Source organism: Phacochoerus africanus, chromosome 14 (genome assembly GCF_016906955.1).
Source record: "Phacochoerus africanus isolate WHEZ1 chromosome 14, ROS_Pafr_v1, whole genome shotgun sequence".
NCBI classification, from domain to species: domain Eukaryota; kingdom Metazoa; phylum Chordata; class Mammalia; order Artiodactyla; family Suidae; genus Phacochoerus; species Phacochoerus africanus.
The window spans coordinates 42,743,196-42,814,923 of record NC_062557.1 but is presented as its reverse complement, the minus strand read 5'-3'; the positions used below and the strand labels follow the sequence as shown (position 1 = coordinate 42,814,923).

At 45.8% G+C, this 71,728-nt stretch overlaps 2 protein-coding genes across 2 annotated transcripts; both read right to left on the bottom strand.

Annotated features, from left to right (window-relative positions):
• Window positions 1-24,149: 24,149 nt before the first annotated feature.
• COPRS (coordinator of PRMT5 and differentiation stimulator) lies at window positions 24,150-30,921 on the bottom strand. Its single transcript, XM_047758517.1, has 4 exons — window positions 30,765-30,921; window positions 28,378-28,444; window positions 25,111-25,332; window positions 24,150-24,575 (listed from the first exon to the last, which is right to left on the bottom strand). Exons 1-4 carry the CDS (start codon window positions 30,861-30,863, stop codon window positions 24,406-24,408), a joined length of 558 nt encoding a protein of 185 aa, XP_047614473.1. The 5' UTR covers window positions 30,864-30,921; the 3' UTR covers window positions 24,150-24,405.
• Window positions 30,922-32,966: 2,045 nt separating this feature from the next.
• UTP6 (UTP6 small subunit processome component) lies at window positions 32,967-61,174 on the bottom strand. The gene is made up of 19 exons (XM_047758030.1): window positions 60,951-61,174; window positions 59,321-59,405; window positions 55,960-56,001; window positions 55,630-55,722; window positions 54,902-54,949; window positions 54,382-54,445; window positions 51,325-51,443; window positions 49,919-49,996; window positions 48,451-48,532; window positions 48,050-48,131; window positions 46,617-46,801; window positions 45,731-45,810; window positions 45,057-45,134; window positions 42,132-42,311; window positions 41,215-41,295; window positions 40,274-40,383; window positions 39,443-39,509; window positions 35,452-35,524; window positions 32,967-34,527 (listed from the first exon to the last, which is right to left on the bottom strand). The coding sequence occupies exons 1-19, from the start codon at window positions 61,040-61,042 to the stop codon at window positions 34,370-34,372; spliced, it is 1,797 nt and encodes a 598-aa protein (XP_047613986.1). The 5' UTR covers window positions 61,043-61,174; the 3' UTR covers window positions 32,967-34,369.
• Between the last annotated feature and the right edge of the window lie 10,554 nt (window positions 61,175-71,728).

The window sequence follows — 71,728 nt, the reverse complement described above, 5'->3', positions numbered from 1 at the left end:
GCTCGGATCTGGCGTTGCTGTGGCTCTGGCGTAGGCCAACAGCTGCGGCTCCGACTGGACCCCAGGCCTGGGAGCCTCCATGTGCGGCCCTAGAAAATAGACGAAAAAAAAAAAATGCATGTGGAAAAATTCTGGAAGTTTTACACCAACATGGTCACAGTACTTGTGTTCAGGTGGTGGGATCGTGGGGGAGTTCTTGGTTTTTTTCTCTTTTCCAAAATATTTATAATGTTGGCTTTTTTTGTTTTGTTTTGTTTTGTTTTGTTTTTGTCTTTTTAGGGCAGCACCTGTGGCATATGGAAGTTCCCAGGCTAGGGGTCAAATCGGAGCCATAGCCGCTAGCCTACACCACAGCCACAGCAACGCCAGATCCAAACCACATCTGCAACCTACACCACAGCTGAGGGCAACACAGGATCCTTAACCCACTGAGCAAAGCCTGGGATCAAACCTGCATCCTCATGGATACTAGTCAGATTCGTTTCCACCGAGCCATGATGGGCATTCCTATAATGTATTTTTTAATAATATATTTAGAAGTACTTTAAAATTTGAAGTCTGCAAAAAAAAAAAGCAGGAGGGAGTACCCATTGTGGCTCAGCAGGTTAAGAACCCAACATAGTCTCCATGAGGATGCTGGTTCGATCCCTGGCCTCACTCAGTGGGTTAAGGACCTGGCATTGCTGCAAGCTGCAATGAAGGCTGCAGATGTGGCTTGGATCTGGTGGTGTTGCTGTGGCTGTGACGTAGGCCGGCAGTTGCAGCTCCAATTCGATCCCTAGCCTAGGAACTTCCATATGCTGCAGGTACAGCCGTAAAAAGAAAAAAAATTTTTTTTGAAGTCTGGGCTAAACCACAGGAAATAATTACTCTCTATGTCATCATGTCTCTGGTTCCCTTAGGTGAAAATAAAATTCCTTCATCTCATGTAATAATAACAGTCACCTGCAGCATAGGAAGGTTCCCAGGCTAAGGGGTGAATCGGAACTGCAGCTGTTGGCCACAGCCATAGCCACAGCAATGCCAGATCCTAGCCGAGTCTGCTACCTTTGCCACAGCTCACGGCAACACCAGATTCTTAACCCACTTAGTGAGGCCAGAGATTGAACCCGCATCCTCATGGATACTAGTCGGGATTGTTACCCCTGAGCCACAGTGGGAACACCCAAGGAGAAATTCTTTTTGTTTGTTTGTTTGTTTGTCTTTTTGTCTTTTGTTGTTGTAGTTGTTGTTGTTGTTGCTGTTGCTATTTCTTGGGCCGCTCCTGCGGCATATGGAGGTTCCCAGGCTAGGGGTCTAATCGGAGCTGTGGCCGCCAGCCTACGCCAGAGCCACAGCAACGCAGGATCCGAGCCGCATCTGAGACCTACACCACAGCTCACGGCAACGCCTGATCCTTAACCCACTGAGCAAGGGCAGGGACCGAACCCGCAACCTCATGGTTCCTAGTCGGATTCGTTAACCACTGCGCCACGACGGGAACTCCCCCCAAGGAGAAATTCTTATTACCATTTTGCAGATGGGGAAAACTGAGTCTCAGACAAGCACAATGATACAACCAAGAGATGAGAGGCCCTTCCAGCTTCAAACCCAATTCTCTCCTCCATGTCACAATAACCACCCAAAACACTTCTCAGGGGAGTCCCACGGTGGCATCGCAGGTTAAGGATCCAGCATTGTCTCTGCAGAGGCTCAGGCCACTGCTGAGGCACAAGTCCAATCCCTGGCCCAGCAGAGTTAAGGATCTGGTATGGTCCAGGAACTTCCATATGCCACAAGTGTGGCCAAAACAAAACAAAACAAAACAGTTCTCAGGGTCCAGAGTGTGCCAGGGAGAGAGCTACAACATTACACACATGTTCTCATTTAATGACCCTGTAGATGGAGATGGGTACAAATGAGGACATGGTGGCCGAGGGAGGTCATGTCACCAGCACCGCTGGTAAAAGGTAGAACCAGGATACTAATGCGAGTTGGCCCGTGTTGGGAACCATGACAAGGAACACACAGACCCTCTGAGCCTGGGACGCAGGGCACCATCCCGGGTGCAGCCACTGTCAAAAAGGAAGCATCTGGCAGGAAGGGGAATGCCATGAGAGGTGGGCTCCCAGGTCCGTCCCGGCGGGAAGGGGCCGGCTCTGCGCACCGAATACCCGAGGCCCTGGGCTGGATGAGCTGGCGCTGTGCAGAGATGTCCACATGGCCTGGCCTTGCGCCAGCACAGATGTCACATCCCCCTGCCAGTGCTGACAGTGTTGGTGCTAACCTGCCAAAAGGCCTTGAGGAAAGCTCTTAAAGCTCTCTTTAAGGATGCCTGGTTCTGGGAGCTGTGGGGAGACAACACTGCCTCTTCCACAGTGGAAAACTCCAGTACCACCTGGCTTGGCAAGAGAAAGTGATGTCTAACCTTCTTGACCCACCCCCACCCCCCACCCCCGTCCAGGGGCCAGAGAGCCCTGCTGGGCCCAGAATCCAAGGACAAGGCTAGAGCCCTATGCCTGGACCCAGAGGCTGAGCCAACAAGATGAGCCAGGGCTCCAACTCCCTGGGAAACAGGAAGTTCAGGTCAGCCCTAGCGGGGGCCAAACCAGAAGGACTCAGGCCAGAGGCCAAGTGAGGCCTGAGTATGACCAACGGGCCTCTGAGAGGCGGACATAGCTGACAGACCAGCACCAGAGAAGGCTCTGAGGATCTGGAATATCAAAAACACTCCCACACTGCTGGTCGGAGTCACTGGACCCAAGCTTTTGGGAGGGAATTTGAATTATCTGGGACATACACACTCTGACCAGGCGTTCTTCTCATCATAATGCACCTATAGAAACTCTTTGCCCACGTGGGCCCCAGAATGTTCACAGCAGCACTGCTCACGAAAACAAAAACTGCAAATAGGAGTTCCCATTGTGGCACAGCAGAAACAAATCCGACTGGTATCCATGAGGATGCAGGTTCAATGCCTGGCCTCACGCAGCAGGTCAGGGATCCAGCGTTGCCATGAGCTGTGGTGTAAGTCACAGACTCAGCTTGGATCCCACATTGCTGTGGCTGTTGTATAGGCTGGTGGTTGCAGCTCTGATTTGACCCCTAACCTGGGAAATTTCATATGCCATGGGTGCGGCCCTAAAAAGGAAAAAAAAAAAACAAAAAACTGCAGATAGCCCAAATACCCATGGACATGGGAATGGATTAAAATATATGTATTCTCCATTCACATAAGGGAATACTATACAGCCACAAATATGAATAGGCTACAACTTCATGTGTGTATCCCGTAAACACCATGGGGTTTTTATTGCTGTTGCCGTTGTTTTTTCTTTTTTGGCCACCTGTGGAATGGCGTTCCCAGGCCAGGGATCAGATTCAGCTGCAGTCACAGCAACTGCAGCAATGCCAGATCCTTTAACCCACTGTGCTGGGCCAGGGAATCAAATCTGCAACCTGGTGCTGTGGGGATGCCGCTGATCCCATTGCATCACATTAGGAACCCCCAATAAACACAATGTTAAAACAATAAGGCAAATCGTAATATAATTTATACAGTGTGATTTCATTTAATAGAAATCAAAAAACCTCTCCACACTGAGCAACGTATCGCTTAGGGACATAAGCCTATGTGGTGAAATTGTACAAATGAGAAAAAGGCAAACACAAAATTCAGGTTGGTGACTACCTGCCAGGGATGAGGGGAAAGAGTGGGGTTTGACGAGAGCCTATGGGAGGGTTAGAAAGTATTGGGGAGTTCCCGTCGTGGCGCAGTGGTTAACGAATCCGACTAGGAACCATGAGGTTGCGGGTTCGGTCCCTGCCCTTGCTCAGTGGGTTAACGATCTGGCGTTGCCGTGAGCTGTGGTGTAGGTTGCAGACACGGCTCAGATCCCGCGTTGCTGTGGCTCTGGTGTAGGCCAGTGGCTACAGCTCCGATTAGACCCCTAGCCTGGGAACCTCCATATGCCGCGGGAGCGGCCCAAGAAATAGCAAAAAGCCAAAAAGAAAAAAAAAGAAAGTATTGGAAGCATTATTAAGTTAGGGGCTGGGGACATGGGCATTTATTTTTATGATTCTTTAAGCAGACCCCATGCATTATATATATGCGCGTCTATATAAAATATTTCAAATTAAAAAGAAAAACTTGAGAAAAATCTGAGTGGGGTGCTGATGCTTAAGCGGAGGGAGCCCAGACCTGGGAGCCTGCCCAGCTCTGACCAGCCCCACTGACATGAACACCCCAAGAAGGGAGGGGCTCAGGCCCTGGCTGGCCTAGAGAAAGGGAGGGCAGAGGAGAAAGTAGGGTCTGAAGCCGGCAGGATGCGTTCAGACTCCAACTTTGCCCTTGACTGACTGCGTGACCCTGGGCAAGGACTGAAGCTTCTGAGATTCAATGTCATTTGTAAAACGAGCACAAGCTGAGACCCTGGGCTTTAGTCTCCGAATCCTTGGCACCTAGCGTCTTTTTTGGCATAAAGTAATAAACGTACATCCAGTGCCCAGTCTTATCATGAGAAAAATCTCCAGCAAATTCCAACAGTGATCCATCCTACAAAACAGCTGAACGGTACTCCTCAAAAATGTCAAGGTCGACAAAACTAAGAAAAGTCACCAAAGGACAAATGCCATAGGATTCCACGTATAGGAAGTACCCAGAACAGCCGATTCGTAGGGAAAAGAGTGCAGAAGTTACCAAGGGCTGGGGGTGGGGGTGGGCGTGGACACGGAAAGCTGGGTTTTTTTACTTGAAGTATAGTTGGAGTTCCCGTCGTGGCACAGCAGAAACGAATCTGACTAGGAACTGTGAGGCTGCAGGTTCAATCCCTGGCCTTGCTCAGTGGGTTAAGGATCCAGTGTTGCTGTGAGCTGTGGTGTAGGCCGAAGATGCGGCTCGGATCCTGCGTTGCTGTAGCTCTAGTGTAGGCCGGCGGCTACAGCTCCGATTGGACCCCTAGCCTGGGAACTTCCTTTTGCCCCGGGAGCAGCCCACGAAATGGCAAAAAAAAAAAAAAAAGATTAATTAAAGTATAGTTGATCTACAATGTTGCGTTACTTTCTGCGGTACAGCCAAAGTGACTCCATTATAGATATATTCTTTTAAAATATTCTTGTCCAGGATGGTTTATCATAGAACACTGAATACAGTTCCCTGCATTATAAAATAGGACCTTATTGGAGTTCCCATTATGGCACAGCAGAAACGAATCCACCTAGTATCCATGAGGATGTGGGTTCAATCCCTGGCCTCCCTCAGTGAGTCTGGGATCTGACATTGCTGTGAGCTGTGGTGTAGGTGGCAGATGCAGCTCGGATTTGACCCCTCGCCAGGGAACCTCCATGTGCTGCAGGTGCGGCTCTTAAAAGAAAGAAAAGAAAATTATACATAAATAAATACACGTATTTAGGTAAATGCATATAACTATATATATAAATTACGAAATATTGCATATTACATATATATATGTACATATATTTAAAACAAAAGATAAAAGGAACAGAAAGAAGGCGAGAAGGGGGGAGCCTGTTGGCTGGGCCCTAAACCTCTATCTCCAGAATCCTCTTTTTTGGGGGAGGGTGAGCTGCCAACACAACGGCTGGTCCTCACCCCAGACCCACCCACCCAGCAACAGCGGCCCTCCTCCCCTGTGTGGACGTCACTCTCTGCCCCTCCCCCTGCTCCCCTATCTCTCTGAAGAATTGATCAATTGCTCTTTACTTCATATTTCTCACCATTGACATTCTACATCTGTCATCTCTTCTCTGGAACCAGACCGGGGCCTGGCAGATCACTGAGAGGACACAGAAAGGCCACCAGGAACTGGGAGCTTTGGCCCCTCCCAGTCATGTGCTCATGTGGTTGACAGAGACAGTCTCTCAGTCAACCTCGAGTCGGAGAATCTTTGGGGCCAGCTACCCCTGGGCCCTTATTCTGTCAGCTAAGAAGCGGAAGCCCGGAGGGTCCATGTGCCGTGTCTAAAATCACAGCTAGTTGGAGGCAGAGCTGAGATTAGGACCAGGAATTCCTGAATCCCAGGTTTTTCTCCTACAATGCACGGCCTTCCTAAAGATGACGTGGGGTTTTTTTGTTTGTTTGTTTGGCTTTTGCTTTTTAGGGCCACACCCACGCCATATGGAGGTTTCCCAGGCTAGGGGTCGAATTGGAGCTATAGCTGCCGGCCTACACCACAGCCACAGCAACGCCAGATCCGAGCCGCTTCTGCGATCTACACCACCTACCCCACAGCTCACGGCAACGCGGGATCCTTAACCCGCTGAGCAAGGCCAGGGATGAAACCAGGGATCCTCAAGGATTCTAACTGGGTTTGTTAACCACTGAGCCACGAGGGGAACTTCCTAAAGATGATGTCGGAATGGATGCAATTCCAGACACAGAGCAGACGAGACCCTGAACTGCTTCCGACTGAAACATTCTAAAGGCTGGATAAAAAAAGTTTTCAGTCCTTTAAAGGAGTGCCCGTCGTGGCGCAGGGGTTAATGAATCCGACTAGAAACCATGGGGTTGCGGGTTCAATCCCTGGCCTTGCTCAGTGGGTTAAGGATCCGGCGTTGCCGTGAGCTGTGGTGTAGGTCGCAGATGCGGCTCAGATCCCGGGTTGCTGTGGCTCTGGTGTAGGCCAGCGGCTACAGCTCCGATTAGACCCCTAGCCTGGGAACCTCCATATGCTGGGGAAGCAGCCCTAGAAAAAGAAGGCAAAAAGACAAAAAATAATAATAAATAATAAATAAATAAATAAATAATTTTTTTTTAATCCTTCAAAGCCGACAAGTGCACTGGCAAAAAGGGTTAAGGAGAGTAGGAGGCCAAGAGGAAGGGAAAGCAGGAACCCTGCAAGGATGTGGATTCTGGCTTTCTCTCCGAGGATTTGCACCAAGGCCAAGTGATCTTGAGCGTTGGTCTCTCAAGGCCCCGTGGGGTGCGTGAACCAGGAGACAAACGAAGCTGGTCACGGTGAAGAAGCGAACGGAACCCTTCCTGGAAGGCTGGGCCCATCTCTAGTCCAAAAATGGGCTAGAAACAAATGCTCGCTCCCCACAGAGAAGCAACAAAAATTGCCCATGTTAAACACTGCAAGTGAGCGGAAAGGAAAAAAAATAACTCTTATCCTGAGAATTCTTTAACCACAAGCCGGCTCTTATATTTAAACTCATGGATAGTGGCAAAAATCCTCAAGCTGGGAGTTCTCGTTGTGGCTCAACAGGTTGAGAACCTGACATGGACTCCGTGAGGTTGCAGGTTCACTCAGTGGGTTAAGGATCCAGTGTAGCCGCAACCCGCAGCAGATGTGCCTCAGATCCGGTATTGCTGTGGCTGTGGTGTAGGCTGGCAGGCCCAATGCAACCCCTAGGCGGAGAACTTCCATATGCTACATGGGTGGCCATAAAAAGAAAAAAAAAAAAATCCTCAAGCAGATTGAGCAAGGTTTCAGTCGGGGGCAAGAGAGTTAGTCGCAAGAATCTCTGGGGACAGAGCATTCCAGGCAGGCAGGGGTGATCGCCAACTCAAAGGCCCTACGGCAGAGTCATGCCACGTTTGTTCCAGGAACACCAGGAGCCCAAGGGGCTGGGGCAGAGCGAGCCAAGGACAAGTAGGAGACGATGTGACAGAAGTACCAGGAGACCAGGTCGGACAAGGCCTGGAATGCCTTTGTAAGACCTTGGACTCTTCCTCCAAAGTGTGGGTCCATTTGGAGGAGTTTGAGCAGGGGAATAAGACAGTCTGCGTTACACATCGAGAGGCTCACCCTGAACCCTTCCCACGGCGGGTGGGAAAGCACATTGGTGCAGCCACTACGGAAAATAGTATAGATGTTTCTCAAAAAACTAAAAACAGAGTTGCTATAAGATTCAGCCAACCCCTGGTGGCTCAGCGGTTAACAAAGCCGACTAGGATCCATGAGGATGCAGGTTCAATCCCTGGCCTTGCTCAGTGGGTTAAGGATCCAGCATTGCCATGAGCTGTGGTGCAGGTCTTAGATGTGTCTCAGAACCTGTGTTGCTGTGGCTCTGGTGTAGGCCGGCAGCTGATTTGACCCCTATCCTGGGAACTTCCATATACCACAGGTTGCGGCCCTAAAAAGCAAAAAAAAAAAAAAAAAGATCCAGCAATCCGACCCTGGGGGATATATCTGGACAAAACTATAATTCAAAAAGATGTTTGCACCCCAAGGTTCACTGCAGCACTAGTCACAATAGCCAAGACGTGGAAACAACCTAAACGTCCATTGACAGATAAATGGATTAAGAAGATATACGCAGCTATGTATATGCACACACAATGGAATACTCTTCAGACATAAAAAAGAACAAAATAATGCCATTTGCAGCAACATGGATGCAACTAGAGATGATCATACTAAGTGAAGGCAAAAAGAGAAAGACAAACACCATATGATAGTGCCTATATGTGGAATCTAAAATATGACATAAATGAACTTATGCACAAAACAGAAACAGACTCACAGACATAGAGAACAGACGTGTGGTTTCCAAGGGGGATAAGGGTGGGAGAGGGAAGGACTGGGAGTTTGGGATTAGCAGATGTAAACTGTTATATGCAGAATGGATAAGCAACAACGTCCTACTGTCTAGTCCAGGGAACTATACTCACTATCCTGTGATAAACCATAATGGAAAAGAATATTTTAAAAGATGTGTATATGCATGTATAAACATATATATATATGCATAACTGAGTCACTTGGCTATATAACAGAAATTAACATAACATCAAAAATTAACTATACTCAGGAGTTCCCGTCCTGGCGCAGTGGTTAACGAATCCGACTAGGAACCATGAGGGTGCAGGTTCGATCCCTGCCCTTGCTCAGTGGGTTAACGATCCGGCGTTGCCGTGAGCTGTGGTGTAGGTTGCAGACGCGGCTCGGATCCCGCGTTGCTGTGGCTCTGGCGTAGGCCGGTGGCTACAGCTCCGATTCGACCCCTAGCCTGGAAACCTCCATATGCCGCAGGAGCGGCCCAAGAAATAGCAACAATAACAACAACAACAACAACAAAAAAGACAAAAGACAAAAAAAAATTAACTATACTTCAGTAAAATACATTTTCTTAAAAAGGATCGCCCTGTGGTGATCGTTGCACAATAACGTAAATGTACTTAACACCATTGAACCATACACCTTAAAATGGGAATTTTTATGTTATGTAATTTTCCCACAATTAAAGAAAAAAAAAGGAGTTCCTGTCGTAGGTCAACGGGTTAATAAATCCGTCTAGGAACCATGAGGTTGCGGGTTCAATCCCTGGCCTCGTTCAGTGGGTTAAGGATGCGGCATAGCCGTGAGCTGCGGTGTAGGTGCAGGCCAGCAGCTATAGCTGTTAGGACCCCTAGCCTGGGAACCTCCATATGCCGCGGGTGCAGCCCTAGAAAACACCAAAAGACGAAAAAAAGATCACCCTGGTGGCTGCTGAGTGAATACATGTGGAATGAAAGCTGGAACACCAAGTAGGAAGACACTCCAGGAACCTAGGTGAGAAGCGGTGGCCGCAGCAAGGACGGCAGCAGGATAAGGAAAGAGGTCATATGCTGCATGTGTTGGATGTCAGGGATCATAGGAGGGAAGATTCTAGTGACTCCAAGGGTTCCGGCCTGAGCAGATGGAAGGACCAGGTTGGCATCAACTGAAGAGGGAACAGTCTCGGAGAAGAAGAGTCTCGCGGGACTTGCCGGGTTTGAGACATCTAGCAAACATTCAGGTGGAGAGTCACGTGTTGGTGAAGATGTGGAGCAAGTGGGACTTTCACACATTCCTAGGGGAGTGAGAAATGGAACAACCTGGGCAAACCCTCTGTCAGTATCGATGAAAGCTAAGCACGTGCATCACCTGCGACTCAACGATTCCATTCCTGGGCATGTGTCTGACAGCAAACCTGTACATGTGTTCACCAAAGACTCGAACGAGAACACTCTTGGCAGCATTCCTCATGATAACCCCAAACCAGGCACGACCCACCAATAATAAATCGGATAAATGGTGATCTATTCACATAACGACGTATTACTGAGCAATGCAACAGGGCGAGGTACTGCTGTGCAACAATGTGGGTGAAACTCTCGTGAGAGAATGTGATCTTCATGAAGTACAGAGTCAGAGAGAAAAAGCATGTGAATCTATCTGATCCAGCAATCCCACTCTTGGGCATATATCCAAAAAAGACAAAAACTCTAATTTGAAAAGATACACGCACCCCAAGGTATAGCAGCACTATTTATCTATTTATGACAGCCAAGACACGGAAGCAAACTTATATCCATCAACAGATGAATGGATAAAGAAGATATAACCTATATACAATGGAATATTACCCAGTTATAAAAAAGAAAGAGGAGTTCCTGTTGTGGAACAGCAGAAACAAATCTGACTAGGGGAGTTCCCGTCGTGGCGCAGTGGTTAACGAATCCGACTAAGAACCATGAGGTTGCGGGTTCGGTCCCTGCCATTGCTCAGTGGGTCAATGTTCCGGTGTTGCCGTGAGCTGTGGTGTAGGTCGCAGACGCGGCTCGGATCCTGCATTGCTGTGGCTCTGGCGTAGGCTGGCAGCTACAGCTCCGATTCGACCCCTAGCCTGGGAACCTCCATATGCCGCAGGAGCGGCCCAAGAAATGGCAAAAAGACAAAAAAAAGACCAAAAAAAAAAACCCAAATCTGACTAGGAACCATGAGGTTGCAGGTTCCATCCCTGGCCTTGCTCAGTGGGTTAAGGATCCAGTGTTGCCGTGAGCTGTGGTGTAGGTCGAAGACATGGCTCAGATCCTGCATTGCTGTGGCTGTGGCGTAGGCCGGCAGCTATAGTTCTGATTTGACCCCTAGCCTGGGAACCTCCATGTGCCACGGGGGCGGCCCTAAAAAGCAAAAAAAAAAAAAAAAAAAAAGAAGCATGAAATAGGAGTTCCCTGGTAGCTCAGTAGGTGAAGAAGTATCTGGTGTTTTCACTGCTGTGGTGTGGCTTTGATCCCTGGCCCAGGAACTTCTACATGTCATGAGCATGGCCAAAAAGTAAAAAAGAAGAATGAAATAATGCCACTTGCAGCAACATGGATGGACCTAGAGATTTTCACACTAAGTGAAATAAATCAGACAGAAAAAGACAAATATCATATGATATGACATATCATTAAACAGTGACACAAATGAACTTATTTACAAAACAGAAATAAACTCACAGGCATAAAAAACAAACGGTTACCAAAGAGGAAGGGGGGCAGGATAAATTAGGATTTGGGATTAACAAATACACACCACTATATATAAAATGGGTAAACAACAAGGGCTTACTGTATAGCACAGGAAACTATATTCAATATCCTGTCACAATTCATAATGGAAGAGAATCTAAAAAGAATATATGAATTCTTTGCTGAACACCTGAAACATTGTAAATCAGCTATACTTCAATATAAAATAATATTTTAAAAAAGAATATGAATCCTGTGACCAATTTCAAAGTTGAAAACAGATAAAATTGGTGTTCAAACAAAAATCTGTACACGAACGTTCAGAGCAGCACTATTCATGCTCGGCAAAAGGTGGAACCAACCCAAATGTCCATCAACTTGATGAATGGATAAAAAAAAAGGTAGTATAGAAAAACAATGGAACACTATTCAGCCGTTAAAAAGCATGAGGTACTGACACAGGCTACAACATGGATAAACCTTGAAAACATTTTGCTAAGTGAAAGAAGCCAGAGGCAAAAGGCCATGTATTATGTGATTCTATTTGTAGTGTGTGTGATTGGGTCATTTTGCTGTACAGTAGAAAATTGACAGAGCACTGTGAACCAACTATAACGGAAAAAATGAAAATCATTTTTTAAAAATTGTTTAAAGATTAAAGTGTTTACATTAAAAGAATAATCTAAGACAAGACAAAAAAAGCAGGTCAGTGGTTGCGGGGGGCTGAGGAGAATGCGGAACAGGCAGTGACGGCGAATGGGTTTCCTTTTGAAGTGATGAAAATGATCTGAAACTAGGTCTCAAACGCACACCATCGTGAGTGTGCTAAATGCCACTGAATTGTATGCTTTAAAATGTTTCAAGTGTTAACTTTTATATGTGTCTCACCACAATAAAATTTTAAAAATAAGGAGTTCTCTGGTGTTAAGGATCTGGCAGGGTCAGTGCCATGGCACAGGTTCTACCCCTGGCCTGGGAACTTCTGTGCGCCTCAGGTGCAGCCAAATACAAACAAAAACATAAAATAAAAATAAAATGAATCTATGGTGTTACTGGTTGGCATGGTAGTGGTTATCTTGGGGTTTCAAGAGCATTGAGGAGGTCAGGGCTTCCGGGGTGCTAATAACACTCCTTTTCTTAAAAAATAAAAATTAAAAAAAAAAAAAAACCTAGACCAGGACTTACATGAGTGTATTGTTTTTGTAAAGATTCATTGAGCAAAAGAGACAAGTATAGACAATTCTTTCAAGGTGTTTTGCTGCAAAGTGGGGCTGAGAAAGTGCGCAGGAGCTAGAGGGAGAAGGCGGATTAAGAGAGGGTTGTTTTCAGATGGGAGAAATGAGAGTGGGTTTTGTGCACACCACAGGATCCGGCCAGGTGGCGGGAGGAGTCGAGGTAAGCGAGGTAGGAGAGGATTGTTAGAGCGGTTTTCAGGAAGGCAGTGGAGCCAAGATCTCACGCATGCGCAGTGAGGGGTCTCTACGGGGAGCCCATCTATAGAGCTGGAAACTGATCACAAGGCTGTCAGTGCTGGGAGCGGTGGGTGGAGCAATGGTGAGCCTGGAAGTTCACTCCTGGTTTATTACCCAGTTTATGGCCCCAATTTACTGGTGAGCAATCTGAGACTCATGGAGAAAAAGATGACTGTTCACCACCACACAGCTGGGGCGGGACGAGGAACCCAGCTCTCCCTGACGCCGCGTGCAGACATCGCGCCGCCCAGGTGCCTCCCTTCCACCTGGCTACCCTGGAAAGGGGCATTTTCTATCCTTTGTCCTGAAGTAACTACTCAAACTTTCAGGAGGAGCAGCCTAGGCTTCTAAGGATTCGGAGATTTGAGGAACAAGTCTGTTCTGCCTTGTGGTTATGCCCTATCACACCAAGGACTGTAGTTCCATCTGCTCCTCAGCCTCCATCTTTCCCCGCTGGACAATTCTAACCGTGGAGCTTGCCCTGATGTAAAAGCCCTTCATCACGCCACTGTCTGGCCCTTTTCCAGTTCTATTACGTCTTTCTTGGAATGCAGAGGCCATAATAGCAGAAACCACAGTGGCTTCCATTTGGAAGAGCCCTTTGCAGGGACAAGGGCCCCATTTATGCATTCAAACCCATGGTCAGTGAGCCTGTGGTTTGCCCAAGGTCACTCAGAGTGTCAACAATACGGCCCGGCAGAGGAGAATTCCAATGACTGTGATCTCTCCCCCACACCCGACCGCCTGCATGCTGGACTGCAAGTGGGCACATCCATCAGGCAGGGCGCATTCAGCAGCAGGCAGCAGCAGGGAAAGTCATGTCGAGTTGGCTTAAAAGCAAGAACGAGCATTTATTGAATTACATGACTGGAAGTCCTGAAGCAGGCCGGCTTGCGGGTTGGTCGATAGGGGCCCAGCGATGTCATTCATGGTCCTGATGTCCTGCCACCCACAGAGTCTGTAATGAGTTGAATGGCTGCCTCCCCCAAAGATCCGTTTCCCTCCTAAGCCCTGGCCCTGGCCCTGTGAGGGTGACCTTATTTGGAAAGGGGGTCTTTGTAGATGCAATGAAGTCAAGGATCTTGCGATGAGATCATCCTGGATGACCCAAGTGGGCGCTCAATCCAACGACAAGCATCCTTACAAGAGACAGGAGAGGGGAAGACGGGCACGGAAGGGAGAGCCTTGTAAAGATGAGGCAATGCCCGGGCTGAGCAGCCACCAGGCAAATGCGGCAGCCGCGGGGAACTGAAGGAGTCAGGGAACAGAAGCTCGCCGTGAGCCTCTGGAGGGGGCAGAGCCCTGCCCATAACTTAATTTTCGAACTTCTGGACTCCAGCACTATGAGAAATAAGTCTCTGTTGCTTTTTTTTTTTTTTTGTCTTTGTTGTTGTTGTTGTTGTTGCTATTTCTTGGGCCGCTCCCGCGGCATATGGAGGTTCCCAGGCTAGGGGTTGAATCGGAGCTGTAGCCACCGGCCTACGCCAGAGCCACAGCAACGCAGGATCCAAGCCGCATCTGCAACCTACACCACAGCTCACGGCAACGCCGGATCGTTAACCCATTGAGCAAGGGCAGGGACCGAACCCGCAACCTCATGGTTCCTAGTCGGATTCGTTAACCACTGCGCCACAACAGGAACTCCTCTGTTGCTTTTTTTGTTTGTTTTTTGTCTTTTTTCCTTTTCTAGGGCCACTCCCGAAGTATATGGATGTTCCCGGGCTAGGGGCTGAATCAGAGCTGTAGCTGCCAGCCTATACCAGAGCCACAGCAATGCAGGATCCAAGCCGCGTCTGCAACCTACACCACAGCTCACGGCAACACCGGGTCCTTAACCCACTGAGCAAAGCCAGGGATGGAACCTGCAGCCTCATGGTTCCTAGTCAGATTCGTTAACCACTGCGCCACGACGGGAACTCCAAGTCTCTGTTGTTTTAAGTCACCACGTTTATGATATTGGTTAGGGAGACTAGGAGACTAATACAGAGAAGAAATACAATTATTCAGGTCAACTTAGGCCTGACCTCCACGCCCGGCCCCTGTGTCCCAGGATGGGGTTAGTGTTCCCCAAGGTCCACGAGCAGCACGAGAAAGGGGTGGTCAGTGACGGGGAGGGCAATGGATGTAAGGGAGGCAACAAGCGTGTCCACCCCACACACCTTGTGCAGAAAAGATGCCAGGTCCTGAGCGTCTGCTCTCCAAGCACAGGAAAGACAGAAGGTACCCCACACGGGTGGCCTTCACACGTGAAGTTCAAGATGCAGGGCTACCCAGCCCCCAAAAGTCCTTCATACCATGAGAGCAAGGCTGAGCATCTGGGACAGGGAGCACCTTGCTCGTGTCAGGCGATCCGTCCCCACGCCTGTTGGCTCTACCTTCTATAAACAGATCAATCCTACGCGTTGCTGTGGCTCTGGCGTAGGTCGGCGGCTACAGCTCCCATTCGACCCCTAGCCTGGGAACCTCCATATGCCACGGGAGCGGCCCAAGAAATGGCAAAAAAAAAAAACAACCAGATCCAATCCATCTCCCACCATCTCCATAGCCACCCCCTAGTTAGGTCCCCATCCACTCGTACTAAATTACAGCCCTCAGACTGGCCTCCCTGGCTTGAGTCTCAGCCTCCTCCTGCCACTCGCCACCTGGAAGGAACTAAAAGATTCCTCTGAAAGTGAACATCGGCCCATGACCCACTCCTGCTACAAGCCCTTCGAGCCCCTTGGCGTAGCTTTCAAGGCCCCTTGCTTACCTGACTTCATCCCTCGCCATGTCCCCAAATACACAAGACCTCTCACACCTGGGGGCCTTTGCACACACGTGTGTGGGATCCCCCATCCCACCTCCTGGCCAAGTTGTCCAGCTTTCGGCTTCCAGACTGTCTCTCGGAGGGGTCTCCTGGACCTCCCACCGCTTCTTCTGGGTTCCCACCACACCCTGAGCTGACGCAGTGCTGTGGCGATGGAAGGGTCATCAACTCCCCCCCTAGACTCTGAGTTCCTTGAAAGCAGGAACCGGGTCCACCCTGAGTACCCAGTACAGAGCAGGTGTTCAGAAACTAACTGATGAATAAAGATCAAAGCTACACCGGAGTCCCTCGCTTTCTCTGAAACTAAGTTCATCCCAGACTTTGGCTAAATCTAGATGTCACCCACCCCCAACAGAGCAAGCATACAAGTCGCAAGGCTTGGAGTCAGATGTCTTGAGTCACATCCCATCTTTGTGACTTCTGGCCAGTTTTCTTACCTCCCTGGGCCTCAGTTTCTCCTTTTGTAAAATGAGAATTATAAGATTGACTTCCTGAGAAAAACCACCTAACGTATCATCTGGCAGAGGAATGCAACACCATGCGTTCTACTTTGTCTTTGCACGTACACACACTTGGGATGAAGTCTGCAAGCATATATTCAGCACTCACTGTGCGCCAGGCTATGGGGTAGATGGGGGCAGGGGATGGAGGAGGACACAACGACGCTTACCCTAAATTTCACAGTCACCTCTTCTGAAAAAAAAAAAAAAACTCATCTATAAAATCAGCAGTAAATCCTGCCCATGAATCTACAGGTGAGTTTGCCAACCAGCAGGAAGCCCTCTAACTGGAAGGTAACCCTGAGCCAGCTAGGCATCTCCTCCAGGGCCCCTCACTCTCCCGGTAGCTCAGGCAGGAGACAGGGCGTGAATGGGTCTTTACTGCCACCTGCTGGAGGAATGGAATAAAGGCCACAGGTGGCAGCCAGAAGAAATCCAGGCCCCTGCCTTGAGTTGCCAAACACATGGCTCTAACCTCTATCTGCCACATGTGCTCAACAGCTAATGAGAAGTTGTCAGAGGAAATGGCTTTTGAAATCACCTTAAGGGGGGTGGGGAGAGGGAAGGAAAGGAAAGGACAGGACAGGACAGGACAGGAGGTACTCCTGTCTTGGCTCAGCCACGACTAGAACCCAGCTAGTATCTCTGAGGATGTGGGCTCAGTCCCTGGCCTTGCTCAGTGGGTTAAGAATCTGGCGTTGCCCTGAGCTGTGGTGTTGATCGCAGATGCGGCTCAGATCCCTTGCTGCTGTGGCTGTGGTGTAGGCTGGCAGCTGTAGCTCCGATTCCACCCCCAGCCTGGGAACCTCCAGATGCTGCAGATTCAATCCTAAAAAGCAAAACAAAGAAAAGAGTTCCCGTCGTGGCACAGCAGAAACGAATCCGACCAGGAACCATGAGGTTGAGGGTTTGATCCCTGGCCTCGCTCAGTGGGTTAAGGATCCAGCATTGCTGTGGCTGTGGCGTAGGCTGGCAGCTGTAGCTCCTTTTCGACCCCTAGTCTGGGAACCTCCATATGCCTCAGGTGCGGCCCTATAAAGACAAAAAGACAAAGACAAAGAAAAAAATAAAAGAACAAGGAAAGCCAATGGTGCCTTGCAATGGTCAGAGAGTGGGTGTGTGCCTCCTGGGGAAATTTCTCTCTCCCACTCAAAGGGGAGGACCAGAGAACCCTGTTAAGATGCGGAGAAATATCTCCTTCTGAGACTGTGACTGTGTTTTACTCTCCAGGCCCTCAGCAAGGACAGATCCCGGTGGAACTCTCCAAACTCTGGTGCCCTGGAACCCAACTAAACTGTCCTCCTGCCCATCAACACCTGCAGGATCTAACCCAGCCCTGGAACCAGCTCAACAGAAACTGCCGGAAGCTGGGAGGCCGTTCTTTCCAAAGGCCTTGGCTTTGCAGCCAGACTCTTGCTAAGTCAACAAAGCGGGAGCCAGCCGTGCTGCTTGCCTTCCTGTTACACCCTCCAACTTCGTCTCCCAGGCCTGCCACGCTCACACACACACACACACACGTGTGCACGCACGCACACATCCAGCACCCTCAGTTACTTGGGTGAACTCAGGGAGGCAACATCCAGATGGGCTACTGCCAGGGTGTTGGAGACTTTTTTTCCCCCTCTTTCTGCACATTCTAACCATCCTGAGAAAAGGTGGGCCCAAGAATGCAAACTCCAGAAAAACAAGGGCAGTGAAACACCAAAATATTTACTTAGCCAGTGCGTGTGCTTCTCTGAAGGCCATTTCAGATTTCCTCGGGGCAGTGGAGCCTTGCAGAGTCCAGCCCTTTGCTTCTGCACATAGAGAGTGGTCTCTGCAGCCTCCACCATGAACCGCCCCCCAGCCACCCAGCCATCTGAGAGCAGAGCTTGGAAAGCACAGCCCCCCACCCGACCCCCAAGGGACCAAACTTGTCCCCCCTAGAAACACAGCACCAAAATAATGTAGGGGTGGGTGAAAGGGTACCTTTCCTCAGACTTCCCCAAAGGGAAGAAAGCTACAACAGACAGAAATACACCCAAGCCATCAAAAATACACAGAATTTCCTATACAACAGACGAATGGCACAATTGTTTGTTCTGACCCAGTACCAAAACAGCAAGTTGTTCATGCAGATAGAAAATGAAAACGGGCGTTCCCTTCATGGCTCAGGGGAAAATGAATCTGACTAGCATCCATGAGGACGCAGGTTCGATCCCTGACCTCACTCAGGGGGTTAAGGGTCCGGCGTTGCCATGAGCCGTGGTGTAGGTCAGCAGCTGCAGCCCAGTTTGACCCGTAGCCTGGGAACCTCCATCTGTCATGGGTGCGGCCCTAAAAAGACCCAAAAAAAAAAAGAAAAAAAAGAAAATGAAAATAAAGCAAAAATGATCAGCACTCTGGTATTCATCAACCCATGATGATACTTTTTTTAAACTTTTTTAAATTGAAATAGAGTTGATTTACCATGTGGTGTTAGTTTCGGGTGTATAGCAAAGTGATTCCCTATATCCAGTATGTGTATCTGAAAAAAACACATGTGTATGTAACAAGTATATGTAGCATATACACGTACGTAATACATACATTATTTTTCGTATTAATCTCCCGTACTTCCAATGCCTCATTCTCCACCTGCCTGATGATCTGTCCCCTCCCCTCGCCCCCAGGAGTAACTTGTGCTCACCGATGCTTCTGTTAACCCTGCATCTCCCACATCTTTCAGGTTCAAGAAGCATAACCGTCACCTCTTGGACCATCCCAGCTTCCGGCGCCAAGCTTCCATCCCGGCTGAGGCTGTCACTTCCTCAAGCAGGGCGTTGTGTCCCCACCCTCCACTGCCACAGTCGTCCCTGTGCACACCCTCTGGGTCTGTCACCTTCCCTGCAGGCTCAAGGCCTGGGCATCCTTTGTGAGATGGTCCTCACTGCCCAGGAGCACCAACATCCATCACTCACCCTCTGGGGCCCTAACTCCCCAAGGTCACACCAAGCAGCAGGGCTCATAATTGCCTCTGCTCTTAGCATCTCCAGACTATTGCTCTCTCTTTCCTCCCTGTCTTTCTTCTTATAGCCCAGGGGATTTTTTTTTTTTTTTTTTTTTGGCCTGGGGAAAATTCTTTCTTCCCAAATTTCTTCAAGACTCCAGTCTGCTAGCCCCAAATTCCCTTGCCTCCTTACCAAAAAATATTATTATTTTAATTTAAAACCCCTTTTTGTAAAACCAAAGCTCGAAAAATGTCTTGGCTGCCTTTGACTCTGTCACACGCCTCCACAAAGGCAATAAGCCTGCTTGCATGGAGAGGGCAGGAGAGAGACAAGGGCACGTTGGAAATGTCATCCAGCCACGCGACACACACATTTTCCCTCTCCATCCCCCAAGATTTTTTAAGTGGCCGTGGCGTCTTTCCTGGTAACCGATATTGTCTGCAAGAAACACTGGAAGAGGAGCTGCTCTTCGGCTCCCAACAGTCCCTCCAGGCCTCTGTCCTCCAGCAGCTTCTGCCCACATCTGCCCCTCTTTTCATCCCCTTTCTCCTCTCCCCGACCTGGCTTGCACATTCTGGGAGAAGCTGGCTGGAAGTCCCCATTGCCCTTCTGGTCAAGAGAAACAACAGCACCAAAGGCTCAGGTGCACCGTCCCCCTGCCCCCCGACAACCGCATCAGCCCCGGGATGCCCGTTCCCCGCCACCCCTGCACCGGCACTGGCCCCAAGTCAAGTTCACCAAGGGCCTTGTAATGAATTCCCATATCCCCAATCCCCTCGGGGGCCTCTCTCTAGAAGAGATGGCCACTCCCGCTTCCTTAAAACTCTCCTCCCCTTAGATTAGGCTTCAGTGGGGCCCACACCACGGCTCTTCCCCCTCCTTGGCCACAGCGTGCCCCCAGGATCCGGGATCCAGGATCCGGTGCTTCCACCTACCCTGTCATCACTGACGCTCCCTCCCTGAGGCTGTGTCCTGGGCCCTTGGGCCCTCGCAGAACAATGTCAACCTCTCTCAACAACCTCTCTCTGCAACGCCTGCCAGGACCTTAGAAATTCTCCCAAAGAGTCTTTCCTCCCCCACATTTCCCCCTCTCTTTCCCCCTCCCCCTCCAGATTCCAGAAGGCTGTCTGCAACTGCCTTGCAACTGTTTGGCCAGAAAATGAAAAGCCAGAGAGAGGGTAAAAGCGCCAATTTCCTACCAGGGAGTATCAGAACCACAGAGCAGAGCAGGACCACCAAATAGGCAGACCCCAACCCAATACAGGGGAGAATTTTCCAGCAAGGGGCACTGGCCGGCAATGGTTGGGCTCCTTCTGAGGTGTGACCGGAAGAAGGCAGAGAGAATTCCTGCACATTCCAAGTAGAAATAAGCAGCATCAAGTTATCTCCCTATCCTGAGACTGTACAGCACAGCTCAGCATTTAGAGATACACAAGAGCTCTTCCACTGTTTTTTGGTTTTGGGGTGGGGTGGCGGCTTGAGCACCTAAAATTATAATTTTCACTAGAGGCTACTGGTTAGAAATGACTGCGCCGTTTCCTTTCTATTCAATTATTTTTTAAATAATCATGATTTGTTGTTTACCCGATAAATACTGTGCATCAAAGACTCATTTGGCATACACACACTCTAGTTTTTAGAGAACGAAGTTTATTTGGTCATTGACTGAAGGCTTTCAGGGGAAAAAGCATGGTTGCAAAGCTCACCACTCTTGGACATTTCTCTCAGTCCTATTGCTATACACTGAAAAAAATAAGAAAATATAAAAGGAATCCTAACTAAATCCTCAAGACTTTTGAAAGGTTTTTGTTGGTTTGTTTTTGTTTTTTAGGGTTGCACCTGCGGCACAGGGAGGTTCCCAGGCTAGGGGTCCAATCGGAGCTGCAGCTGCCGGCCACAGCCACAGCCACACCAGATCCAAGCTGCATCTGCAAACGACACCACAGGTCATGCACAATCCTTAAGCCACCGAGCGAGGCCGGGGATCAAACCTGCATCCTCATGGACACTACTAATCAGGTTCATTACCGCTGAGCCACAACAGGAACTCCCTAAGGATTCTTTAAATACTGTTCTTTCTTCATCACCAGCCTGGGATGTTGTCTGCTAACTCTAAATGCAGCCTGGGCAAATACTGCCCCGTTAATGAAGACTGCATTTGTGCTGGTATTTACTGAACGTTGTCATGCTGGGCTCTATGCCGTGGCATGGTTATTGAGGAGTAAGACATGGTCCTGCCTTCCAAGAGTTCTCACCCTAAGGAGGGAGGGAGGCCCCTCAGCCAGGGGTTGCAACACAGGGAGGCAAGTGTGTCAGGAAGACCAGGGAAGAAGAGCACAGGGAACTCGACTCAATGTTCCGTAATAACCTCCACGGGAAAAGGATCTGAAAGAGGATGGGTGTGTAACAGAATCAGGTTGCTCTACGCCTCAAACACACTGTGAATCGACTATACTCCAAATGTGGTTTTGAATAATAAATAATTTGGAAGGCTTAAAAAAAGAAAAAGGAGTTCCCGAAAGGCTCAGCAGGTCAAGTATCCAGCATGGTCCCTGCAGCAGCTTGGGTTGCTGCTGTGGTGTGGGTTCAGTCCCCGGCCATATGGCACAGGCGAGGCCAAAACACAGACAAACCAAAACAACCAGGGTCATCTACTCAATACTGTGTAATAACCTATATGGGAAAAGAATCTGAAAAGGAATGGATGTGTGTGTGTGTGTGTGTGTGTGTGTGTATAACTGATTTACTTTGCTCTGCACCTGAAACGAACACAACTTTATAAGCCAGTTATATAATATTTTAAAAAAAAAAAAAGGAAAGACTAGGCAAGACTAGGCAGAGGAGGCAACTCTTTTAGGATAACGTCTTTAAAAACCTCATTGCGAATTCTACATTAAAATAACAAAAATGCAAAAGCAAACTGCCAAAACCTTCACCTCTTAACAAATGGTTTCCACGTGTCCATATTAATCCTTATCACTTACACATGCAATTTTTTTTATGGTGACAATAGCATCAGAGTAGTTTTAGAAAGCCTTCATTTTCAGTTACTAGATCGGAAGCATTTTTCCACGTGCCTACTTTTGCTTCTTACACTTCACTCCCTTGAGATAACGGTGATCGCAGCCTGGGGAGTCACCCTTCTACATCCTGCTCTGACGTTTGACCCATCCTCTGAGGGCCACCAGAATGAGACCTAAACCAGAACAACTGACCAGCCACCCTCCGATTCTTGTCCTCCTGACACCACCCCCCCCCACTGCCTTTCAGCCGTAAAAGCCATTCTAAGGTCTTGAAGAGAACACTGCTACATCCTGGCTCCAGCAGACCCTATTTCTCTCCCACTCACTTTGCTGGAAAAGAACCAGGAAGAACTGCAAAGAACACCTTTTCAAAAGCAAGAGAGAGTCCAAGTTCACCACTGTGCCGTGGACCACAGCAGCAGCAGCAGCTGCTTGTAAATTTCCTTTGCTCAGTTACTCATGCCACAGGTGCTGTTCTCTTTCCGCCTCCCCTCCCCCTGTCGTCTATGTCATCTTCCCACCTCATGACTTCTGCTTTTACTCAGTTTCAGCCGCCTCGGAAGGGCAGCTTACACGTGGGCCCACATGACATGTCAGGAACGCCACCTTTCTTTGGCGATTCTGCCATCTTCCCCAAGCCTCCAACGTTTCTTGGCTCAGATTCTCAAGTTCACCTTTTCACACCAGACACACGCATGACGGTCTCACCAGCCACGGCATTGGGAGGAGGAGCCGTGCCAAGAGCGCTATGCTCACAGGCTCTACGACCATCTCCCAAGCAAGGAGAGCGGAAGGGACTGCTTTTTTCACTCTAGAACAACCTTGGCCATGAGGGCCCTCAGAGCCCAAACCACTGCCCTCCTCACAGGGTTCTGCCTTATTCACACACTCTGGGGGGCCTCTGACATAAGTGGATTAATTGTTCATTCAGCTGTGGAGTGGATGCCGACCTCAGACGGGAAATTTTTCTTGATTTGGCTTCCGTAAGGAGGTGGGGAGGGAAGAGGCAATCCCTCGGCCTGCCAGAGAGGCAGAGGGGACTTAGTCTGGTGCACCACAGACCTGCCAAGGTGTGGACCCCAGGACCTGCCTCCAGGTTCACACACACGCCCACACCCCCACAGGAACAGACTTCAGAGACGTCTGCGGGTTCAGGTCACAGTTCCACTGTTTCCTGGCTGTGTCATCTTGGCCAAAACATTTAGAGTCTTATTTTCCTCATCTCTAAATGAGGTAAAAGAAAATGTTTTTAAGTGACTTATGTAAGTAATTACAGGGCTTAAAAAATTAAATGAAAAATAGTGTAAAATCCTTCCATGCCAATTGAGGGTTATACAACCGCTGGTTTAATTAACTGCCATTTCGTTTTCCAGCCTACAGAAAAGTCTTGTTAACTAATAAGCAAATGGTCCCTTTTCCATCAACAGAAAGAGAAATCAGCTGTGAAGTCAGCCGTGCCTCTTGGGTTCCAACCTCTGGTCAATGGGGTCAGATCTACAGAAGCAAAACTACAAAATCATTTCCTTTTGTAGAGTAGCTTCGTCTCTAAGTACTTCAGTCCTGAACGTGTAAGGGAGGGGCTTTAAATGAAGAAGTAAGGTTTGGGGAGTTCCCATTGTGCCTCCGTGGAAATGAATCTGACTAGTATCCATGAGGATGCAGGTTCAATCCGTGGCCTCGATCCGTGGGTTAAGGATCTGGCGTTGCTGTGAGCTATGGTATAGGTCACAGATGCGGCTTGGATCTGGGGTTGTGGCGGCTGTGGCATAGGCTGGCAGCTACAGCTCCCATTCGACCCCCTAGCCTGGGAACCTCCGTATGCCACAGGTGCAGCCCTAAAAAAAAAGAAAGTACACCTTTGGTCAGAAGTATCTAATTTAGGAGTTCCCGTCGTGGCACAGGGGTTAACGAATCCGACTAGGAACCATGAGGTTGCGGGTTCGGTCCCTGCCCTTGCTCAGTGGGTTAACGATCCAGCGTTGCTGTGAGCTGTGGTGTAGGTCGCAGACGCGGCTCGGATCCTGCGTTGCTGTGGCTCTGGCGTAGGCCAGTGGCTACAGCTCCGATTCGACCCCTGGCCTGGGAACCTCCATATGCCGCGGGAGCGGCCCAAAGAAATAGCAAAAAAAAAAAAAGAAGTATCTAATTTAAAAGGAGGAGAAAAAAGTAGACAAAAGCGTATTGATCATTTCCTACCTTTATTTATAAAGTTTTCTACTCCTCTCCCGACACAGACGTACACACACATACCTGGGAGAAGCTCATTAAAAACAACAACAACAACAGAACAGGAGGTGGCAGACCTTACTTAACACCAGTCTGTGTGCCCAGCTTGGGGATCACCGGGAATGTCTCCTCGGATGTGACATCTCACCTCAAAAGAAGGAGACCTTGACCTGGAAGGCCCGCCCGCCCACCAGGCCAGGGCGGCACCCTCAGTCTTCGGCATCATCAAACTGTCCCGTTTCAAAGACCATCTTGGAATAATGGGGTATCAGTGGAGGCGGGTGGTGCCAACTGGGGTCATAGATCATGTCTCCTTGTGGGGCACAGCACACCCAAGGTCTGACCTCTTGAGAAAGGCAACCCTGGATGTCGTCGGCATCTGTGGGCAGTTTTAAAAGCCAGATTAAAGGAAAGGAGGGAGGGTGAAAAGGGAGAGCCCAAAATGTCTAGGGGACAGACACCCATACTTTCTTTGCTTAAACACACACTGCATGCACACACACACACGTGCACACACGCCAACACACACAGAGTCCTTTGCTGAAGACCGGTAAGCACCTTCATTCTGAGGCCACCCACAAGCCCGCTTCTCAGACACGGGTCTTAGCAGCGCAGAGGAAGCAACTGGTGACCACAGCACTTCTGTCTGCAGCTGCCTGATTCATGCAAAGGTATCTGGAGAGTTAACGCGGTTTCGACATTAAAACTAACCAATACACTAAGTAATTGGTCTTTTTTTCCAATTATTTCATATGAAAGAGAAGCTGTCACAGAAATCTCAGACCTGTCACAGCTCTCGGGCTAATAAACTCCTAGATGTGTGTCCCTCTTCCAGACTGGCTGCCTTTAGGGGGTTCATATCGTAGGAGGGTCTCGGAACCCTGGCCTAGGAACCCCAGGAGCCCCACACCTACCATATGGATTCCCTTGATCTGCTTTCAACTCCAAGTCCCAGTCCTCATTAAAAAGGTCGGCAGCCTGCTCCTTGGGTGGACAGCCGGACACCCCTTCTGACAGCTCCCATGTGTTCAGGTCCCCATCAGAGTCCTCATCATCCACAGCAAAGCCTTCCTCTTCAGAATGGATGCTCTCACCACGGGCAGGACTATCGTTAGGGATGCTCTGGGCTCCAGTGGCTAAGAAATCCACAAGAGGAAAAAGGACTTAAAACAACAGGCAAGCCAGAGAGGGCCGAGTCGTGTGCTTGGGAGATTTTAGCCGGACTTACTAAGAGGACACCAGTAAATAGTGTACAGAGCTCTTTAGCCACCAGAGACCTTATTTAAAAATTATTGTTCTGTTTCCCCTTTTTTTTTTTTTTTTCTGCCGCACCTATGGCAGGCAGAAGTTCCCAGGCCAGCAACTGAACCTGTTGCACAGCAGTGACAATGCTGGATCCATAACCACTAGACCACGAGGGAACTCCCTGTTACTTTTTTTTTTTTCTTTTTTGGCTTTTTAGGGCTTCACCCACAGCATATGTAAGTTCCCAGGCCAGGGGTTGAATGGGAGCTTCAGATGCCGGCCTACAACACAGCCAGAGCAATACCATATCCAAGCTGTGTCTGCAACCTACACCACAGCTCACAGCGATGCTGGATTCTTAACCCAGTAAGTGGGGCCAGGAATCAAACCCACATCCTCAAGGATACCATTTGGGTTCATTACCACTGAGCCACAATAAGAACTCCGCATTTTTTTTTTTTTTTTTTTCCCAGTAGCCGCACAGGCACCTTATCGAAGTTCCTGGGCCAGGGACGGAATTCGAGCGGCAGCTGTGACCTAGGCCACGGCTGCAGGAACGCCGGATCCTTTAATCTACTGCACCAGGCTGGGGGGCCAAGCCTTGCCTCCGCCACAACCTGAGCTGCTGCAGTCAGATTCTTAACCCACTGTGCCACGAGAGGAACTCCCTCTGTTTACGTGTTTAGAAGGAGATGTTTCAGTAAGATGTTGTGCCATAAACAAGGCTATTAATGACCAGGCCTTTTAATTCACATGAAGCATCAGGCACAGTTTCTATTTCCAAGTAGTTTCAATGACACGGAGGCAAAGGGCCTCTGGCAAATGATAAGCTTTCACGATACAGAATGGACGGAATTCTTGCTCTTCCATGCCTCCCTTCATGCTCAAAGAGCAGGTCAAAGGTGAGCCCTGGACAAGGATGGCGGAGGAGGGAGGAAAGCCGGCAGAAACTCGGAACCCACCAGTCTCACTGCTCAGCCACCACGTGCCCTCCTTCGGAGCTCGGGGAGGGGCTGGAAGGTGCATTTTCAAAAGGTGTACCAAAAATGGAAGAAACCCTGGGGAAGGATAATGGACCTCCAAGCACACAGTGCTATGGTGATGCCACGTCAGAGCTGGGCAAACAATCAGCCTAAAAACAGCCATGCCATTAACACTGTACAAGGATGACAGCCACGAGCCATAAAGTTCAGGACGTGGGTTCCGGAGCCCAACAACCACAGTTCAAATCCCAGTTCTTCTAATTACAAACATGTGCGACTGAGCTGAAACTGACGCAACCAATTCCTCCATAACTTACAACGGAGAATGACCGCAGCACCCAGCAATCCCACTCTTAAGCGGATGACCCAAAGAGAGCAAACAAAAGTTCAAAGAAAATGTGCACAAAAATGTTCAGAGCAGCACTGTTCGCAATCACCAAGTGGCAGAAACAACCCAAACAGCTATCCGCTGATGAATGGGTAAATAAACTGTGATGGAATTATTCAGCCATAATAAAGAAATGAAGGTACTGCTACCTGCTACAACATGAACCGTGAAAAAACCATGCTGAGTGAAAGAAATCAGACATAAAAAAACCACATATTGGAGTTCCCACTGTGGCGCAGCAGAAACGAATCTGACTAGCATCCATGAGGATGCAGGTTCAATCCCTGGTCTCACTCAGTGGGTCAGGGATCTGGCGTTGCCCTGAGCCATGGTGTCGGTCGCAGACGCAGCTCAGATCCCGAGTTGCTGCGGCTGTAGCAGAGGCCGGCAGTAGCAGCTCCAATCCGACCCCTAGCCTGGGGACCTCCATATGCCATGAGTGAGGCTGTAAAAAAGCGGGGGAAAAAAATATACATATATATATATATATATCATGTAACTCCATTTATAAGCAACTCATATGTGCCTATACGGAACAGGTAAACCCACAGAGACAGAAAGCAGATCTGTGGTAGCCAGGGGCTCAAGAAGGGGAGTATAGGGGGTGGCTGCTTCTTAGATACGGCGTTTCCTCTGGGGGCCAGGAGAATGTTCTAAAACTAAACAGTGGTGGTGACTGGCCCAATATTGTGATTGGGCCAAATGCCACTGAACTGTACACTTTCAAATGGTTAATGTTATGTGTCTTCTTCCACAATCTTTAAGGTTTTTGCTCTGTAGCTCGGTTTCCTCATCTATCATAGGCAGATAGGGCCATTGTCAGGGTTTTTAAAGGCAAAAAAAAAAAAAAAAAAACAACCCACTTAGAACTGTACATGGCACACAGTGAGTACTCAGTGAAGTGTTAGCTGCTAGGACTACCCCTATTTATGTGCTTGGTGCTTTATCCAGACCAGCACTGGCCAAGAGAACTTTCTGTGATGACAGTAACATACTTACTACAATCTGTGCTGTCCGAAAGGCTGGCCGTGGCCGTGTCTGACTACTAAGCATTTGAAATGCGGCCCATGTGACCAAGGAAGTGAATTTCCCACTTTATTTCGTTATAATTAAACAGCTATTTGGAGTGGGGATTTCAGTTCTACATCCTATCACCCCATCCTCAGACAACCCTCTAAGGAAGTATTATTATCCCCATTTTAAAGATAGAAAAAGGATAAAAAATATAAAGCCACAAAACTAAAGCCCAGGACCCAGTCCCAGAGCTGAAAGGGAAACAATTTCAGCCGCCTGCAAAGCCTGCACACTTTCCGCTGCCCTGGGCTGTCTTCCTCGGCAGAAAGGGTGGATCTGGACCCAGGCCCAAGACTCTCTTTGGGGGGGGGGGGGCTTCCAAACGAGAGGACGCCTGAAACACTAGGCAGAAAAGGCAACCGGGTGGGGAAGAGGAGGGCTGGCTACAAAGAGGAGGTATCTAACCAAGCCGGGGACCGACCTTCCTTCTCTTGTCACTTCCTCGGTCTTTCCCAACACCCACCTCCCCCCAGGCTCCGCCTGCTACTTGCCTAGTCGATCCATGGCCTTCTCAGTCTCTCTCTCCTGACCAGAGTGGTCAGCCAGCACAAAGGCAGCCTGCGGGAAGAAGAAACAATTACCCGGGCCTTGGAGGCCTGCGGAGAGCCAGGATTTCAGCCCCACTTCCACCCTTCCATAGCGCACTTCGGGAGGCTGGGGTGGGGACTCTGCAACCCACGTTTCTGCTTTGCCGTGTCAGGCTGGGCCAAGCCCGAGGAAGAAGGGCCCGGCTCCTTCCTACTCCTGTAGGGACGGGCCGGCAGAATCACCTGCCTTCCTAGCTGCCTGCATCCAGCACGCGCAGAGCCAGCCTCCTGCCCAGCCCTCTCCTGAGTGCTCGGAGTCACAGGTCCTCAGGACCCTGACGCCAAGCTCAGAGACCCCAGCACTAGCCAGGGCAGTGCCCCCTCCTCCGAGGCTGGAATTTCAGCGGGCTGCAAAGCCTCTCCCCTGTAATCATTCCAACCTCACCTCTTTTGTTCCCTGAGCCCCAGGGCTTGGTTTGGTTTCCTACAGCAGCAAGCTCCTCCTTACCTTTTCAGTTACAAACCGACTTTTATCTAGGGAACAGCTCTTTTTATCAAATAATGTCTCCTGACGGATCCAAGGGGACAAGAGAGCTTTAGGCGATGAAGGGAAATCTTCCCTCATAGCCAACCATGTGCTTTTCAGCTCCCATCACTCAAAAGTTCCTGAAACGCCATCACCTGTAAGACCTCTTTCTAAGTGAAATACAGCCTGCATGAGAAGACCTGATTACAAGCCCATTCACTCAGTGTGTACCCTGGACACAGCACTTCAGCCACCATGCCTGAGTTTGTCAGGACACGGGGGATGCCTGTTCTGACTTTGTGGGAGGCTTATACTGAGATAACACTCATGAAAACACCTAGCACACGGCAAGAATATAACATCTGTTGCTGTGGGTCTTTTTAGGGCCGCACCTGTGGCATGTGGAGGTTCTCAGGCTGGAGGTCAAATCAGAGCTACAGCTGCTGGCCTACGCCACAGCCACAGCAATTCGGGATCTGAGCCGCATCTGCGACCAACACCACAGCTCAAGGCAACGCCAGATCGCCGACCCACTGGGCGAGGCCAGGCATGGAACCTGCATCCTCATGGATGCTAATCGGATTTGTTTCCGCTGCGCCACAACAGGAACTCCCATCTGTTGAATTTTAATTCACCTTCTTTGCCTCTAAAGCTACACTGCACTTGGCACCTGTCCCAATTAGCTCATCATCTGCCTGGATTTAATGAGTTAATTCCACCTCCTATGGTTAAGTGACAACTCCTGGTCACTACTGCTGGCCAGGAGTGGGACCTCTCACTTCTTCCACTGCAAGAGCCCCCTAAATGGCTTCACACTCACCCATCTTGCCCAGCCTGACAGCGCTAATCAATACTCTGCTCCGCAGGCCTCCACTGTGGGACCACAAACTTCTCCATGGCCTCCAGGCCCATCAACCTACAGAGATAGTTCTCTCGCCCAGCTCTGGGACCCCAGCTCCCGGCCATTCGCCCTGCACTTCCTCACCTCCAGACCTTTGCCAGGAACAAGCATCCCCCCCACCCTAGAGAGGAAGCGCACAAACCTTCCTGCTCTGCCCTGACAAAACCAGTCTCGTCCTACCTGCACCCCCAAAGTAATTTTCTTTCTAAGCCCATCACTACATTTTTTATATCTTTCTTTGGTTAAGTACTTTCTGTGATGCCTAAACAAGCATTCTATTCCTCCATCCAATTAATATGCTTGTCTGTGGTGTCAGGCACTATGCTGGTCACCTGGTTAACAGCAATAGAGGGTTCCTACCTCAACGAGCTCATGTCTAATAGGGATTATTGACTGTAAACGGGGCAGGACATGACTGTTAATAGTGGTCCGGCGCGCAAATGAAAACAAGTTTCTGGAAACCCTGCGTCAAACGCGGCCTTTTGCTTTCAGTAAAGGTTAGAGGAGGGAGCGCAGCAGACATCATCTGGTGCTCAGGGTTAGCTGAGCATCGCCACCAAGGGACACGGATCCGCCAGAGAAGATCGCTCTACTCGCTGCCCTCACCTGGCCCCAGCCCAGGCCCAGCTCTCGGTCAGCAGCATCACCGCCCATTCAGCAAGGACGCCGAGGCGCTCGTGGGCCGCCAGCTAGACTTCTCCGCCCGGCGCGCCCACCCACGACCACGAGGTACCCTGCCCCGCCGCCCCGCGACCCGGCCGTTTCCAGCTCGGGCGCGTGCCCAAACGGCGCTCCCCGTTCGCAGGGAGGCCCGAGGCGCTTCCCCGGCTCCGCGGCCCCCCACCCGGCCCGCCCCATGAGCCCCGCAACTTCCCGCCCCCGGCCGCAGGTGGTGACCGCGCCCAGGCCCCGCGCCGCGCTCACCCCCGGGGCGGGGGACGCCTCCCGCGCGCTCAGCAGCGGCCGGCCCCGCGGCGGCTCCGCGGCCCCCAACGCTTGGGCCCCAGCGGTGAGAGGGTCCATGCCCGGCGGCCAGCTGCTGAGCCCGAGACGCTCGCTGCTCAGCCACGTGACGCACCAGCCTGGCAGCCAGCCCGAGGATACGCCGCGGAGGGCCAATCAGCCGGGGGTGCTCCCGGACGGGGGGGCGGGGCGCGGGGGTCACGAGGAAGCCGGGGGCGGGGCGAGGCGGGGCGGAGCAAGGGGGCGGGGTGGAGCAAGGGGGCGGGGCGAGCCCGATTGCGAAGGCCTCCTGCTCACGTACCGACCCTGGAGTAGGATTTTGGAACGTCCTGACCAGGTGCGGACCCCAGGGCTGGATGACTAGCTGGGTCTGGAATGCCAAGTGTTATCCCTACGCAACCACACTGGATATGCTTCTGCTTCAAAACCTCGATTTCCTGTTAGGCGTCTACCTGATGATGTATAAAACTCAGCTCTCAAAACTTCACACAGTTGAAGCTCCAACCCCATCTCACTCTTCTCTCTAAATAGGTTTCTCTGGAGCTTAGGCTGAAATTAGACTATAATTCACAAATGGATGAGACAACTCAGCAACCCAGTGATCCTCCACCTTGAGTTAGTGACTTCTCAAACCCATTAGAAACCTAGGAATAGATGATCAAAACAAACTCCTACAACACGCAGACATCCTTATAGGCTGATACTTGGTCACAGTAACCCTAAACCTTCTGTACCATGCCGGTATGGTCTCACCTGGGCTTCTCTCTTTTAATGCTCCAAGTCTGGCCCTCTACAACCTGAGGGCAGCAGAATTCTGACAGGCAGCGCCTGAGCAGGGGATACACCTTCCCTGCCTAAACTCCAATAACATATCTGCTCAAGGTGGGATAGTCATATTAACCCTTAAGAAGCAGAAAAGCTGGAAGGTGGGACTCCTTGCTCGCCAGGCCACCTTACCACAATCTGAGACATTAGAGGGCCTATTCCTTCATTTCCCTCAAGAATGTGTTGTTTATACACTATATAAAGCATTTGAACATTTTAGCCTAACAAATCATATGTAGACTTTCCCACAGGGGAGAGAATGTGACCAATTAATGTGTGCTCTGCTCTAACTCATGAGTTAGTTTCCCCAAATCTAACTGAATCTAGGTCAACAGTGTCCAACAGAACCATATGCCATGGTAGAAATAAAAGTTCTATTATCTGTGCTGTCTAGCATGGTAAATATGTAGCCAGAGTAAATGAAAATCTGAATTATCTAATTTCAATAAATTTAAGTTCCCACACGTGGGGAGAAGCTACCCCATCTAACAGTGCAGCTCTAGGTGAACTAGCTAGATGCACTTCCATAACCTGCAATGGTGAGAATCAGGTAGAGGGTTGTGTGACCGCAGGGTGACCCACCCTCACAAGCCTTGCTTTAAGGAGTCAACCACCCTGCTCTTCACTCTCATGTCTGAAATGTGACAAGTATCTCTTTCCTAAAATAAAAAAGCCCTTTAAGGATTTAAAATGTTGACCTTCCTAAGACTTAGTAGAGAAGAGAAAGAGGAAATTTTTCTTATTTTAATATAAATGACATACAAACACCATAGAGAGTACAAAAGCTCCTAATGAAAATGCCCTAAAATGACTCTAATATTCATAGAAATACAATATATAATAAAGGTATTATAAATCAGTCAGAGAAAAATGGCCACAAATGGTATTGTGGAAAATTTAGTTCACTGCTTGGGGAAAAAAAAAAAGAGTTGTCCTCATCAAGAGGTAGGGTTTTCAACAATAAAAATCAGACCCACACATAGAAAACCTCTGGACCTCAAAAAAACACTAGAAGAAGAAAAAAAAAAGCTGGGGACACATCATTAGTAATAAAGAGACAAACTAAAGATTAGCATTCCTCATACATAAAAAAATTCTTTATAAATTAGTTTAAAAAAATTCAAAAAATAGTCAAACATGAAAAGAGTACCAGAAAAAAACACAGTAACTACACTAATATCAAAGAAATACACAATAAAACAATGACCTACACCCCTTTACATCTATTAAAATGGGAAATATAAGAAATATAACATCAACAGCAGGTAAGGGTGTTGACTTTTCACACAGTGCTTCAAAGTATTTTCATACAAAGCAAAGTGACAATACATATCCATGTTCTTTAAAATAGTTAAATCCTTTAATACAGTAATTCTACTTTCAGATGTTAGTCTTCTAAGGCAATAACCAGGGATATGAACAAAGATTGATAAGAATCTTCACCAATAGCATTTCTAAGAAAAATTAGAAATGACAAGATCCAACCATAAGAGATCAGTAAAATAAGTCATGGCTCATCTATACAATGGAATGTTATAAATTCACTAAAAATTTTTAAGGTTATTTAATGATATGAGGGAAAAAAACATATTAAGTGAAACACAACATTAAGTAATGCTTCGCCCAATGACATCATAATGTTAAAGGAGATACAAGTCAAACTGCCTCCTCCGCGCCCAGAATGCTCTTGTCTGCTCCAAGCCATCCTCTATCCTCGCCTCTGAAAACCCTTCTCTTTCTAATCTACTCCTTACCCCTGACTTTTTTTTGTTGCCAGGCCTCCCCAATGTAAACACCTCTTCATATCAGTCCCAGAGACAGAATATACTTTTTTAATAATCTCTTAATGTTCGTTTTTCTTGTTTAACTGCCACACCTTCAGCATATAGACATTCCCAGGCAAGGGATTTCAGAGCTGCAGCTGCCAGCCTATACCACAGCAACACCAGATCCGAGTTGCATCTTCGGCAGCTTGCAGCAATGCCAGATCCTTAATCCCCTGAGCAAGGCAAGGGATCAAACCTGCATCCTCATGGATACTAGTTGAGTTCTTAACCCGCTGAGCCACAATGGGAATCCCCAATCTCTTACTATACTTAAAGGACATCTTTCCCCCCAATACCCAGCATCCTTCTCTGCTGCTTCAACCAACTCAGGACATCCAGCTCTGTTCCTCCAACCCCTACTTCCCGCCCTCAAAGCTCCCCTTCTTTCCTGCCTATGAGGGGCATTCAATGAATGAATGAATCATTTAGTATAAATACAATTCTAATTAAAGAAATCAAATTCCTGAGTTTAAGTCCAGAAGATGAAATTAAAGGATGCTATTATTTTCTTCTCCACATGATTCTATTCCCTCCATATTTTCAATAACAAATGCATACCATGCATACCTTTACGATAAGGAGAGGACAAACAAAGAGAACTGTACTTTCATCTCCATTTTAAACGATCCCATGGGTCTAGATTAGAGGTACCCATGTTTGACCAGAGGTAATAAAAGCATATCAGTTATACGATTTCCATATATTCTGGAAAACATTTTGGACCTATGGTAGGTCTGGCCTCAAAAGAACAGTTCTCTTTTCTAGAATTAAAGAATCAACAAAACTAAAGCATGTCTCAAAATCAGTCAAGTGTCTTATCTGCCACCCCAGCAAGCCACAAATGGAAACATAACGCGAATATTCCCAGAGGGCTCATAATACTATTTCACAAAGTTGGCTGTGTTCTTCCTCTTTTCACAAGTGGCCGGCCTGATGCATAGCATGTTTAGCTACAAACAGCTCTGCTGCCTCCCCCTGCAACATTTTCATGGCTCGCCAATAGATCTGTCCGCAATTCTCAGGTCTACCAAGGGGGTGGTCCAATTCTTCTTTGATGTAATCCATCCAAAGATCTTTAAAAGGAACCCAAAAACGTATGTTACTATAAACATACAATTAGATAACTGACAAGGTTTTATTAGATAAGCTTAATTATTCAATATTAACTCAATGCAAGATTTCTAAGAAATTTAACCTCTTGTTATTTTTGAGAATACTATGTGGAACAACAGTATCTGAGTTTCTTTACACTACAGTATAACAAAGCTATTTTGCTGCTGTTGTTGTTGTTAAGTAGAAAACTTCACTTTAATCCTGACAGTCTATGTATTTCACAAACTGAAGAACACTAAATATCTTAGAGGGAGGATTTTGCTGAGTCTCTTCAAGGTGAAACTGACCTCAATGACTTCACTAAACCTTGCCACCATGTTTAATAAAATAAAACTTGCTTGGGTTGTTAATTTCACCAAAAGAAAGTCTAAAATCTTGTAAAACCTTGTATTTTAAAAATCTGAGTTTAACAATGATACACGTCAGTTTTCGAGTTCCTAAGTAAACAGACTCTCCGGGACATTCCTACACCCAGGAGTGTGTGAGGACTATGTGGCCACAGCCAATGACATCCCCTGTCAGTAAGTATCCCATTACCCCACAGCTATAATCCCCACCCAGCTTCGTCCTGACCTGCATTACTAACCTTTTCCTTACAAATTATCACACTTTTTTTAAGAGAACCAAACCAAGTAAATACCCCTCTAATGCAGAATTCTGAAGAGAAGAGCCTGGACTCCTGGACTTGTGAACTTGAAATTATAAGCAAAATTATGTCGGCAAGTATTTATGCACAAAGGGAGGGAGGAGGAAGGGGAAGGCTGCCAAGTTTTATTCTCAAAGATAAATCCCCAAAACAGTTAAGAAACAGTTTTCTAACCAGAATGATAGGTTACAGACCACACATGCAAAGACTCATGAGTCCATAATTGAAGTTTACTTACCAGAATCTACAGATCCAAATTCTCTCAAAGCCCTCTCATAATATTCTCTTAAGTTGGCCATCTTGCAGGATTCCTAACAAAAACAATCAGACAAGCTTGCCACAAAAGCCCAATTTATAATGTCACAAAGTAATTTCACCCACATTGTGAAGCAGCTACAGTCTATTAGGCATCTGAAGGAGGAAGAGGGGTGGGCTTAAGTGAACGCATCCTGGCTCTGAACTTATCCAGAGAAAAATCAAATGCATGACATGGCACAGTGATGTAAATGCCAAACAGTGATAAAGCACAGGTTCCTGTAGTGGAAAAAGCCTGATGAATCCGCACATGGGGGAACATGGGCAGCTCCACAGAAAAAGACATAGGAAAGCCTTGAGGGAGGAGCAGGACTTAAATAAATGGGGAAAGTTCGACTCTCTATGGCTCGGGATTTCTTCCTTGGATATCTAGGCTCTGCCACATATATTAGCTGTGTATACCCACCTTTTCATATCAAAGCAAAGTATATATAAATACTAGTTGTGGGAACTTTAGCAAGTTTTTTGAACCCTCTGACCCTCAAATTTCCTCACTCATAAAACAAGGAAAACCGTATCTCTTAGGGCAACTATGAGGATTAAACTGCTGACTAATTATTGAGCAGAGTAGCCAGCACTAACTTCACTGTCAATAAATGTTAATTCTTTACCTCTATTTCCATTTAAATGCATAATCTCTTCGTTTCATTTTCAAAGCAGATTAGAATCTTCAGCTTAAAAATCTTGATGAGTAGTCAAATAACTATTTTCTCATTCTAATTTCTCTTCACTGAGACTATATACTATTTTACAGAAAGTCAGTCTAACCTCCTATCTTATACATGCATGAAAAATAGAACCACACTTTGTGAAGGGCTCATAACATGCATAGAACTGTACAAGGGCCTTTCCATCCAGCCTCCCATTTGACCTTGTAACTCTCACACCCTCAAAACAGACGAGGCGGAGTTCCCATTGTGGCGCAGTGGTTAACGAATCCGACTAGGAACCATGAGGTTGCGGGTTCGGTCCCTGGCCTTGCTCAGTGGGTTAACGATCCGGCGTTGCCCTGAGCCGTGGTGTAGGTTGCAGACGAGGCTCGGATCCCACGTTGCTGTGGCTCTGGCGTAGGCCAGCGGCTACAGCTCCGATTCGACCCCTAGCCTAGGAACCTCCATATGCCGCGGAAGCGGCCCAAAGAAATAGCAAAAAGACAAAAAACAAACAAACAAAAAAACAGACGAGGCTGTCGAGGTAGAATTAAGTGACTTGAGCAAAGCACATAGCTATCATGTTATTAATCCAAAGCCTGGTTATTAATTACTATACTAGATTATCTCCTATACTGTAAGACAAGAATAAATTATTGATCCATACAATGGTCAAAACTGTGAACTTAACAGTTGGGAGTTCCCATTGTGGCGCAGTGGTTAACGAATCCGACTAGGAACTATGAGGTTGCGGGTTCGATCCCTGGCCTCGCTCAGTGGGTTAAGGATAAGACATTGCCCTGAGCTGTGGTGTAGATCACAGATGCGGCTCAGATCTGGCGTTGCTGTGGCTGTAGCATAGGCCGGCAGCTAAAGCTCCGATTAGACCCCTAGCCTGGGAACCTCCACGTGCTGCAGGAGCGGCCCTAGAAAAGACAAAAAAAAAAAAAAGAGAGAGAGACAAAAAAAAAAAAGCTAACAGTTGAACTTCATTATTAATTTTTCAAAATTCAGATAAAAATAATCAACACCAATCAAAATATCAAAACAGGAGTTCCTGTTGTGTCTCAGCAGAAACAAATCCAATTAGTATCCATGAGGATGGTGGTTCGATCCCTGGCCTCACTCAGTGGATTAAGGAGCCGGTATTGCTGTGAGCTGTGGTGTAGGTCGCAGATGTGGCTCAGATCCCGCACTGCTTCGGCTGTGGCATAGGCGGGCAGTTACAGCTCTGATTCAACCCCTAATCTGGGAACTTCCATACACTGTACATGCGGCCCTAAAAAGCAAAAAAAAAAAAATTTTTTTTTTTGCCTTTTCTAGGGCCACTTCCACGGCATATGGAGTTTCCCAGACAAGGGGTCTAATCGGAGCTGTAGCCACTGGCCTACGCCAGAGCCACAGCAAGGTGGGGTCCGAGCCACACCTGCGACCTACACCACAGCTCACGGCAACGCCAGATCCTTAACCCACTGAGCAAGGCCAGGGATCAAACCCGCAACCTCATGGTTCCTAGTTGGATTCGTTAACCACTGCGCCACAATGGGAACTCCAAAAGCAAAAAAGTTTTTTTTTAATTTAAAAATAAAGGAAAGAAAGCAAAACTGAATACTTGAAAAAGGTATGGAGGAAATAGGTATACTGATACGTATATCCGGTGATTATCACCATAAATAAGTATAACTTCTAGAGGACTCCCTGGCAACATCAAAAAAGAACCATTAAAAAAAGCCAGTCCCTGGAGTTCCCGTCGTGGCGCAGTGGTTAACGAATCCAACTAGGAACCATGAGGTTGCGGGTTTGGTCCCTGGCCTTACTCAGTTGGGTTAACGATCCGGCGTTGCCGTGAGCTGTGGTGTAGGTTGCAGACACGGCTCGGATCCCGTGTTGCTGTGGCTCTGGCGTAGGCCGGTGGCTACAGCTCCAATTCGACCCCTAGCCTGGGAACCTCCATATGCCACGGGAGCGGCCCAAGAAATAGCAAAAAAAAAAAAAAGACAAAAAAAGCCAGTCCCAGAAATTTATCTCAAGAAAGTAATTCAAAGAGCTACATAAACCAAATGTTTGCAGCACTGTTTTCAGTATCAAAAATCTGGAACAGGAGTTCCCCTTGTGGCTCAGTGGGTTAAGAACCTGACATAGTATCCATAAAGAAACAGGTTTGACCCTGGCCTCACTCAGCAGGTTAAGGATCTGATGATGCCGAAAGCTGCTATGTAGGTTACAGATGTAGCTCAGAACTGGTGTTGGTATGGCATAGGCCAGCAGCTACAGCTCTGATTCGACCCCTATCCCAGGAACTTCCAAATGGCACAAGTGTGGCCCTGAAAAGAAATAAAATACAATTTTAAAAATCTGGAAACAACCTATATGTAATGGAACAGTTAAGAAAACTACAAGTTTAAGAATAACATGACTGGAGTTCCCGTTATGTCTCAGCAGTAACAAACCCAACTGGTATCCGTGAGGTTGCAGGTTCAATCCCTGGCCTCACTCAGTGGGTCGGAGATCTGGTATTGCCATGAGCTGTGGTGTAGGTCACAGACTCAGCTCAGATCTCTGGTCATTGTGGTATAGGCCGGCAGCTGTAGCTCCAATTCGATCTCTACCCTGGGAACTTCCATATGACGCAGGTGCGGCCCTAAAAACACCAAAAAAAAAAAAAAAACCCCACTAGAAACAGTTCTAAGTGCCTACTCTACCTCACAAGCCCAAACAAGACACAGGGCACTGTGGAGGTAGGGAAGGAGCATTTCATACAGCTTGCCAGGGAGGGCTTTTTTTTTTTTTTTTTTCTTTCTCTTTTTAGGGCCACACCCAAGGCATATGGAGGTTCCCAGGCTAGGAGCAGAATCAGAGTTACAGCTGCCGGCCTACACCACGGCCACAGCCCCGCTAGATCCAAGCCGCCTCTGCAATCTACACCACAGCTAAAGGCAACGCTGGATCCTTAATCCACAGAGCAAGGCCAGAGCTCAAACCTCATGGATACTAGTCAGATTTGTCTCCACTGAGCCACAGTGGGAACTCTGGGCAGGCTTCCTTTAAGAGGTGATATCTGACTTTTCTAGTTTTGAGACATTTACTTTTTCTTCTTTGCTTGATTACCATTCCTAAAACCCATCTATGAAAAAGAGGGTAGGGGAAGGGATGAAAAATTACACTGTATCATAATGCGAGCTTTTTAAATAATAAAATGCTTCCATAGCTTAGTAAGCACGAATCCACCTTCCCAGATGAGAAATGCATAGACAGAGCACTTACTTGCTCCTTTTCAAACTGGATCATCTTCCTGAAAAAATCAACTGAAAATGGTCGGCTTTCCTGTAAACTAAAAGGGAAGGGAACCATTATCTTCCGGGGTGACAGCGCCTCTTACATCCCCCCAGTATTAACACCTGGGCCAGGGCCTCCGCTGTGTGGCCTGCTAAGTCCTGGCTGGGACTCAACACAGGGACTGGAGCTGACCACTGGCTGGCTCACCATTTTCCATCTCCAACGCCTTGCTCTTCCCCACCACCAAACGCCTACCCCGTTTTCTTCCTGTTCTCTTCTTTCTCACCGTTAGGGTCTTAAGTTCTCTCTACTCCATCTCAAGGTCTTTGTGAAGAATACCAATAATTCCATTTCTAAAAATATACTCTAAGCAAATAATTTCCAATATGGGCAAGTAATATTTGTGCAGAAGGGTTCAGCAAAGCAGTTACAGCACATCCCCAGGGTGGTACATCATATAGCTACTGAACATCAATGCAACGTTTAATAAATGTTGTTTATGAAGAACTATTACTGACAGGGAAAAGTTCTAACTTCATCAGTAAAAGTGGTACACTGCATGCAATTACAATATAAGCTCAGACACATGAAAAACAAAGTTTAAAATGATACATTAAGATGGATGTTTTAATTTTGCTGATGGGATTACAGTGAATTATTAGTTACCTCTTTCTCTCTTTTTAAAATTTTCCACAATGTGTATGAACTAAAAGGCTCTTGGATTTATCCCTCAATCTATCTGTGATACGTGTAGTCCAGATATGAGGGGTTGAGTATGGGGTGGAGAGACTCATCACAGCTACGCATGTCTGTGTGTACCTTTTAAAGACAGCTCTGGCCTTTTTGTAGCCACTGCTTCGATAAGCCCAATCCAGGTACTTATCCTTCAGAGTGACGGAGTCAGCACCCATAACAGCTAAGACAGCTTTCTAAAATTTAAAAGAATAAAGAAAACAAGCTACATCAGGAAATGTCTAGATGTCAAAACAAATTTTTCATCAGCCACTCAATTAACAGTGCCTTTTTTTTTGCCTTTTTCTTTTTTCTTTTTTTTTTGGCCACCCTGCAGCAAATGGAGGTCCCAGGCCAGGGATCAGATCCAAGCTGCAGTTTCGACTCATGCTGCAGCTGTAGCAACACCAGATTCTTTAACCCACCATGCTGGGCTAGGGATCGAACCTGTGTCCTGATGCTGCAGAGACACCGTTGATCCCATCTTGCCACAGCGTAACTCCTTTTTATTTATTTTTGGGAGCCGAACTCATAGCATGAGGAAGTCCCGCCAGGATCAAACCCAGGCCATACCCGCCACCCGAGTCACAGCAGTGACAATGCTGGGTCCTTAATACACTGAGCCAACAGGGAACTCCTACAGTATTTTAAAAAGACCATCTGCTTTTTTTTTCTTTTGGTCTTTTTTCCTTTTCTAGGGCCACTTCCTGCGGCATATGGAGGTTCCCAAGCTAGGGATCTAATCGGAGCTGTAAACGCCAGCCTACGCCAGAGCCACAGCAACGCGGGATCCGAGCCGTGTCTGCGACCTACACCACAGCTCACAGCAACACCAGATCATTAACCCACTGAACAAGGCCAGGGATTGAGCCCGCAATTTCATGGTTCCTAGTCGGATTCATTAACCACTGCGCCGCAACGGGAACTCCAGGATCACCTGCTTTAGAAATAACCCTTTGAAAGCTAACCAGATAGCAAACCTATTTGCTCATTTCCCACACCCAAGACTTAGAACAGGAAGCCTGTACCTTAAAGATGGCTTCAGTGTCTTCTTGGCTTTTGGCACCTTCACTCCACTCTGCCCAAGAAATCCACAACGGCAAACAAATCTGCTCACACACACAAAAAAGTTAGAAAATGACAGCTTAGTGCTAGGTTCTGAAAACCAGTCACTTTAAAGACAGGATCCTCCTGAGATCATCAATATGTGAAATTCAGAGTCACTGCCAGTCTGTCCTCACTGTGACAGAGTTCTCAGTGCCCAGAAGGAATGGTATGCTGGGACACAGCGCGTTCTGACTAAGTCACCCAAAACAATATTCTCCTGTTAATTCTACTTTCCCTCTGTTGGGGAATACTGCCTAAGGTTATTATCATCAATTATCTGCTAGTTAGTTAAGCAAATGATAGCCCACAACCAGTCAGACCCAAGTTCCCCAGGTCATGTCTCTGCAGCCTGGGGCCAGAGCACAAGTGCTAACTAACCTAGGCTGAACCACCTGATCCTCGCTCACGTCCCAGCAGCACACACAAATGGGCGGTAACATTCTCATGATTTTTCCCCCACTTTAACTCCTAGAATACTTCTTTCCTACTAGTATAAAAGATTTACTGCAAAGCTTTAAGGTTTAGAAATATGTGTGTATTTACAATCAGGCTTCAGTTAAGTTTTGGAAGCATGTGAAAATAATATTCTATTAGCATTCTCACTTATGAGATGTATACATAGGAGCAGAAAAATTTACATAATGTGGTCGGCTTTCAAATAAAGACTTAGAAATAGGCTAGTAAATGGAAGTAATTCTCTACCTGTGACCCCTGAACCATCACCACAAATGCACTCTGGGGCCAGCTCTCCTCAGACGAGTCTACTCCAAATGAGCTTTGGCTGTGGTCTTAAAAGTTTCCCAAGCAGAATGAAAAACCAAAGACCCAACTCACAGACCTGGGGTTTCAGGCGCACAAAGGCTTCTTCAAAAACCATGGCTACATCAGGGCTCTTTGAGGCAATCAGCACCTGCAGCTTCACCTGCCACATCATCACCGAGTCTTGGAACAACTCAGTCCCAGCTCCTGCCACCTCCAGGGCTTCCTTAAAGAGGTTGTGGTGCAGCAACAACTCGCTCTGGATGGGACAAAAGGTCATTGGAAAAGTAACTACCGAGAGCTACCTATCTATGGAAATGGGGACACGTCAAGACCTCATGGGAGGCAAAAGATCCAAGAGCCTTTCCACCAAGCCTTTCACCAGCTGCCAAAAAGGCACAAAGGGAATAATTCAAAATTTCTCCTCCATTCCCTGCTCCTATCCCCAAGGGCTATCAAAAAACAGGGAAGAGGTGAAAAGCAGAGGCCTAAGTAATTTAGAGTGAAAGTTAAATTTTTATTTATCTTTTTTTTTTTTTTTTTTGGTATTTAGGGCCGTACCCACAGCATATGGAGGTTCCCAGGCTAGGGGTCTAATCAGAGCTACAGCTGTCGGCCTACACCACAACCACAGAAATGCAGGATCCAAGCTGTGTCTGCAACCTACATCACAGCTCACAGCAACGCCAGATCCTTAACCCACTGAGCGAGGCCAGGGATCGAACCTGCAACCTTATGGTTCCTAGTTGGACTCCTTTCCACTGTGCCACTATGGGAACTCCTTAAAGTTAAACTTTAATAAAATAGTTCACCTATGATAAAACAAGTATTTGTGGGGGTGGTAGGGAAACACGTTTATTCATTCAAACAGAGATGGGCACAGTATTAACTAGCACCATTTTTCTGAAGAGTCATGATACTGTTCACACCACAAACTTGGGAATTTTAACAAATATGACCCAACAAATAAATGAACAGGAGGAAATCTTATCTGCTCAAAACTGCTTGTATCCACACTAGTGTAACAAGGAAAACCTAAAACCGATCCAATTTTTAAAAATTGTGGAAAAGCATGTAAATGGTAGTCATAATCTATTCATTTAACAAGCATGTTAACTGTACACTATAAATGCTAGATTCAATAATGAGGACAGGTACGCTCCCTATGGCTCACAGCTCATCCAGTCTAGCAGCAAAGACAGCTTGATACATGTCATCACAGAAAAAGAATCCTATGCTACAGGAGGAGTACAAAGCAGGAGCACCCAACAGCGTCTTTGGAGGTGATGAGAAAGGACTCCCAGAAAAGAAGCCCCGTCTAAGCCAAGGCTTAAGGGAAAGCAAGTGTCGGGTGAAGGCAGACATCCCCAGGAGAAGAGAAGGCACCCCGCTCCAGCATGGGCAAGAGACTGGAGAGAAGAGGGCTTGGATCCAAAAGGAAATCCAAGCTTAGCACGTCTGGAGGGGTGGAATGTAAACCGGAGAACTGGCAGGCGAGGCTGAAAGACCACAGGCACCAAATCAAGGACACTGAGCAGCTTTATCCAAAGGACAAAGAGAAGTCACAGAATAATCTGGAGCAAGGATGGGTGTACAGTCAGCCAAGCATCTGAAGTTGAGAGGCAGTGTGGTGAGGGACTCCCATCAAAGGCAAGGTCACCAAATGAGTGACAAGGGGAGAGGCCTGGGAGGGAGGGCAACAGAAACGTAGTAAGGAGGAGAGGATGTCTGAAATGGCCAGAGCAGAGAATGTTAAAACAAATAAAAAACGGAAGGACTGTCAAGGCAATACTCCCAGCCATGCCCAGCAGAATTTACAGGGTGGAAGTGTCTCGCTAGCATCCAAAGGCTCCAACAACCAGCTGGACTCATCCAGGCCAGGGGGTTTTCACTGTTAGATGCCATAATGGAAGAAGGGTACCCCAATCACGGAGTAATACAATAATGACACAAATATGTAGTTGATGCAGATCTATGTAAAAAAGTATACCAAAAATGTTAATATAAAAAAAGTAGACTACAAAATAGCAAGACATTCATTGCAAATATGTAAAAATTGTGTAAATTAAATAAATCAAAAAAGGAAAGAATTATACAAATAAAAGGCACTCAATAAATACAAAGATTTTTGTCCTTCTTTTCCCCTAAGAAAGTATTTAGGAGTTCCCGTTGTGGAGCAGTGGTTAATGAATCCGACTAGGCACCATGAGGTTGCGGGTTCGGTCCCTGCCCTTGCTCAGTGGGTTAACGATCCAGCATTGCCGTGAGCTGTGGTGTAGGTTGCAGACGCGGCTCGGATCCTGCGTTGCTGTGGCTCTAGCGTAGGCGGGGGGCTACAGCTCCGATTCGACCCCTAGCCTGGGAACCTCCATATGCCGCAGGAGCGGCCCAAAGAAATAGCAAAAAAAAAAAAAAAGAAAGTATTTAGATACAGTAACACATTCTCTCATGCAATGCTCTCAACAACTTTGTGAGGTAGCAAAAACGAGAAGCACTCATTATTTTAAAACCACGTAAACAAGCTCAGAAAGGTTAAGTGGTTTGCCCATCACCTCCCTATTAAGTGGCAAAACCCAGTCTAGACCTGTGTATTCCCACATTACATTTTTCTGGTCTCAATATAATAATCCTTATCTACTTCAAAGTATAAGGATGGGTTAATATGTCTCTTACCTGAATGTCAGCTTCTAAAACACAGAAAGACATCTAATTTGCCTTCACTGTACTAACAATTAATCTGAGCCAAGCATAGGTTCAGGAAAACATGAAGGAGTGGACAAACAAAATAAACCCAATTGTGACCCTGTTCTGAGTGTTTTCCATTATATAATATTCCTCCCTCTACTGTAGGGATTTCATTTCTGGCATACACCAAACACTAACAGCGACATAGAAACACTCTCTACATCCAACGTAGTCTTCGAAACTAGCTTAGTCATAAAACTGCATATATTAAAACACATGCCACCAGCATGAACCAACCAGAAGGTATCTGTGTCCTTACCCACTGCTTGTACTGGACCTCAGGTAGAAGTCTGAGTTCATGTGCCTTCCTGAATGCAACCATGGTTCTTTCCAGCCTCTGAAATCAGAAAGAGCTCTCAGTTCACTACAAAGATCCCAGAACGGGCCTTTGGCTGCTGACAGAAACAAAAGCAGTTTTACCCCTGAGAATTGAGAGGGGGGACTGAAGTGGTTTCACTTGGGGTTTTTTTGGTTTTGTTTTGTCTTTTTAGGGCTGCACCTGCGGCATATGGAGGTTCCCAGGCTAGGGGTCAGATTGGAGCTACAGCTGCCGGCCTACACCACAGCCACAGCAATGTGGGATCTGAGCCGCGTCTTCGACCTGCACCATAGCTCACAGCAACGCCGGAACCCTAACCCACTGAGCGAGGCCAGGGATCAAATCTGCGTCCTCATGGATACTAGTCAGATTCATTTCCGATGAGCCATGACGGTAACTCCTGAAGTGGTTTCACTTGTGATTAAATGATTTGGGCAGATACACCTCCTAACCTGGTGGCCAGAACCAGGGCAAGGCAAACTCAGCCCTTCAGAATGACAGGTCACTCACAGGAGGAGGAAGCTCTCCCAGACCCCAAAAGAGCTGTGTCTATGTTCTTCTTTCAGAAGACACAGTCTAGCCGGCCACCATAACCACAGAACATAAGTCAATACCTTCTCTCTGAGGAGCTGGCTGTTGGTCTTCTTAGTAAACCTTTCCATGCAAAAGTTGAGGTAACACTTCCACATGGCCTCTGGAAAAGGCAGAAAGAGTATGTGATCAGATCACCAACTCTTTTAGTTTAATAGTCATCATCATACACCTTTTCTTTGAAAGGAAAACTCCTCTGAGGAAGAGTTTAAACTAGTTTGATGAAAAAAATAATTACTTTGATTACAACCAAACATCTCAAATATTGAGGGAAAAACAAGTAATGATATAAATATAAAAATTAAAATCTTTCTCCATATTACATACCCTACCTTTACTTTCTAATATTATAAAATCATAAAATAAATCGATAACAAAAGATAAGAAATGATGATTAAACAATCTTCTGAATTATTTCCTAAGTATCATTTATTTCTCCAAGTAAATGAACAGAATGCTACAGAGATTTAGGAGGGTCATTAAAATGCTCCATCTGGAGTTCCCGTGGTGGCACAGTGGTTAACGAATCCGACTAGGAACCATGAGGTTGCAGGTTCGATCCCTGCCCTTGCTCAGTGGGTTAAAGATCCGGCGTTGCTGGTGGTGTAGGTCGCAGACGTGGCTCGGATCCCGCGTTGCTGTGGCTCTGGTGTAGGCTGGTGGCTACGGCTCCGATTCGACCCCTAGCCTGGGAACCTCCATATACCGCGAGAGCGGCCCAAGAAATGGCAAAACAACTAAAAAAAATGCTCCATCTTTTAACACCAAAGAAAGAACAAGCTGGAAAGCCAGGCACACTGTAAACTACCACAGAGAGGTTCCAGAACCCAATTTTGGTCAAGTGAACGGGGCCCGTTTCCACGTTCAGGAAGATGCCTCCTCCTCGGTCCTCGGCTGGGTGAGGCTCACCTGTGGGCAGAGTCTTCACCGCCTCCTCATATACAGCGCAGCACCGCTCCTCCCGGCGGGTGGCCTCCGCCACTCTGGCTTGTTTCGTTGTAGGTGGCTCATCTCCTGGTTGCGACTCCATCTCTAATTCTCGCCTCGCCACATAATCCCAAGTGAGGGGGTCGTCTGTGTGTAAAGCCTGCAGGCTGAAAAATACTGGCATCAGCCCTGGGACATGAAACTCAGAATATCAGAGAGATAGTACCAATGCTCTGAAAATGTATCCAGGACACCCACTGGGACAACCCAATTCCAGGGATGTTCCCTCATGGCCTAGAGGTTAGGGCTCAGCGCTTTCACTGCTGCAGCCCGGGTTCCATCCATCGTCTGGGAACGGAGATCCCACATCAAGCCACTACATGCTATGGCCAAAAAAAAAAAAGAGACAATTCCAGCACCACAAAAGCCATTTCCCAACAGGCTCTCCAGATGTCTTCACTCTCCCTCTATAAAGGCTGTCAATGGATCAGGGCTGTCACATGCTTGTCAGTTTCAGATTGCTTCAACATCATTCACAAATGTTTGCTCTCAAAGTCAAAACGCAGCTTTGTGTGACGAGACACCTCAATCTCAAGCCCTGAGAACGTCATCACATCCGATTCCTGATTTTCTCTAATAGAGGGAGCTCAATCCTCTACCAAAACCCTGAAGGTATCCACAGAGCAAAGAGATCAAGTTTAAGCTTACCACGTATGAAAAGTAAGAGTGCTACTAAAGTTCCCACAAAGTAGGCTGCCCACATTCTCAAGCCATACAACCAGTGTTAAAGAACAATGTCTGATTAGCTGCAACACTGAACTATGAACATTCATGAGGGCAACTCTCACCTAAAGGACAAAACACAGGAATTCCCGTCGTGGAGCAGTGGAAACGAATCCAACCAGTAACCATGAGGTTTCAGGTTTGATCCCTGGCCTTGCTCAGTGGGTTAAGGATCCAGCATTGAGGTGAGCTGTGGTGTAGGTCACAGACTTGGCTCAGATTCTGTGTTGCTATGGCTGTGGTGTAGGCCAGCAGCTGTATCTCCAACTAGACCTCTAGCCCGGTGGGAACTTCCATATGCCGAGGGTACGGCCCTAAAAAGCAAAAAAAAAAAAAAAAAAAGGGCAAAGACAAAAGACACACTAGGGAGGCAAGAATGTAGATTTTTATATAAGCTACAGGGTATATTTATTATTGAACAAAGGCAAACTATTTCTCAAGGCCAGCCATAAAAGGAGTTAAACTACTTCTCCAAAAATACATTTTTTTAAATCTATTATGATAGTCCTAAAACTTAGCTTTCTTCCAAGGATTTCCTGGGGGATTTTCTTTCCCCCTTTCTAAATATACAACTTCAAACCCTTGTAACAAGATCAAAACAGACATTTTCTCCTTGCCACTATCTTACTTACTCATCATAAATTTCTCTTTGCAGATCTTTGGCAAAATCAAATAGCTGTGCAATTGAAAGGAGGGACACATGAAATTCTGCACCTAAAATTTAAAAAGCAGGGAAGGGAGTAAGACTCAAAAATAGCACTTCCTACTTAGTGCTAGTTATTTTCCTATAAAGTGGAAAATAAGATAAAATGGAAAAAAAAATCACCCACGATCCCACAAAATAAGCAAAGTCACTGTTAATATTTGAGTATGCATAAGTACTTTAACTTTTATTTTAAGCTTCTTTAGGGCATAAAAAAATTATGTTGGCACAGGCTGGTGGCTACAGCTCTAATTCTACCCCTAGCCTGGTAACTTCCATTATGCCGTGGGTGAGGCCCTAAAAAGCCAAAAAAATAAAAAAGATACCTACCTTTAATTATGCTTACAGAATTTTTGTAGATGATCCGTGCCAACTCGCCCTTAAGGATTTCTTCGGAATATTCAAGATTCTCCTAAAGAGGATGATATTAAAGATAATTTAACTGGCAGTGCCAGTAAGTAGAAAAAGCACGAGGATGAAAATTGACAATCCTAGACTACCTGCGCCACATGACCTCTGGCAAATCAGGGTTCCCTCTCTGGGCCCTGTTCCCTCACTTTTAAAATGTGCAGCTTGACCGAACAAGGTCACCAATCCTCCAACTGTGTTCTCTCAGGCTCCTGGAGTGGTAGCAAGATCACACGGCTTAAGGCCTCACTCTCCACCTAGACCAGAATAGGTCAAGTTTTTTTTTTGTTTTTTTTTTTAGGTTAAGTTTTACATGCCGTGTTTACCCTTCTTTTTAAGATTTAATTTGGATAAAAAAGTTTAGAGCTGGAAACCACAATAACAGATGATAGCACAGGCCTTTTCCAGCTCTAACATTCTCAAACTTCCTTCTTTAAAATTATTGTCGTGTAAAAAATTATGTAAAAAGAAAAATTAAAAAAAAGAAAAATAAAGGAGTTTCCGTCGTGGCGCAGCGGTTAACAAATCCCACTAGGAACCATGAGATTGCAGGTTTGGTCTCTGGCCTTGCTCAGTGGGTTAAGGATCTGGTGTTGCCGTGAGCTGTGGTGTTGGTTGCAGACGAGGCTCAGATCTGGTGTTGCTGTGGCTGTGGTGTAGGCTGGCAGCTGTAGCTCCGATTCCACCCCTAGCCTGGGAACCTCCATATGCTGTGGGAGCAGCCCTAGAAAAGGCAAAAAGACAAAAAAAAAAAAAAAGAAAAAGAAAGAAGGCTAGGAATCACACATTTCACAACCTTTCTTGAGCTCCTTCAACCCATTAATATATCACTGAATGAAATCATAAAGTATTAAAGCCATAAATGAGATCATGAAGTATTTAGCCAGTCCATCAGTAACAATTTTGAGGACCACTCCAATTAGGCCAAATGTCTATTTTTAAAGCACAAAATTCCATTTTTATTCCTAAGCCCATTTCAATTAAATCAATGCTAGACTCATCTAAAAGTTTTAAAATATTAAATTGGAAAGAAAAATATATTCTAGGAGTTTCGTTGTGGCTCAGCAGTAATGAAACCAACTAGTATCCATGAGGACATAGGTTTGATCCCAGGCCTCACTCAGTGGGTTAAGGATCCAGTGTTGCTGTGAGCTGTGGTGTAGGTCACAGACATGGCTCAGATCTGGCAGGCTGTGGCTGAGGCTGTGGCTATGGCCAGCAGCTGTAGCTCCAATTCAACCCCGAGCCTAGGAATTTCCATATGCTACGGGTGCAGCCCAAAAAAAAAAAAAAAAAACCAGAGAGAATGCACTCTTAAGATTTTTTTTTGACTCCTAAGCAGGTAAAACACTATATATTGTTAACAAGTAACAACACATTGGGATCTTACCACATCCATCTTGGCTTTTTCAAATTCTTGCTTTTCTTTCCTCAATTTCTCAGCATGCATCAGTTCCATCCTAAAGTACTACATAGAAGAGAAATAATGAACAGAAAATCTTTGGAGACAATTTTTTTTTAATTAGGAACATATAAGGTGCCATTTTTAAGTATCCCATCTGGGGAAGTTTGAGAGGAGTGTTATATTTTACTTCTTATGAAACCAGCCGATGGTGACAAGGTGTGGGTATTATTTTATGCTCTTATGACAAGCAATTTGAAGACATGAATCAAAAACCTTAAAAATGCTATAGCATTAGGCCATCCCTTCACAGCTAAACAAACCACAGTCTAGCCCTAAGTTGGTGAAGAGAAGTAACAAACATGTTATAAAGTCCTTAATCCAGCTGAGAAGTACAGAAGCTTGTCACCTTGAAGGTTTACACAAGTGATTTTATTTATAACTTCATCCATATATGTCAAAAGAATTACCAAAGGCCAATGGGGAAACACCTTCTAACCCCACCCAACAGTAAAGAAGCAAACCAGCATCAGAACTGATCTACTAACAGAAGATTTATAACATCCAGAGTCTCATGAAATAGCCAAAAACGTCTATAATTTGATGGAAATTCACTTGTCAGACCAAGAAAATCTCAACCTGACAATCAAGAGACACCAACACTAAGATGGCACAGATGCTGGCATCATCTGACAAGAATTTTAAATCAGTGAACTTGAAGACTGAATAACAGGAATTACCCAATCTGAACGACAGAAAGTAACTGGACTGAAAAAGAATAGATGAGGAGTTCCCGCAGTGGTGCAGTGGAAATGAATCCAACTAGGAACCATGAGGTTGCGGGTTCGATCCCTGGCTTCGCTCAGTGGGTTAAGGATCCAGCGTTGCCGTGAGCTGTGGCATAGGTTAGTGGCTACAGCAGATTTAACCCCTAGCCTAGGAACCTCCATATGCCCTGGGTGCAGCCCTAGAAAACGCAAAAAGACAAAAAAAAAAAGACGACGACGACGCAAAAGGAAAGAAAAAGGAGTGGAGGGAAGGGGGGAGGGGTGGGGAAGGGAAAATAAATAAATGAATATATACATACATACATATTTACAAAGATATAAAGATGGCTGAACCCTGGCCCTCAGCTAAAAGAAGGCAGGGTCCAGTTCTCTATCCATCCCCACCACAAACGGCAAGTAGGAGTTCCAACCTCTCGTTAACCTCCTGGAAGATGAACAAAGTCGACATCTACCACTGGCCAAGAAGCACCCTCCCGACCCCCTTTGCCCATCAGCTCCCCTATTATCCCTAGCCTAAAGAGAAGTCTTCTTTAACATAACAGAGAATACATGTCTCCAGAGGACCACATGAGACATCACGCTCAGCCTATGTGCACACACACTCACTTCTTGATAAAGTTTTGGGCACTCCGGATGAAAGCGCAGAGCTCGAAGAAACAGCTGTCTTGCACTTTCTGAAGACAGGCGATCTTCCATTTCCCATTTGGCCGCCATAATCCACAGAGCTGTAAGTGAAAAATGTCAGACTTCATTTCAGTAAAGTAATCAGGACAAGTAAGAAAAGACCAATGCTCCAATTTTTTTTTGCTTTTTTAGGGCCCACCTTCGGCATATGGAACTCCCAGGCTAGAGGTGAAATTGGAGCTGCAGCTGCAACCTATACCACAGCTCACAGCAATGCCAGATCCTTCACCCAATGAGTGAGGCCAGGGATCGAACCTGCATCCCCATGGTTACTAGTTAGGTTCTTAACCCACTGAGCCACAATAGGAACTCACCAATGCTCCAATTTTTTTTTGGGGGGGGGGTTGGTTGTCTTTTTTGCCTTTTCTAGGGCCACACCCGCGCGGCATGTGGAGGTTCCCAGGCTAGGGGTCGAATCGGAGCTGTAGCTGCCAGCCTACGACACAGCCACAGCCACAACCACAGCAACATGAGATCCGAGCCGCATCTGCGACCTATACCACAGCTCATGGCAATGCCGGATCCTTAACCCACTGAGCGAGGCCAGGGATCGAACCTGCAACCTCATGGATCCTAGTCAGGTTCATTAACCACTGAGCCATGAAAGGAACTCCTTCAAAGATCTTTTTTTTTTTTTTGTCTTTTTTGCCATTTCTTGGGCCGCTCCTGTGGCATATGGAGGTTCCCAGGCTAGGGGTTGAATCAGAGCCGCAGCAATGCTGGATCCGAGCCACGTCTGCAACCTACACCGCAGCCCACGGCAACGCCAGATCGTTAACCCACTGAGCAAGGGCAGGGACCGAACCTGCAACATCATGGTTCCTAGTCGGATTCATTAACCACTGCGCCATGATGGGAACTCCCAAAGATCTTTTTTTAAATCTTACCAAAAGAGGAGAGGGATGGAGAGAGGGACTTTCTAATGGCTATCCATAAAGTACTGTTGCTTCATCTAAAATCATAAAGAGTATTTTGAACAAACAGGTAAATGTTTACACCCGTGGGTTCTTATATGCCTGTTACTCTATTTCATCAGATCTAAGGACCTCACCACTGTTAACTCACATACAAATCTTAAAATTGTCAAAATGCTGGAAAAAAATTGAATCTTGGTCAATGAAATAAAATTATTTTGTTCTTTTCTCTGTATTTAAAGTAGTTGATACTTTTTTTCAAATGACTCATAATTTTAAAAGTAAACTTTTTTTTTTGCAATTTCTTTTTTTATTTTATTTTATTTTTGTCTTTTTGCCATTTTCTTGGGCCGCTCTCACAGCATGTGGAGGTTCCCAGGCTAGGGGTCCAATCGGAGCTGTAGCCACCAGCCTACGCCAGAGCCACAGCAACGCTGGATCCGAGCCGCGTCTGCAACCTACACCACAGCTCACGGCAACGCCAGATCGTTAACCCACTGAGTAAGGCCAGGGATCAAACCCACAACCTCATGGTTCCTAGTCGGGTTCGTTAACCACTACGCCACGACGGGAACTCCCTAAAAGTAAAAGTGGGATGGATTGGGAGTCTGGGGGTTAACAGATGCAAACTATTGCATTTGGAGTGGAAAAGCAATGAGAGCCTGCTGTATAGCACTGGGAACTATATTCGGTCACTTGTGATGGAGCATGATGGAGGATAATGTGAGAAAAAGAATATATTATATATGCATGACTGGGTCACTTTGCTGTACAGGAGAAATTGACAGAACCACTGCAAATCAGCAATAATGGAAAAAATAAAAATCATTTTAAAAAAAAGTAAATTTGTTTGGATGTACAGAGAATAAAGTCTTTTAAAACAAAAACCTTCATCCTTCTACATGAGACACAATCTTGAGTTAACATTGTGACTATTTCTTTTTTTTTTTTTTTGTCTTTTTGCCTTTTCTTGAGCCACTCCTGTGGCATATGGAGGTTCCCAGGCTAGGGGTCTAATCGGAGCTGTAGCCGTCGGTCTATACCAGAGCCACAGCAACGCAGGATCCAAGCTGCGTCTGCGACCTACACCACAGCTCACAGCAATGCTGGATCCTTAACCCACTGAGTGAGGCCAGCGATCGAACCCGAAACCTCATGCTTTCCTAGTGGGATTTGTTAACCACTGCGCCACAACAGGAACTCCTGTGGCTATTTCCCTAGAAATTTCATAAAGGCCAGCTATTGCCAGGCAAGATCATTTTTGGTAAAAATGACCATAGTTGGTAACCATGTCTGGACTAGAAGGGCTATGAATGTAGAGACACTGCTCTGGGCTTTGACTCCTGAAACAGCACAGCCCACAGACACAATATCTGGAGGTTACCCCCATCCAGAGGTCTTTGAAGCCAGAGAAGCTCCTCTGCTCACTCCCATGATCTCATGCCCTCCCATCTGAGCCAAGCCTCTGAACGGCTGAGAGTACTCTGCTGAGGAAACATATGTAATGCTTTCTTGCTCCATCTTTCAGAATTAACTGGTGCCAAATGCAGCCGATTTTAAGTCTTGTGTAGTGTAGACCTAATACCTGAGAACAGACACTAAGGCACCTCCACTATAAATTTAATAACATACCATTCATTCAGTATCTCCACAAGAAGTCTTTCTCTTACAGAACAAGTACCTACTCTGTGCCAATCGCTTCTGTAAAATCTGTAATATTTTGCAATCTTGTAAAATATTAATAAATTTCCTCTTTAAGTTTCAGAAATCCTCAGATTTGACTGCCTCCAAACAGAATGCCCCTCAAAGTACCAAAGAGTTTCTTTCACCATCAACTAAGAAACGCCATCCTTCTGGTCCACAGATGCAGTACCTGGCACAGTAACTAGTACATGGCAGGCATGAACTAGGTGGCAGCTATTTCGAAATAAAAACTGCTGAGGCCAAGTGCCTACGCTCCAGTTCTCAAACTACTTCTCTTAGGTTTATGAAGCAAAATAAATTCCAAAGTGGCTTGAGCCTACAAAAAAGGTAGAAAAAGAACTGACAAAGATTTCACCATTACCTGGCTTGTTTGAATGAATGGCCAACATGGCAGAGAATACCTTGCTAAGTTGAGCTTTGGTAGCCTGTAAAAAAAAAGGAGAAAAAAATTCTACTTCCTGCACAACAAAGTCATTGCTATTAATCTCTAAGGGATCTGTACCATACCCTCACCAACTGTAAAATCCAGTGAGGTAAGATCTGCTATTACTAGAGACATATAAACAAATACACACTCACTCCTAGTTTTCTTCTACCAAGCCAGTATACACAAACAGTTTAATATCTAAAAAACCTTTCCAACTTGACTGAACAAACACACCGAAAGACCATGTTCTTTTCAACCGATGTAAAAGCCACTTAGAGAGCCATTCGGCTACACTAATGTTACTGACATAAAGTTCAAACCTCCTTGTGTTCTTTGTGCATTTATTAACCCTACACCTTTGGAGAAAACGTGGAGTTCAATTGTCAAGTATGAGGTTTCAAAGGCAGACAAGCCAAAAGAAAGAGGGACCAAGACAGGGCTGCCCAATACTCACCCACTTCTTACAGAAGACTACGTATGACAGCCAGAGTTGAACATCATCCTGCAAGGAAAGCAATGCAGTAAGTTGCCGGAATTTAGACACCTTTGCATTAATTTTGTTAGAAATGGAGGCAGATTTCAGAAAATCCAATGTGTCATACGACATCCCTCAGACTATGAGGCTGTTCTCACCAAGGCCTTAGATCTCTTAACCGAGCTAACTCATTCTGAGCTCCCACTCCCGCCTACCATGCTCTAAGACAAAATCTGTGGTCTCACCAATTTGCTCAATGCATTTTTTAGATGGTCTCAATCAGGAGTAGCAAACTAAAATTTCTCACTTCCAAGAATCCAAAGTACTTTTCACATAATTCATCCCAGTCCCAAAACCAAACTTGAAGAAAACCAAGTTAATGAGGCTGCCCCAACTCTAACCTCATCTTCCACCTCCAAGTCTTTGGGATACTTAGAGACGTATCCAAACAAAGCCCAAGACTACTTTCTGATCCTTAAATATGTATCAAATCCACTGTTTTCTGCATTGTTCTCACAGACTAACTCTAAGGTAATGAAATCATTTTTCTTAATGGTTTGCTAAGTGGTTTCAAGTAATGATATTATCATTAGAATAAATCCTGAGATACCCAAGATTCCAAAATGACACATTTGAATACTGGAGTCATAACATGTATAATACAAAGCTTCACACTCCTTACACCTGAGGACACTCTGATCACTCACCTTCCACTTGGCTGACGCACGCCGGAAGACACCTTGTACCCGGTGTACGATAGAATTCTCAATCTCATCCTTCTTAAATGAATACCCAATGCGCTATAAAGGGGACAAGAAAAAAAAAAAAAAAGAAGCCTCAGTTTAATCACATTTATCCAAAGCAGCATTCCCACTTTATCTTTAAACAGAACTGATAAAGCAAACAATTACAAACATCACTGAGTGTATCATGACACAATTATTAATGCCAACTACCTCCCAAAGCCAAGTTCTAGCCAGACAGTCATACGACTTAATTCCACATTTTTTTCAACTTTCAGAATATCATCTACTTACAGCTCTTCTTCTCTGGATCAGCTCCAAGAGATTAATTTCATACTATGAAAGAAAAACACAGAAAAAGAGAAAAGAAAAATTACAACCTTTTATATAGAGGAAATCCATTCATTAAAAATCACAAAGTAAATAAAAATCAATAATATAAAACAAGATAATGTTACCAAAAAGCCTAATTTTGGGGAGTTCCCGTCATGGCTCAGTGGTTAACGAATACAACTAGGAACCATGAGGTTGCAGGTTCAATCCCTGGCCTTGCTCAGTGGGTTAAGGATCTGGCGTTGCCATGAGCTGTGGTGTAGGTTGCAGACTCGGCTCGGATCCCGAGTTGCTGTGGCTCTGGCGTAGCGTCTACAGCTCTGATTAGACCCGTAGTTTGGGAACCTCCATGTGACACGGGAGCTGCCCTAGAAAAGGTAAAAAGACCAAAAAAAAAAAGCCTAATTTTTAGAGTTCCCATCATGGCTCAGCGGTTAGTGAACCTGACTGGCATCCATGAGGATGCAGGTTCAATCCCTGGCCTCACTCAGTGGGTTAAGGGTCTGGCATTGCCATGAGCTGCGGTGTAGGTCACAGACTCAGCTCAGATCCAGCATTGCTGTGGCTCTGGTGTAGGCCGGCAGCTACAGGTCCAATTGGATCCCTAGCCTGGGCACCTCTATGTGCCGTGGCTGTAGCCCCAAAAGACAAAAAGAGGAAAAACCAAAAAAAGAGGCCTAATTTTCAGTAAATGTCTAGCATTCACTAAAAATGCACCTTACATCTGCAAAACTCACAAATACATAGATTAGCAAGTATATAAACACTTTAGTTACAAGGAAAGCATATTACTAAAACCTTACAAGATTTACAACATCAATCTAACTTCCTAGTCTGCAGAACTTGTTGAAACTTTTACTAACCATTCAAAAATGCTAGCTGACCCACCAGCAAATAAAGGAAATAAACAGGGCCGTACTACCTGAAACAGGGTACCCAACTGGCTCTCCTTCCTCTCCTCTCTAAAGGAGCACTAAGGCATTCCAACTGTGGCACAGCAGGTTAAGGATCCAGTGTTGGGGAGCTCGCACTGTGGCTTAGTAGAAACGAACCCAACTAGTATCCATGAGGATGTGGGTTTGATCCCTGGCCTCACTCAGTGGGTTGGGGATCTGGCATTGCTATGGCTGAGGCATAGGCCAGCAGCTGTAGCTCCAATTCAACCCCTAGCCTGGGAACTTTCGTATACCAAAAGTGAGGCCCCAAAAAGCAAAAAAAAAAAAAAAAAGACTCCAGTATTGCCTCTGTGACAGATTGGGTTCAATCCCCACCCCAGTGTAGTAGGTTAAGGCTCTGATGTTGCCTCTCAGGTTCAAACTCAATCACTGGCCAGGGAACTTCCACATGCTGCAAGTGCAAACAATCAATCAATCCATCAATTATAAAATCCCACTTACATTTCATAGCAAGTTCATACGGTTGTGTTCAGGCAGGGGGTACATACAGGTAAGAGAGTGTGTGTAGGAGGATTTTTTAATCTACTTATGTCAGCTATGCTCTCTAAAATGAAACAAATCAACCTAACCCACACGCAGTTTTTCAAATATGTCCAGAGTGAAGTATTTGCCACTTAAATCTCCTTAAACATCTCTACTTCCTTCAATGATTCCTCCTAGTACAAGGTTTGCATTCTAGCTGTCTTCCAACCAACCTCTCTAAGTCCTTAAAATGTCATCTTGAGCTTAACACAATGCTCAAGACATTCTAAGTACAAAACACTTTTTTTCAAACCAACATCTTTTGAGGGCTCATTGTTTACAATGTTCTCTCCTCAGTCTAACCTGCCTGACGTTCCACTTTTTCTACTTTCATTAATGTAATCACTTAGATTATATTTTTGCTTTTTAGGGCCCACCCACGGCATACGGAAGTTCTCAGGCTAGGGATCGAATTGGAGCTACAGCTGCCAGCCTACACCACAGCCACACCAAAAAAGAGATCTGAGCCAGTCTGCAACCCACACCACAGCTTACGGCAACACCGGATCCTTAACCCAATGAGTGAGGCCAGGGATCGAACCCGCAACCTCATGGTTCCTAGTCGGGTTTGTTTCTGCTGCGCCGTGACAGGAACTCCCATAATTTACTTCTTGACTCATTTTGGAGTTACACCATCTACTATGAGCCTTAGGACCACTTTCTGGGGATTTATTTTTAAGTTAGTTTTTGGCTGCACCCTTGGCACATGGAAGTTCCTTGACCAGGAATTGAACCCACGCCTCTGTAGTAACCAGAGCCACTGCAGTGACAACACTGAGCCCTTAACTTGCTGAGCTACAAGGGAACTCCAGGACCACTTTCGAATACAAAATTCTTTTTTTTTTTTTTGTCTTTTTAGGGCCGCACTTGCAATATGCGGAGGTTCCCAGGCTAAGGGTCCAATTGGAGTTGTAGCCGCAGGCATACACCACAGCTACGCCAGATCCAAGCTGCATCTGGCAACACCAGATCCTTAACCCACTGAGCAAGGTCAGGGATCGAACCCACAAACTCATGTTTCCTAGTCAGATTCTTTTCTGCTGTGCCATGACGGGAACTCCTCAAATATAAGATTCTTAGCTAGGTATCACACACCATTTATTCAGCTGGTTGTCTGCTTGTTTTCTTTTTCAGCTACAGCCAAGGCATATGGAAATGTGAGATGAAACTGTGACCTAAACCACAGCTGCCGCAACACTGGATCCTTAACCCACTGAGCTGGACCAGGGATCAAAGTGGTGCCTTCACAGAGACAAGCTGGATCATTAATCCACTGCACCACATCAGGAAATCCCTTGTTTTGCTTTTAACCTATTCTCAGAACCTTTAGTCTTATGATACTTATTACTGTTAAAGTAGAAGACTTGTAACATCTTTCTGAATCCTGATTTTATTATCCAACATATTAGTTATTCTCTCCCACCTGAAAACTGATCTAATGTATATTTTATCTGCACTTAAATCTTCCATTCATTTATAGGACTAAAGAATGACATGCCTCTTTCTAAAGTGACAGACTACAGGCACAGAAGTATTAACTTTCCAACCAACTACTCTCAAACTCACTCTCCTTTACTTTTCCCCACAAGACATAATCAAATTTCTTGCTGAAATCTACATACTCTGTACCACTGGCAGTCTCTAATAGAAGAGGAAAAAAAATTCAATTTACCAAGGACCAAAGCCTTGATAGAACACTATTCCAAAATTAGCTCTAATCCTATTCAAAAATTACCTGTCTAATCATCTATTCTAGAATTTTGTAGAAAACTGACATCAAGCTCACCATTCTATGACCAATTTTAAATTTGTGAAGGAATTAAAAAGTGCTATTATTCACTTACTTGGACATAATTGATAAAGTCTTCCTTAAAAAGAGTTCTTCGCTGTATTTTATATTCTAGATCTGAAGCCTTCTTAATGATAGCCCTGAGGAGAAAGCCATTTAAAATGTAACACTTGAAATGAGCAGAAGATAAATAACTTTGGCATTTTTAAAGTTCATTTTTAATATATTTTAAACATGTATCTACCAAAACATGTAACTCCCAAGTAATTACCTTTAATAAGCAAGGACATATTCTCTTACATGATTACTTCCATGTTTTTATTATAATCATCAAAATATAGTTGATTGGAGTTCCCATCGTGGCACAGTGGTTAACAAATCCAACCAGGAACCATGAGGTTGCAGGTTCGATCCCTGGCCTTGCTCAGTGGGTTAAAGATCCAGCGTTGCCGTGAACTGTGGTGTAGGTTGCAGACCTGGCTCAGATCCCGCATTGCCGTGACTCTGGTGTAGGCTGGCAGCTACCGCTCCGATTCGACCCCTAGTCTGGGAACCTCCATATGCCATGGGAGCAGCCCCAGAAAAAGCAAAAAAAAGACAAAAAAATATATATATATAGTTGATTTACAATATCACATTAGTTTCAGGACTTCTGTGTTCTTAAGAGCATCCAGGATGTATTTTAACCTTTCATGAAAATCTCAATTGATTGCCAGGACCACTGACATGCCCACCAGCAAAGTAAATGATATTAGTGGTACTTTATGTGGTATTAGTGAAGATTTCTTTTCCTCCAAATTCAGGCCACTTGAATTTCAATAATAATCAAATTTCTTTCCTAAACTCTGCTTACTTCTGAATTTTCAACATTTAAAGGAAAAAAAACAAGACCCAGGTTGTCTCTACCTATATCATTACAGCAAAGGGCTATTGAGAGGAGATTCACTGTATCTAATTAAGGAATGAACAATATGTGTATATCAGGAGGATTTAAATCAAGATTTGCATGACCAATAATCATCTCAAATTAATGGTAACAATATTTACTGAGCAATTAATAAAGAGTCCACAATATGTTGTGTTTCTTTAACAAATGTTTAACTTTAAGGTTCCCATAGTCACAGTACTACATTCGCAGTCATTGTAAAACAAAGAAATAGTCGCAGGAAACCATTAAAAACTATTAATTTTAACAAATTAATGAATGACAACTATATTCAACGAAGCTGAATTACATGGACCCCATCTTCAAGTCTTTAGATTTATCTACTCCTCCCGGGTTCCCTCGGCACTGTTCGCACCTCTTGGGCAGGACACTACTACAACCAGCACCTACACTTACAATACAGCACTATAACCAAAACGTTTCACATATCAGTGTCCCGCATCACACAGAGGGCCGTAAGCTCCCGCCGGGCAGAGATCCTGGTTGTCTATCACCTTTAAAGCTCCAAGACCTGGCTCCAAGAGCTGTCAGTTTGTTGGGGGGGAGGGGTGTAAATAGTCCGATCATCACGCAATGAATGAGAAATTAATTCTGGGTATCATCAAATACCGGAAATGTGTTTCTGCCACATTAGGAAAAATAAACACCACCCAAGTGCTCCCGCATCCCTGCCCGCCGCCACACACACGCCCCAGCCTCCCCGCTGCCCGCCCCAGTTCTTCTCTTCCTCGGCTCTCACTTAATCTCCGCACGACTGAACAGTCCAATGCGCTCCAGCTGCTCCAATTCGGGGAGTCGATCCTCTATGCGTTCCTGAATTATCTCCGCCATGAGGTCGGAATTCTACAACCCACAGGGGACCCGCTCACAGCCAACACGCTCAGGAAACATCCACCTTTCTATTCCGGAGACTCGGTTTTAACGCTCGCACGTGAGGTCGTAACGTGCGCCCTAGGTCCCGCCTTTTCCGCTTCCGCCGCCTCCACCAAAGGACTGGGTCCCTGGGTTCCTGGGGCCGCTCTCTCCTCCTGGTGGCTGACGATGAGGTTGCAGTGAGGCACCCCGCCCCGGCTTGAGGGACTGGGCGAGGATGGGGCTAGATATGCAAGAGGACAGACTTGGGCAGGGATCGCAAACAACACCTCGGGGTCTAGAGACATGAAATACGTTTTTTGCAAGATATTGGTCCTTTTATTCTGCTTTCCAACAAGAACCAAAATACAAACAAACCAAGGGGGAAGGATAAAGGATATTGTAAAATTCTGGTAAAAATCTCAAAGAGTCGTAATGAAAATTGTAAGGAGAGCTAAAATGAATCAGGCTATCCCAAACACTATGTCTTTGCTTTCGGCTAGATTCAGTAAATCAGTGTGATAATACTGGTTTTTCACGTGCCAATTAAAATCTGACTTTTTTTTTTTTTTGTCCTTTTTGTCCTTTTAGGGCCACACCCAGGGCATGTGGAGGTTCCCAGGCTAGGGGTCCAATCGGAGCTGCAGCCGCCGGCCTATGCCAGAGGCACAACAACGCCAGATCCGTCAGATCCGAGCTGCGTCTGCGACCTACACCACAGCTAACGGCAACACCGGATCCTAAACTGAGCCAGGCCAGGGATCAAACCTGCGGCCTCATGGTTCCTAGTCAGATTCACTTCCGCTGTGCCACGGCGGGAACGCCTCTGATTACTTTTTAATGCTTAAACACTTTTATTATTTAAATAACTATACTGGTTTTGTAGCTGAGATCTTTCAGAACATGGACCTGAGTGGCCAATCAGATATACATATACACACATATGTATATGTACATATATATACCCATGTATACTTTTTTTAGGAGAGAGATTCTTGGGAGTTCCTGTCATTGAGCAGTGGAAATGAATCCGACTAGTGAATCCTCACTCAGTTGGTCAAGGATCCAGCGTTGCCGTGAGCTGTGGTGTAGGTAGCACAGATCCGGCATTGCTGTGGCTCTGGTGTAGGCCAGAGGCAACAGCTCCAATTAGACCCCTAGCCTGGGAACCTCCATATGCTGCGGGTGTGGCCTAAAAAGACAAAAGACCAAAAAAAAAAAAACAAAAAAAAAGGTAGAAGAGAGATTCTTGGTATTGAAAAATTTGGAAGTTACCCAAGTAAAAATCAAATCAATAAGGAGTTCCTGCTGCAGCAGTGGGTTAAGAATCCAACTGCAGCTGCTGGGTGCGGATGTATCCCCACCAGCTTAAAGGAGCCTGCATTGCCACAGCTGTGGCTGGAGTGCCAGCTGTAGCTCAGATTCAATCCCTGACCAAGGAACTTTGATAGGCCATGGGGTGTGGTCATTAAAAAAAAAAAGAATTAGATAAAGACCCTCTTTAAACCTTTGCCCAAACAACTAAGCATTTCTAAAAGAACCGTCAGGCAACTGAGCTTGAAAATGGCGTTGTTGGTGTAATTACTAAAACTAAGAAATCTAACTATATGGCTCAGTTCTTTTTAAGTTATGGAAGATGACTAAAAACCAAAGCAGGAGTTCTCGCTAGACCTGTTTATTTCAACATTGGCATTAGTACCTTGATCCTCTGTATGATTTATGAAATGGGAATATAGGCTTAGCAATTAACCATGTTCCACCCTTGTGCCTTTCCTTTCTATTTTTTTTACATTTTAGGGCACTGGTCTCAGAATTGAGGCAAAGGTTGGTTGATTCTTGATTCCTTCAGCTGTAGGACATGAAGGAAGTAGGAGGAAGTCATGGATGTAAAACAAAGGTGGAATTTCTTTGTAATAGGAAAATCTCTGGGGCCTGTGTTAAGAGTAAGTCGGGGATGCCACTAGAGAGTTAGAGAGTATTTTTGTTTGTTTTTGTTTTTGTTTGCTTTTTAGGGCCACACCCTCGGCATATGGAGGTTCCTGAGCTAGGGGTCTAATCAGAGCTACAGCCGCCGGCCTACGCCAGAGCCACAGCAACACCAGATCCAAGCCTTGTCTGCGACCTACACCACAGCTCACGGCAACGCCGGATCGTTAACCCACTGAGCAAGGGCAGGGACCGAACCCGCAACCTCATGGTTCCTAGTCAGATTCGTTAACCACTGCTCCATGACGGGAACTCCAGCAAAGCCTTCTTTTGTCTCTTCTGCATCTCAAAATAATAGCAATCACTTATCTAGGACTTGGTGGCAGTTTGGGGTGGGTTGTTTTTTTCTCTTTAGGACTGCACCTGTGGTGTATGGACGTTCCCAGGCTAGGGGTCAAATTGGAGCTGTAGCTGCCAGCCTACGCCACAGCAGCGCCAGATCTGAGCCTTGTCTGTGACCTATGCCACAGCTCATGATCCTTAACTCACTGAGCAAGGCTAGGGATTAAACCTAAACTACTGAGCCACAACAGGAACTCTTAGGACTTTTTTTTTTTTTTTTGGCTGTACCCACAGCACATGGAAGTTCCCAGTTCAGGGATCAAACCCAAATCACAGCAGTGACCCAAGCTGTTGCAGTGACAATGCCAGATCCTTAATCCACTGCACCACAAGAGAACTTCTCCAGGACTTATGTGCCCAGCTACTATGTGCATTGTTCTGAGTTTTTGATGTATTAACTCACCTACTCCTATCACAAATACTTCAAAATATCAACCTAAGAAGGAGCTCTTGAAGAGGAAAAAAGCACCTATTAGAGAAAGTCCAATACAGCAGGAGAAACTGTGTTTGAATAATGCCCACTGGGTCTCAGAATCCTTAGCTGAGCACAGCTTCTAATTAAGGAACCTAAATGCCTGAGAAAAAGTGCTCCTGAGCCTGGAGTTCTAAGGTATATCTCAGAAAGAGTGACATGTCTTTTAGTATTTTATGTTATGTCAAGTTAAGTTATGTTATTGGCTATGCCCACAGCATGAGGAAGTTCCCAGGGCAGCCAAAGCAGTAATGCGAACCACAGCAGTTAACAACACTGGATCCTTAACCATTAAGCCACCAATGAACTCCTTTTAGTCCTTTATCTGATCTTTAAAGTCACCATAGATGTCAGATTAGTAGGTAGACTGGGAGGCTGCATGTGGAAGCCATTTGGGTGCTGGAAATTCCTATAGTTGATCTGGTGGTCGTTATATGGATGTGCCCATATATAAAAATCCATCCATTGAGGTATACACTTAAGATTCATGCACTTGGAGTTCCCATCGTGGTGCAGAGGTTAACGAATCTGACTAGGAACCACGAGGTTGCAGTTTCGATCCCTGGCCTTGCTCAGTGGGTTAAGGATCCAGCGTTGCCATGAGCTGTGGTGTGGGTCACAGACATGGTTCAGATCCTGCGTTGCTGTGGCTCTGGCATAGGCCAGCGAGCTACAGCTCTGATTAGACCCCTAGCCTGGGAACCTCCATATGCCGCAGATGCAGCCCTAGAAAAGGCAAAAGGACAAAAAAAAAAAAGAAAAAAAGAAAGAAAAAAAAGAGAAAAAAAAAGATTCATGCACTTTATGAAAGTTATACTTTTAAAGAAAGAATTAATTGAGCAGTCCCTCTTTTTAAGGATACCATTCTCTTCAAGAGCTTCAGTTATTATTTTTATATGTGTGGCAGGGTTAAAATATCAAAACACTAAAAACCAAAGCCTTCTCCCTCTCCAAAATTGTTCATTCAAATTTTGCATTCTAAGAGTTCCTGTTGTGGCTCACTGGGTTAAGAACCCAACACAGTGTTCCTGAGGATGCAGGTTCAATCCCTGGCCTTGCTCAGTGGGTTAAGGATCTGGCATTGCCTCAAGCTGAGATGTAGGTGGCAAATGCAGCTTGTATCTGGCACAGCTGTGGCTGTGGTGTAGGCCTGTAGCTGCAGCTCCAATTCACCCCCTAGCCCAGGGAAACTCCATATGCTGCAGGTATGGCACTAAAAAGAAAAAAAATTCTTTTGCATTCTAGCCCACGATATATTAGTATTTTCTTGAATAAAAATTATTGTGATCTTTTTCTTGCTTGTCAAGAAAGATTAACCCCAAAAAGATCCCTGCTCACTCCATGTTGGCCCCATTGAAATGCTCATGAACCAGCTTGGAAAATAGTCAAGAAAGGTCTCAGTTAGGGACTCAACATAATCTTTGAAGGAGTTTGACACATGAAGTGTAGCCAGATGTTTGCAAATCAAATTAAAATTTCTCTTATGACCTTCAAAGTACTTAAATGTAAACTTCAGGGAGTTCCAGTCGTGGCTCAGTGGTTAAGGAATCCAACTAGGAACATGAGGTTTCGGGTTTGATCCCTGGCCTTGCTCAGTGGGTTAAGGATCCAGCGTTGCCATGAGCTGTGGTGTAGGTTGCAGATGTGGCTCAGATCCCGAGTTGCTGTGGCTCTGGTGTAGGCCGGTGGCTATGGCTCCAATTCGACCCCTAGCCTGGGAACCTCCATATGCTGCGGGAGCAGCCCAAAAAATGGCAAAAAGACCAAAAAAAAAAAGTAAACTTCAAAGTAAACGTGAAATTTTCCCTTAGAATAGTCATTGACAAATCTGAAGATTAAGTTCACCAACAGCAGAAAAGAAATGTTCTAGTTTTTCATTTTTATTATTATCATCAGGTAGAGGGAAATACCTTATTTCAGTGATATTGAGAGGTGAGACACCTGGAATCCCATCCCCCTACCTTGTTCAAAGTCCCCTGGCTTCTTCTCCCATACAGAGAGCCCTGATAGACTTCAAAGTCTGGGCAGAAGTGATAGACATAGTCTGGTATTTGATGCCCAAGAACATCAGACCCTTCAATTTGATGCGAATGCAAAGCATCTGTACTTTTCAAAACTTTCATGTTATCTCACATTGCTAATAACAAAAGCTGAGAAGTTTGAGGTGACACACATTAAAATATTTGGAACCAGGAACTTTTCATTTCTCTTTCTATTATATATAGCTTCTTTTACTTTGCAAACCACACTGGATAGTAAATTACTTCTGGCACGCAGCCTTGTCAGCTTGCCAAATTTCAACTGGAACAAGTTTTTACAGCCGGGCTAATAAGCCCTGAAAATTAGGAGGTAAGTATAATGGAAATAATGACATGGTCTTTAACTGCAGGAGCAGAGGATGACAACGTGAGATTCTAATAGAGTCTACTTTTCAAAGTTTTTTTATTCTAATGAAATCTTTTTTTTTTTAATTTTAGGTTATTCTAGTTCAAACACACATGTAAATGGAAAGAGTTTCTTTTAATTGGTGAAAAGCATTTTTGTGGGCTTTTTATCCCTGTGGCTTAAGTTATTGCTTTTTGCAAACAAAAAAACAAAAAGAAAAACAAGAATATGGTAGTGTGGGGATAACAACCTACTATTAAAACAAACTGACATCTTGAAAAAACATGTTCTGAAATGACTGGCATCCAGGATGGGGCCTAGCAATTGTCTGTGTATGAATACATTTCATCAAAGCCATAGCTGATTAGCTACAGCAACTTTTTTTCAGTTTGCCCCCAATCCAGCTAGAAACCCAGTCCCTGCTAAGTAGCTTAGGTCTTTATGGAGGAAATCTTCCAAAAAAAACAAAAACAAAAATCAATATCACATTTAATTTTCATCATTAAAAAAAATAGGTGGTACCTATCATAAAATAGTATCCATTTCTCGAAATTTAATTCTTCCATCCATTCCCATTCACAGTTTACAAATGACAAGGAAAATTCTTTTTCCCCTTCTCATTCTGCCCTCCAATTAGACCTGGACTGATTAGCTTCAGCACCACATTCTCAGTCCCAAATTGCTTAAGCAAAGAAGCGGTTTGAAGTTGTGTTGTGGGTGGCTTTTTTTAAAACTATACTAAAATAATATGGCCTTGCTCCAAAAATGCCAGCTTTCTTATAGTTCCCCAACCATACCAGGCTATTTTATACTTCTATTAACCCGCACTCTTCCCTGTGCCTGGGATGTCTTTTGTCCCCCTACCCACTTGGCAAATTGAGTTCAGGATGAAAAAAAAAAAAAAAAAAAAAGGAATGCCCACTATCCCTAGATTACCACAAATTTGTCTACTTCTAAACATTTATATAAATGGCTTAGACTTTGAATCTCCTTTTTTCCCTCTCACTAATTCTCTAGGTCCATAAAATAACAAAATCATCTAGGACCGTAACATCAAACTCCATCTATCAGTGCTGTCCAGTAGAACTTCTGTGATGATGGAAACGTTCTCTACCTGCAGTGTCCAATATAGTAGCCATTGAATACAGGCTACTGAGGACTTGAAATGTGGCTAGAGCAACTGAGAAACTGAATTTTTATGTCATTTAATTAAATTGCCACCTGCAGCTAGTGGCCACCACATTGGACAGTGAAGATCTATGTGACTTCCTTACTTACAGCACCAATTTATAATGGTCCCCTGAGCTCCAGACTCATGCCAGTATCCCCAACTCCTACTCAGCCTCTCCATTCGGAAAATTTACAGGCATTTCAAAATCAGTGTGTTTGAAACCAAACTGCTGACATTCTCCCCCCAGATCTGCTCTTTCTATAATCTTCTCCATCTTGGTTAATGGCAACTCCATTCTTCCAGTTTCTCAGGCCAGAAACTTTATAGAGAAAAAGAAAAATGGAGCTGGAGGAATCAGGCTCCCAGACTTCAGACTATACTACAAAGCAACGGTCGTCAAAACTGCATGGTACTGGCACAAAGACAGACATATAGATCAGTGGAATAGGATAGAAAGCCCAGAATTAAACCTGTGCACTTACAGCCAACTAATCTATGACAAAGGAAGCAGGACTATACAATGGAGAAAGGACAGCTTGTTCAATAAGTGGTGCTGGGAAAACTGGACAGCCACATGGAAAAGAATGAAATTAGAACACTCCCTAACACCATACACAAAAATAAACTCCAAATGGATTAAAGACCTAGATATAAGACCAGACACTAACAAACTCCTAGAGGAAAACATAGGCCAAACACTCTCTGACATAAACGACAGCAACATCTTCTCAGATCCACCTATCAGAGTATTGACAATAAAAAGAAAAATAAACAAATGGGACCTACTCAAACTTCAAAATTTCTGCATAGCATAGGAAACCCTAAACAACACAAAAAGACAACCCACAGAACGGGAGAAAAATCTTTGCAAATGAATCGACTGACAAGGGATTAATCTCCAAAATTTATAAACAACTTCTGCAGCTCCATACAAAAAAAAAACAGGAGTTCCCGTCGTGGCGCAGTGGTTAACGAATCCGACTAGGAACCATGAGGTTGCAGGTTCGATCCCTGCCTTTGCTCAGTGGGTTAATGATCCGGCGTTGCCGTGAGCTGTGGTGTAGGTTGCAATTCGGCTCGGATCCCAAGTTGCTGTGGCTCTGGCATAGGCCGGTGGCTTCAGCTCCGATTGGACCCCTAGCCTGGGAACCTCCATATGCCATGGGATCGGCCCAAGAAATAGCAAAAAAAAAAGACAAAAAAAAAAACAAACAACTCCATCCAAAAATGGGCAGAAGATCTAAACAGACAGTTCTCCAAAGAAGACATACAGATGGCCAAAAAACACATGAAAAGATGTTCAGCGTCACTCATTATTAGAGAGATGCAAATCAAAACCACGATGAGGTACCACCTTACACCAGCCAGAATGGCCATCATCCAAAAGTCTACAAACAGTAAGTGCTGGAGAGGGTGTGGAGAAAAAGGAGCCCTAGCACACTGTTGGTGGGATTGTAAATTGGTGCAACCACTGTGGAAAACAGGATAGAGATTCCTCAGAAAACTAAACCTAGAACTCCCATTTGATCCAGCAATCCCACTCCTGGGCATCTATCCAGAGAAAACCACGACTCGCAAAGACACATGTACTCCGATGTTCATTGCAGCACTATTTACAATAGCCAAGACATGGAAACAACCCAAATGTCCATCGACAGAGGAGTGGATCAAGAAGAGGTGGTACATATACACAATGGAATATTACTCAGCCATCAAAAAGAACAAAATACCAGCATTTTTTGCAACATGGATGGACCTAGAAACTATCATGCTAAGTGAAGTCAGCCATACAATGAGACACCAACATCAAATGCTTTCACTGACATGTGGAATCTGAAAAAAGGACAGACGGAACTTCTTTGCAGAACAGATGCTGACTCACAGACATTGAAAAACTTATGGTCTCCAGAGGAGACAATTTGGGGGGTGAGGGGATGTGCTTGGGCTATGGGATGGAAATCCTGTGAAATCAGATTGTTATGATCATTATACAACTACAGATGTGATAAATTCATTTGAGTAATTAAAAAAAATGGAAAAAAAAAGAAACTTTATAGAGTTGTCCCTAACTGCACATTGAATTCATCAGCAGTCCTCTCTGTTCTACAAAATACAGCCAGACTATGACCTCTCCCCACCATCGCTACTGCTGTCATCTAGGCATCGCCCTTACCCTCACCTGGACTATTGCTGGAGCCTCCTACTCATTTCCCTGCCCTCTTGATCCTATTCTCCTATTCTCCCTGGCCCTCTTGATCCTATTCTTTTGTTTGTTTTTTAAATGTCTTTTGTCTTTTTTTTTTCGTCTTTTTATCTTTTTTGTTGTTGTAGTTATTGTTGTTGTTGCTGTTGCTATTTCTTGGGCCGCTCCCTCAGCATATGGAGGTTCCCAGGCTAGGGGTCGAATCGGAGCTGTAGCCACCGGCCTACGCCAGAGCCACAGCAACGCGGGATCCGAGCTGCGTCTGCAACCTACACCACAGCTCACAGCAACGCCGGATCGTTAACCCACTGAGCAAGGGCAAGGACCGAACCCGCAACCTCATGGTTCCTAGTCAGATTCGTTAACCACTGCGCCATGACGGGAACTCCCTGTCTTTTGTCTTTTTAGGGCCGCACCTGTGGCATATGGAGGGTCCCAGGCTAGGGGTTGAACTGGAGCTGCAGCTGTGGGCCTACACCACAGCCACAGCAACGCCAGATCTGAGCCACATCTGTGACCACATACGACAGCTCACGGCGACGCCAGATCTTCAACCCACTGATCGAGGCCAGGGATGGAACCAGTAACCTACTAGTCAGATTCCTTACTGCTGAGCCACAACAGGAACTCCTCGAGTCTATTCTTAACAGGAGTATTTTGTTTTCCTCCCCTCCCAACTCCCACCCCCCCAATCCCCCTCAAGCGGAAGTTCCCAAGACAGGAATGAACCCGAGTCCCAGCAATGACTCTGAGCCACAGCAGCACCACCAGGGAACTTCCAACAAGAGTCTATTAACAGCAGCCAAGGCTATTTTGTTAAAATACAAGTCAAACCACATCACTCCTCTGCTCAAAGCCAAGCGGTACCTTCTCCACTAGGAGTAAAAACTAAAGCCCTTTCATGTGACTACAAACGTCGTTCGACTTGGTGCCCTGGCCCTCCCTTTCCTCTCTGACTTTATTCCCCACCCTTCCTAATTTCCTCCATTCCAGATACCTTCTCCACCTTGGTTTCCCTCCACAGGGCAATGCTGGGCCTTTGTACTGGCTGTTTCTCGCTGACTGGAAGTCTCTTCCTCAGATAAATTCTTGGTTCATTCTCTCACCTCCTTCAGATCTTTCTCAAATATCACTCTCAAAGAGGCCTTTCACATTTAAAATTGCAGCATCTACCCTCAGCGACCCTTATTCTACATGCTTGCTTTTTTTCCATCCATATTACTGATCATCATCTAACATATTACAGTAGGGTTTATTTTTTATTTCTTCTCAAGCTTACACTGAAACATAAGCTCCATGGAGCTGAAACTGTTTGCTGCTCAAACTCCAGAGGTAGGCACATAATAAGTGCTCATTACATTTCTGTTGAACAAATGAATGAATGTTTGTATAGTTGTACCACTTAGTTTGTATTGTAACTTTTTTCTTTAATCTATGTCTACCCTTTATAATACTTCAACTTCCATGACAGAGAGAACTAAGTCTTGTTGTTTTTTTCGGTTTTGTTTTTTGGTTTTTTGTTTTTTGGTTTTTTTTTTTGGTCTTTTTAGGGCTGCACCTGCAGTATACGGAGGTTCCCAGGCTAGGGGTTGAATCAGAGCTGTAACCACTGGCCTGTGTCACAACCATAGCAACGCCAGATCCGAGCTATGTCTGAGACCTATACCACAGCTCACGGCAACACCAGATCCTTAACCCACTGATCGAGGCCAGGGATCAAACCCACATCCTCATGGATGCTGGTTAGATTCATTTCTGCTTAGCCTTGATGGGAACTCCAAAAACTACGATTTTATTTACATTTGAAATCCCTAAAACCTAGCATTGGAAAATATTAGGAACTCAAAAAACATTCACTGGAAAGAAACAACTCTCCATTACACATACAGACTGTTATAAGAGTCACTCACAGGAGTTCCCCTTGTGGCTCAGCAGTAATGAACCTAACTAGTATGCTTGAGGACACAGGTTTGACCCCTGGCCCCGCTCAGTAGGTGAGTGCACCTTGCTTTAAACAGATCTGAAATTCTGGACTTAGGAGCAATATGTTGTTATGTGGCCACTTTTAATAATCTTTTATTTTATCAGAAAAGAAATATACTGTTA

Bases quoted from the DNA above. Each gene is read 5' to 3' on its own strand.
- COPRS (XM_047758517.1), bottom strand. From the start codon at position 30,863: ATGGACCCTCTCACCGCTGGGGCCCAAGCGTTGGGGGCCGCGGAGCCG. The intron at 28,445-30,764 runs GTGAGCGCGGCG...TTCTTCCCGCAG, and splicing joins AGGCGTCCCCCGCCCCGGGG to GCTGCCTTTGTGCTGGCTGA. The intron at 24,576-25,110 runs GTAGGTGTGGGG...AACTGCCCACAG, and splicing joins AGATCAAGGGAATCCATATG to ATGCCGACGACATCCAGGGT.
- UTP6 (XM_047758030.1), bottom strand. From the start codon at position 61,042: ATGGCGGAGATAATTCAGGAACGCATAGAGGATCGACTCCCCGAATTG. The intron at 49,997-51,324 runs GTGAGTGTGTGT...TCTTCTATGTAG, and splicing joins GCCCAAAACTTTATCAAGAA to TACTTTAGGATGGAACTGAT. The intron at 41,296-42,131 runs GTCTGTGAGTTG...GTGTGTGAGCAG, and splicing joins TTGTGCGCCTGAAACCCCAG to ATTTGTTTGCCGTTGTGGAT.